This window comes from Bidens hawaiensis, unplaced genomic scaffold (assembly GCF_021521415.1).
Source record: "Bidens hawaiensis isolate Kalapana, Puna unplaced genomic scaffold, B.hawaiensis_p1.1 tig00005935_1, whole genome shotgun sequence".
Classification (NCBI taxonomy): Eukaryota; Viridiplantae; Streptophyta; class Magnoliopsida; order Asterales; family Asteraceae; genus Bidens; species Bidens hawaiensis.
In genome coordinates, this window is record NW_027491390.1 from 307,779 (window position 1) to 368,775 (window position 60,997).

At 35.1% G+C, this 60,997-nt stretch overlaps 2 protein-coding genes, 1 non-coding gene and 2 pseudogenes across 6 annotated transcripts; 2 read left to right on the top strand and 3 right to left on the bottom strand.

Annotated features, from left to right (window-relative positions):
- Positions 1 to 19,651: 19,651 nt before the first annotated feature.
- On the top strand, positions 19,652 to 21,043 carry LOC143631017 (uncharacterized). The gene is made up of 3 exons (XM_077099882.1): positions 19,652 to 20,080; positions 20,403 to 20,635; positions 20,723 to 21,043. Exons 1-3 carry the CDS (start codon positions 19,688 to 19,690, stop codon positions 20,829 to 20,831), a joined length of 735 nt encoding a protein of 244 aa, XP_076955997.1. The 5' UTR covers positions 19,652 to 19,687; the 3' UTR covers positions 20,832 to 21,043.
- A 1,900-nt stretch (positions 21,044 to 22,943) lies between these two features.
- TRNAM-CAU (transfer RNA methionine (anticodon CAU)) lies at positions 22,944 to 23,029 on the bottom strand. Its single transcript is given in 2 exon segments — positions 22,944 to 22,979; positions 22,992 to 23,029. It is a non-coding gene; the product is annotated as a tRNA-Met (tRNA).
- Positions 23,030 to 26,744: 3,715 nt separating this feature from the next.
- On the top strand, positions 26,745 to 32,398 carry LOC143631070 (DNA-directed RNA polymerase 1B, mitochondrial-like; annotated as a pseudogene). The gene is made up of 18 exons (XR_013153285.1): positions 26,745 to 27,745; positions 28,064 to 28,279; positions 28,830 to 28,957; positions 29,043 to 29,109; positions 29,178 to 29,256; positions 29,650 to 29,768; positions 29,840 to 29,953; positions 30,077 to 30,208; positions 30,284 to 30,700; positions 30,793 to 30,843; positions 30,929 to 30,999; positions 31,109 to 31,193; positions 31,272 to 31,424; positions 31,519 to 31,593; positions 31,680 to 31,769; positions 31,845 to 32,007; positions 32,100 to 32,203; positions 32,288 to 32,398. The product of XR_013153285.1 is annotated as a DNA-directed RNA polymerase 1B, mitochondrial-like (transcript).
- A 464-nt stretch (positions 32,399 to 32,862) lies between these two features.
- Positions 32,863 to 36,892, bottom strand: LOC143631071 (amino acid transporter AVT6A-like; annotated as a pseudogene). The gene is made up of 5 exons (XR_013153287.1): positions 36,258 to 36,892; positions 35,204 to 35,357; positions 33,763 to 33,966; positions 33,220 to 33,687; positions 32,863 to 33,141 (listed from the first exon to the last, which is right to left on the bottom strand). The product of XR_013153287.1 is annotated as an amino acid transporter AVT6A-like (transcript).
- Positions 36,893 to 39,705: 2,813 nt separating this feature from the next.
- Positions 39,706 to 42,698, bottom strand: LOC143631018 (transcription factor bHLH49-like). Of its 2 annotated transcripts, none has more exons than XM_077099883.1 (8): positions 41,486 to 42,698; positions 40,770 to 40,955; positions 40,627 to 40,692; positions 40,454 to 40,522; positions 40,300 to 40,371; positions 40,055 to 40,222; positions 39,914 to 39,962; positions 39,706 to 39,831 (listed from the first exon to the last, which is right to left on the bottom strand). In XM_077099883.1, the coding sequence occupies exons 1-8, from the start codon at positions 42,014 to 42,016 to the stop codon at positions 39,794 to 39,796; spliced, it is 1,179 nt and encodes a 392-aa protein (XP_076955998.1). In that variant the 5' UTR covers positions 42,017 to 42,698; the 3' UTR covers positions 39,706 to 39,793. The 2 variants fall into 2 exon arrangements, with proteins under 2 accessions (XP_076955998.1, XP_076955999.1); XM_077099884.1 differs by having other exon boundaries at positions 39,914 to 39,966.
- Between the last annotated feature and the right edge of the window lie 18,299 nt (positions 42,699 to 60,997).

Genomic DNA, 60,997 nt, shown 5'->3' on the forward strand with positions numbered 1-60,997 from the left:
ATTCAGTTTTCTTTATAAACAATGTGGTTGATATCAGAGGTGTCTGTTGCATCCCGTTTACGTTTCCGCTGCGGTTACGGGGTGTTACAGAAGTTGGTATCAGAGTCATTGGTTATAAAAGAATTAGGATGTCTTTAAAAGATACCTAAAATATAACTAGTAGCTCAAGTATTATAGGATCTGAATATCAACTAATAATTTATAGTGACGAGATCTGGATGAACTTGGACGAACAAGTGAGTTATTATGGTCCGGAACATAATAACAAACTTGTCCGCACGAGGGAGTTCAGGGGAAATCACGGGGTACATTAATAGGTAAAAATGGCAACATATGTGTAAAGTATATAATATTATTTATACGTGCTAATGTGTATATATATAGATGTACATATCTTGTGGGTACATGAATTGAGAAATAGGACCCGGATAAGGAACCGGGGGATGAAATAATAAAAGTACCGAGGATGCTGAAATTTCTAGAGCATCGGTTGATGATAAGTCTGACTTATCGGGCTATAGTTATGATAGTACCAAGTTAGATCTCCTGTTTGACATTAACCAGAAATATCTAGTAACCGTCACTCCCAACCAAAATTGATAAATCCCTTACCCTACCAACACCGGTACCGTATATCCTAATAACCCCCTATGTTCACCCGAACCGCCAACCCTCACGTACGGACGAACCTGTACCTGAACCCATTCTTGTTCCATTAAAATAAAAATAAAATAATAATAATAAAATGGATAATAAATGAGCAGATAAAAATAATATATAGAAATATATATATGTATTGCTCATTCTCAAACATATGAGACATACCACCTCCAGATCGAGAATTACTGATTTTAGCAAACCTAGAACGCCTGAGGACATTGACTGAGCAAGTGATAGAGTTTCCCATAATAGTAATTAATAATATTTGAAGGCAACCCATGTTGCGCGATTACCTTGAACCTTGCAACTCCCTATGTTAACCTTACATCCGTTAGATGCATATACCCATGTATACTCGAATAGAATGATTACCCATACACAAAGAGGTGTTGAAATCATTATAGCATAGTTGGTTATTCGTTCGTAGGTGGTATACCGTGTATGCCGGATATACGAATAGACACGGATATTATAACTCCGTGGTACGTAATCGTTTGGTGCTCACGGTGAGCATGTATCGGTTATGCTGACATGCAGAAGGATATTAAAATCAAGTATAGTAAACATTAATCTTTGTTGAGAAAGAACTATATGTCAGTTGGTGACAAGAGTATGAAAAATATTTAAACGTTAACCGACGTCAGGTTAAGTCCATATGTTATTATATTTGTGGGACATATATACTAGATACTAGTATGTGTAATATGTATGATAATACTTGGTGTGTATGTGTACTTGCTGTTATAATTGAGCTGGTAACGAGTTATACGGTGAAATTAATATTGATCACTGCGTACGGGATGAGTACGGCAGAATGACATAAAGAGAGTAACTCCAATGATGGAGATTGATATGATTCAGTTGATTGCTCAAAGATAGCAGATGATGATACCGAGTGTCGTATCACAGATCACTGCTAGTGTTGATGCAAATGTGATCGCAGACTTATAGATCGAGCAATCACATGATTATGAATATTTCAATTCTTAGTGTTATTACTAAGAGTGTTAATGTCCCACCGAATACTATTATGACTACAAGTATTAGTTATAAACTAAACATGAATAGTAGTCGTAATGAATTAGATCCGGTATAAAGGATATGTTTATCGGTTGTGTTAAGGGGATTATTAATTGTTTACTGATGGTAAAGGGTGGAATAGATTAGCGAGTGGATAGAAAAGACCGAAATGGTTAAGGATATTAGTAAGAGTCTAGAACATTGTGTAGTGAAATATGCTACAGATATGTTGGTAGATTATGTTGTATCGTGATGGAACACGATGGTACGAAATTATAGTTAGAAAATTATTACTCAGATGATATGGTCGGAATTTAAAATTCTTGGGCTAGAACACTTTTATTCAAGTAATTAAGTTCAGAGATTGGAAACTGAGCTATGGAAGATAGAAATTCTGTATGCTGATCACTTAGAAAACGCTAATCGTTTGAAGGAATTGTCATGTCTGGTAACATGGCTAATTACTCCTGAAACTAAGCGAAGTGAGCGCAACATTGGGGACTAACTCCATCGATAAGGAGTATAGTCAATCCTGTAAAATATACAACCTTTGGAAGGGTTGTGTCACAAGCCAGCATTGATATATTTGACTCTATGGGAAGCGGACTGGAAGGACGTTAGGTGAGACGTCGAGTAATAAAGAAGAGAAATGATAAAGGTATAGTGCAAGATAGACTTTTGAATAAGTAGGCATGTCCTACAACCCAGAATTATACCAAGACTAGTTCTGGTGTGAAAACATGAACCGCATGAAGGGTCCTTCCCTAAATGTGGAAAATATGGTCATCGGCAGGAAGAAGAATGTCGAGGTATAGTAAGCCACGGGTGTGGTAAAGATGGATGTAATGCCCTAATTGTAGAACCAATTGAAGCCATGTGAACCGGCAACCCCAACCCATTCGTGTACAACCACTCCGAACCCAACAACCTCAATAACAATCCATCCAAAGAAATCAAATTATGCCAAACAGTTGTACTTGCTATGAATGTGGCAGTACAGAACGTTTCAAGAGAAATTGCCCAAAGTTGAACCAAGGTGTCGTTGGAAGACGAACCTCAAGACATGCATCAACCTCGGATCAAGCAAGGAGCCGTGCTTTTGTGAGTAATTCGAATAAAGCACGTCATGATCCAAAGGTGGTATTAAGTACGTTGTAGTTTTAAATCAATAGGCTTCAGTGATATTTTTACGGTCGCCGATAGAAGTTAGTTCCTGTTTAACCTCCTATCATTTGGAAAGATACAGATTAGTGAAACTATAGAACCCTATACTGTAGAATCGCTAACGGTGAATCCCTAATGGTTAACTAAATTGTTCGGAATTGCCCTATTATTCTGAACGATTAATCGTTTCCTTATTGACCTACGACCAGTAAAGTTAAGAAGTTTTGACGTAATAGTTAACATGGATTGGCTAACTCAACATGAAGCTGAAATCAAATATGAAAAAAAGATGATTAGAAGCTCTCCTTCGGACGATGAAGCGATTAGATACAGAGAAAAGTGTACGGTATTATGTTACCACTCTAGTCTCATCTTGAGATGCTATAATATTTACGACAAGAAAACGTGGTGTATTTAACAAACGCGATTGCCAAAGTATTTAAAAGAAAACATATAGAAGATGTTTCGGTGATACGTAAATATCCAGAAGTTTTCCCAGAAGAACTTCCTGGGTTACCGCCAACCCGACAGGTCGAATTCAGAATCGATTTAATGCCTCAAGCTGGCCCTGTTGCTAAAGCACCCTACCGACTTGCACCGTCCGAGATGCAAGAATTATCCAATCAGTTACAAGAATTGTTTGGATAAGGTTCTATACGACCTAGTTAGTCACCATGGGGTGCGCCAGTTTTAATTGGGAAATGAAGGACGGAAGTGTTAGGATTTGTATTGATTAGAGAGAATTGAATAAAATGACGATCAAGAATAGGTATTCACTTCTTCGAAATAAATGATCTATTTAACCAACTGCAAGGGGCGATTTATCTTTAGAAAATTGATCTTATATATAGTTATCACCAAATGAAAAATCCAAGAGGAGGACGTTGCAGCAACAGCGTTTCGGACTCGCTACGACCATTATGAATTCTTATTCATGCTGTTCGGGTTAACAAATACGCAGGCAGTATTCATGGAACTCATGAATCGAGTCTGTAAACCTTACTTTGACAAATTTGTCATAGCATTCATTGATAATATTTTGATATATTCGCAACGTAAAGAAGAGCACGAACGACGGTTAAGGAAAATTGTGGAAGTGTTAAAGCAAGATGAGCTATACGCGAAGTTTTCGAAATGTGATTTTGAATAAAGAAGGCATAATCCCTTGGTCATGTTGTAAAGCAACAAGGATTTCGCAAAGATCCAAATAAGATAGAAACCGTTAAAATTGTGCCAAGCGCCGATTTTAAGTCTCCCCGATGGAGACGATGGTTTTGTCGCGTATTGTGACGCATCGCGTAAAGGGTTAGGATGCGTGTTGACGCAGTATAATAAGGTTATAGCCTATGCTTCCCGACAGTTAAAAGTACACGAGAAAAATTACACTACTCACGACTTAGAACTGGGAGCGGTTATCTTCGCAATTAAAATCTGGAGACATTATCTCTACGGTACGAAGTGCACCATCTTCACCGATCATAAAAGTTTGCAGCACATATTCGATCAGAAAGAACTGAATATGAGGCAACGAAGATGGGTCGAGTTGTTAAGCGATTATGACTGTGACATCCGTTATCACCCCAGCAAGGCTAACGTCGTAGCCGATGCCTTGAGTAGGAAAGATCGGGTTAAGCCATTGCGAGTGAAGGCGCTAGGGATGATAGTCCAGTCGAACCTTTCGGACCTGATTCGAGTCGCTCAACGTGAGACGTTGAAAGAGGAACAATTGGAAAGGGAGGAGCTTTACGGCAATGAGAAGAATGTCGAACAGCGCGTGGACGAAATTCTCTACTTCAAAAATCGGGTTTGGATCCCGACCCTCCATGACCTTCGTGAATTAATCATGGACGAAGCGCATAGATCGAAATATTCCATACATCCGGGATCGGATTAGACTATTGATGATACGAATATCTAAAAGGATTTTATTAATGGCCGAGTTTGGAGAAAGATATGGTTACGTATGTTGGTGAATATTTAAGTTATGCAAGAGATAAGGCTGCATACCGAAAACCCTTGGGAACGCCACAACGACAGAAAATTCGCCAATGATAGTGGGAATAAATTACAATGGATTTCGGGACGCAAATTCCCAAGATATATCAAAGGCATGAGGTAAATTGGGTAATCGCGGATCGATTAACCAATCCTCGCATTTCATCCCAATCCATGTCGATTAATGAATTCTCGCCCAAATTCATGTTGGTGAAATGGTATCTCGTCGTGGAGTACCATTTTCAATTATCTCAGATCGAAATAGTCATCCTACTTCCAATATTGGAAGGCGGGGAAGGAAGCATCGAGAGCTTGAAGCTTTCTATGGGTGAAGTATTTATCACTAATTTGTTAAATTGAAAATGGGAGTCAATCAAGCCATAAGATTTGAATTGATTCGAGAATCAACCAATCGGATTTATAATATTTAAGATAAGTTGAAAGCAGCGCGAGATTGGCAAAGGATTTATGCCAACATTCAAAAGAAACCATTGTCGCCAGAAAGAGGTGACAAGGTATTTTTAAGGCATCACCTTAGAGAAGTGATATGAGGTTTGGAAAAACCGAAAATAGCTCCTTAATATACAGGACCTCATGAGACTATCTCCAAGATTGGTCATGTAGTTTATCGATTAAAGTACTCCAGTGGCTAAGTACTATACATAATGTTTTGCCATGTATACGGATTGAAAAGTGCCTAAGCGATGAGGCAACGAAAGTACTAGTAATAGAGGTACTCATAGAAGACATGCTTGATATCATAACTAATTCCGTAGAGATAGTAGACGGGAAAACTAAACAGTTTGGACATACCAAGCTTTATTGATTAAGATTAAGTGGAATTCACAGCGAGGACCAGATTATACCTGGTAACGCGAGGGTGAATTCTGAAGGAAAAACCCCCCACCTTTCTCTCGAAAGGGGATAGTGGGCGTGTAAAATTTCGAGGACGAAATTTCTTAACCGGGGGAGAATGTAACGATTCCGACGAAACCCGGTATACCCTAACCGGTAGACAATAGTTACGTCATATTTGATGTCGGGTACATGAATTACCATAGTAATTATACGAGAATGCATGGTTCACTGTATTGATTGTACGGGAATATATAATTCATTGCATTGAATATGCGATTAATCGATCGATAGTTATTGAAACCCGAACGAATCGAGGGTTCAATTATAGACGAGAAATATGATATTTAGTGATTTCACGAAGCATTAATGCTTCAGGATAAGTAAAGTACGGCACAGAAAAAGAATTTCGATTTAATAGTACGTCGGTACGTTAAACGAAACCTTTAATACCAAACCGAGCAAGAGACGATCGATCAAGCCGAAAAAGATGCGCGATTACTAATAATATGATGTTCTAAGATAATAAATGCCATGGTTTAAGTTTTTAAAGTTTTATAAATTGGTTTTATATAAATTTCATTTTTTAAGCCGAAAACGACCGTTTTAGCCTCGTTTTAAGCCGAATTAAACATTTAACCGAAAAACGAACTGAACCAGATTATCCAAAACATTATCCGAATTTCGAGAATCCAAATGAGTGGCCAAGAATGAAGAAGTGGGTCCCACCCCACCCCTTATCAATTTCCGATCGGAAATGGGTCTAACCCCATTCCATTTTCTTTTCTTTTTTCACACAAACATATCCAACAATCTTCAACTCTCTAAACTCCATGGACTAAAAACCGAGATTTTAGCAAGAAAACCGAGGTAAAAATCGAGTTATATATGTTTCCATCTTCGTTTCTTGAGTTTATTTGCAAGAAAATGAGGTTTCAAAGATGAAAACTGATTCTTGCATGATCAAGTGATGTATACGGGTTATACAAGGGATCTTGGTCCAAGAAAGGGGTTAAACGAACCAAGAACGAATTTTTACGGTTTAAATCTTTGTTTTGAATCATAACCGAAACTATAGTGTAAGAGGCTTGATCGTGAGTGTAAATTGCTTGGTATTGTGGTATGTTGGTTTTAGGCTCTGTGTTTAGTGGTAGATAAGGCGGAAAGACGAGTTTGTAGCTTGTAGTGGTGGAAAACGAAAGGTATATTCGGTTATGTTCGGTTTTGGAGTTTTTGGACAGATTGTTGATCGTTTAGAGTTGGGTCATGAAATTTTACAGGGATGTTCTATATATGAAAATATGAGTTCTGTGAATTTGTGGTAATATTTGGACAAATGATGAATATTTGGTGAATTTAATGCTCGGTTTTGGCCAAAAATGGTTAAAAATAGTTAAATATCATGAAAAATTCTGGAAAATTTCAGATAAGCTTTTTATATCATGTATAAGTCACAAAAAAAATTTGAGGTCATTTGGAAAAGTCTAAGTAGACTTTTCGGTTAAACGAGTTCTAGGGTTTTCTAGCTCGGTTTTAGTGAAAAGGGCATGTAAAAGAAGATTTTGGTTCTGGAAATATTACAGGGGACTATGTAGATGGCAGGGGACATCCAGGAGAAATTTGGGATTTTTCTAAGATCGTTTGGTATTTACGACATATTTAGTGTTTAAATGGTGTTTAAAAATAGATAAATAAATTTTAAATATAAGAATTAATTCTGGAAATATTTTTATAAAATTCCCCACTGTTAAAAAGTGATTTGTGCAAAATTTCAAGATCCGAGATTAAACGGATAATTATTTGTGCTAATTATCAAACTTTTAAAGTTAAAACGCATAAACCGGTGAAGATCGCTTAAGCGAGCTGACTTGTGTATAAAAACCCTAAAAATGAACTATTTTCATATAATTGAGTTAAACAAGTAAAAATAAATCATCCGAAAATAATTCGGATGATTTGAGTAATTTTAACCTATTTTAACAGTTTCCGGTACGACAAAGACGGAAACGAGTCCCGCGGCCAATCGGGACGTCTAAATCGAGCTCTAATTTCACCTCTTTAATTAAATTATCAGTCAACCACTACTCTCGGGTCGTGTGTGACCAAACTCATTTTTGAAACATAAAAACGGGTAACCGTGCTAGGCACGCAAAACGGGAAAAACAAGCTATTAGAAAATTTGACTGTTGAACTCTAAACGACATCACAATCTGAGTCCGGAGAAGTGTTTCTGGGTCAACCTTGCCCCCAGGACGGGTACAGTGCTGGGTTAACAGTGTCCCCAGACGTACCGGTTAACTTGGTTAAAGTTATATTAATAATGAGTGTATAGTAACGATCGTAGGGATCATATTACAGATTGGACGTGTTAACTGATAATGATTGTTGTTACCTGCTTGCATGTGCTAAGGTGAGTTTCACGAGCCCCTTTTTATGAATTGTTTATAAATAGTTTCTCGGGGCGGAAGCATGTTATTACTGAAATGTTTAAATACATACTGAACGCATGGACTTGCGTGGATTTATATATATTTTATTGTACGGGAATCGTACGGAAATGTATTAAGATGGTAATTGTCTGAGTTGCTAACATTCTAAGGCCCCGGAACACGAGTGATTAACTGAAAGCCGGTAGAGTGTGGATAGTACTATTGGTTTGACAAACCCAACTGGTCCGGCATGGATTTGCTGATGTTTCCCAGCCAGTAGCACACGTCTATTTTGTTGTTATTTATTTTGCTATGTAATGTTAGACATAGCGGTTTAGGGCAGTTCTGTGGGCGGGGGATATGCCACGGGCCCGTGGGCGGGGGATATGCCACGGGGGTTGTGTGTGATAGTCAGAGGTTTCAATTGTGGGCTCAGCATAATTACATCGTAATTCTGGGTTAACATTGCCCCCGGAATGAGTACAGTACTGGGTTAACAGTGTCCCCAGATAATATTATATTTTGATATGGATTTATCATGGTTTACTCAAATTGTGAAACTCACCAACTATTCGTAGTTGACCCGTTTTCTCACATGCTTTTCAGGTACAATTAAGATGAAGTGATTGCTTACGTGCTAAGTGCTTGATGTGTGTAAGATTTGCGTGCAGGATATTATGATACATTATAACAAATAGAATTGTGTATCGTATTGTATGATGTGTGTATCACCTAGACGGTAATGAAATACAAGATAATGTAATTTGAAGTATATTAATGTATTCAGTTTTCTTTATAAACAATGTGGTTGATATCAGAGGTGTCTGTTGCAACCCGTTTACGTTTCCGCTGCGGTTACGGGGTGTTACACCTTAATTAAACATTCTTGTCTTTCAAAATAAACGTCAATTACATTAATAACGAAGTCACGTATAGGCTTACCCTACCACGTACTATCGTCATGCCACTAACACTCTTACTAGACTCTGCCACTTCTATCACAATCTACCCCTACTTGTCTACAGCACACTTTATATCAATACAATATTTACATAATAAGCAAGTCACATCATAGAATACATACACACTAACAACCACTTGACCATCACTATCCTTGGCGATACGTGCAATATCCGAAGATCGTTCACGTACCGACAAGCATTACATAATAGCTACTTGTATAACATCTATACACTTACCACTTAAGGTAAGTGTATTCACACTTTCACATCTAACCTGCTTACCTTACCACTTAGCCTCTTATTTACACCTACCACCTTGACACTTTGCCACTTTAATAACGTATAACGTTATGCCACTTTGCCACTTTGCCACTTTAATAACGTATAACGTTATGCCACTTTGCCACTTTAATAACGTAAAACGTTATGCCACTTTGCCACTTTAATAACGTATAACGTTATGCCACTTTGCCACTTTAATAATGTAAAATGTTATGCCACTTTAATAACGTATAACGTTATGCCACTTTGCCACTTTAATAACGTAAAACGTTATGCCACTTTGCCACTTTAATAACGAAGGCACGTATAGGCTTACCCTACCACGTACTATCGTTATGCCACTAACACTCTTACTAGACTCTTGCCACTTCTAACACGCTCTACCTCTACTTGTCTACAACACGCTTCATATCATTTACATAATAAGCAAGTCACATCAACAATCATACACACATAATAACGATGGCACGTACAGGCTTTCCCTATCACGCGCTCACGTTATGCCACTAACACCCTTACTAGACTCTTGCCACTTCTAACACACTCTACCTCTACCTGCCTATATCACACTTCATATCAGTTCAGTATTTACGTAATAAACAAGTCACATCATAACATTCATACACACTATCAAACACTTGGAATTTACTATCCTTGGCGATACGTGCAATATCCGAAGATCGTTCACGTACCGACAAGCATTATAACATATATACCTCATGTAACATCTATAGCATACACTTACCACTTAAGGTAAGTGTATTCACACTTCACATCGAGTATGCACACAGCCCCGAAAACATAATAAGGAAATGGGGCTAGAAACTCACCTGAACTCTGCTTCTTCCTCCGATAGTTGTAAATCCCTTCTTTAACTGAGCTCGGCTGACTGTATAAGTTACACGTATCAATACTCGCCTGATTTAATCTGGTGGCCTAGTATTAGCTTACTTTTACTTATCGTTTTTAATCTATTTTCTAATCGAACTTGGCTTTAGGCGAAGTTAAACCTTAGGCGAACTTGGCTTTAGGCGAAGTTGTCATCAGGCGAACTTTGCTTTAGGCGAAGTTGTCATCAGGCGAACTTAGCTTTAGGCGAAGTTGTCATCAGGCGAACTTAGCTTTAGGCGAAGTTCTCAGTTAGGCGAACTTGGCCGTAAGCGAAGTTATCAATTAGGCGAACTTGGCCTCGGGCGAAGTTACCAGTTAGGCGAACTTGGCCGTAAGCGAAGTTATCAATTAGGCGAACTTGGCCTCAGGCGAAGTTATCGCTTTGAAGGCGAAGTTATCGCTTTGAAGGCGAAGTTGCCCAGTTCGCGGCGAAGTTGCCCAGTCCAGCCGCTGTTTGGTTTCTGTCAAGCATTTTGGCGATTTTAACACCCTTGTTATGGTTCAACATCACCCACTACGTTCCCCAACCGTTTTCGGTCGTTTATACACTATAAAGCTTGGATCTTTAAACTTCAAAGATCAAGAATCATACATTTTTGAGCTTGTTTGGATCTCGTTTAACTTGTTTAATCACAACTAATCGCTCACCCTCTCTCGGATCTTGTTCGTTCCTCTCCTCGGGCGAAGTTACCAGTTAGGCGAACTTGGCCGTAAGCGAAGTTATCAATTAGGCGAACTTGGCCTCAGGCGAAGTTATCACTTTGAAGGCGAAGTTATCGCTTTGAAGGCGAAGTTGCCCAGTTCGCGGCGAAGTTGCCCAGTCCAGCCGCTGTTTGGTTTCTGTCAAGCATTTTGGCGATTTTAACACCCTTGTTATGGTTCAACATCACCCACTACGTTCCCCAACCGTTTTCGGTCGTTTATACACTATAAAGCTTGGATCTTTAAACTTCAAAGATCAAGAATCATACATTTTTGAGCTTGTTTGGATCTCGTTTAACTTGTTTAATCACAACTAATCGCTCACCCTCTCTCGGATCTTGTTCGTTCCTCTCCTCGGCCGCCGGCGGTGTATGTGGTGTGTGTGTTTTGGGTGTGTGTAGAGATATGGATAAATGGATGGAATGGAAAGGATTGGGGTTTAAGGGGGTATTTATACTCCCTCAAGCCCATGGACCGAAGGCCCATATTTCCTTTTGGTCCATATCCAAACCCATCTAATTATCCTACTAAGTCTTCATGTTTTGCTATTATTATTATCGTTCCACTAACTAGTTTATTTCACCCGACAAAATAATATATTAAATATTACTTAGAAATTTCGGGATGTTACAAGTCTCCCCTCCTTAAAGAGGTTTCGTCCCCGAAACCTAGCTTATTTCTCCAAAAGGAATACCTTTGTAAAAGGAATACCTTTTTCTTTATAATCGCACACTTTATTGAATCACCTTTGCTTTCTGGGTTATCCTTCTTACTCCTGACTTGTAGTCATCGAGCGGTGATCATGTGTTTTAGCTATTAAGGTAGCTTGTCCATGAGGCTCTCGATGTCTCAAGTCTCGTCTCGTCTTTCCAAGGGCTTCCTTTGATGCTTTTGTGACATTTTGGCAACTCTCTTAGCATATCTGACTACAAGCTCCAAGCGTGACTTCTTCTTTACTTTTTGCAGTTGGAGTCAAGTTGTTTTCGTATATCGCTCTGCCTCAGATTCTTCTCGTGTCCGCCTCTTTTGTAACAGTCATCTATCTTATTTCTAAGGAAACACAAATGTTATCACTCTAGGAATTATTTAGCACATGATTCGTAAGGTAAGTAGTTAATGACGTTGATCAAGTGTAATTAACTATTTGCGTTACTCCTCAGGTTCTACATACTTCCCTTCATGATTTCACTTGTGCTTGTTTATACTCTTAAACAGTTAATCAGTTAAGATCAATTAATCCTATCCCTAACCTGCACTCATTCTTCATTTAGCAAATAAGCCAACATTAACATACACCATCTACCATACACTTTACCCTTACTGAGCTTGCTTGAGTGACACATGGCTATCTTGAACTGGCATATTCTTTCTTTCTCATTTTAAATCTTATTCTCTGTTCGAGTCTAAGCATGTAGGATGCTTAAATCTCTCGAAATTATGCTCTGATACCAACTTGTAAGGCCCCGAACCCGGTAGCCCTACTTTCGCGTCGGATTTACTCATAAACACAGTTCTTACAAATCAGAGTTCATTAAAACTTTCGCGGAATATAAAAACTTTCATAAAAAGTTACAGCAATCCAAAACTTGCCTTAATTAAACATTCTTGTCATTCAAAATAAACGTCAATTACATTAAAACATTTTGAGTCTTCAGATGCCAGTCTCCTATTCGCCCACCATGTGCCCGCTCAAGCTAGCTGTCTCATTCTACTCACCTGCGTGCATACTAAAAGTCAGCTACGCTGAGTGAGTTCTAGTTAATCAAGCAACTTATCATACAACCACTACATACAATATATACGTATCCGAAGACACATAGTCCACAGTCTAACATGCCACTGCTTAACCACTTAATTACCCCTATAGCTTAGCCTCTTAATTACCCCTACAGCTTAACCACTTATGCCACTTTATGCCACTTGATGCCACTTTAATAACGAATATCGTTATGCCACCTTGCCACTTTAATAACGAAGTCACGTATAGGCTTACCCTACCACGTACTATCGTCATGCCACTAACACTCTTACTAGACTCTGCCACTTCTATCACAATCTACCCCTACTTGTCTACAGCACACTTTATATCAATACAATATTTACATAATAAGCAAGTCACATCATAGAATACATACACACTAACAACCACTTGACCATCACTATCCTTGGCGATACGTGCAATATCCGAAGATCGTTCACGTACCGACAAGCATTACATAATAGCTACTTGTATAACATCTATACACTTACCACTTAAGGTAAATGTATTCACACTTTCACATCTAACCTACTTACCTTACCACTTAGCCTCTTATTTACACCTACCACCTTGCCACTTTGCCACTTTAATAACGTATAACGTTATGCCACTTTGCCATTTTGCCACTTTAATAACGTATAACGTTATGCCACTTTGCCACTTTAATAACGTATAACGTTATGCCACTTTGCCACTTTAATAACGTAAAACGTTATGCCACTTTGCCACTTTAATAACGTATAACGTTATGCCACTTTGCCACTTTAATAACGTAAAACGTTATGCCACTTTGCCACTTTAATAACGTATAACGTTATGCCACTTTGCCACTTTAATAACGTAAAACGTTATGCCACTTTTCCACTTTAATAACGAAGGCACGTATAGGCTTACCCTACCACGTACTATCGTTATGCCACTAACACTCTTACTAGACTCTTGCCACTTCTAACACGCTCTACCTCTACTTGTCTACAACACGCTTCATATCATTTACATAATAAGCAAGTCACATCAACAATCATACACACATAATAACGATGGCACGTACAGGCTTTCCCTATCACGCGCTCACGTTATGCCACTAACACCCTTACTAGACTCTTGCCACTTCTAACACACTCTACCTCTACCTGCCTATATCACACTTCATATCAGTTCAGTATTTACGTAATAAACAAGTCACATCATGACATTCATACACACTATCAAACACTTGGAATTTACTATCCTTGGCGATATATCCGAAGATCGTTCACGTACCGACAAGCATTATAACATATATACCTCATGTAACATCTATAGCATACACTTACCACTTAAGGTAAGTGTATTCACACTTCACATCGAGTATGCACACAGCCCCGAAAACATAACAAGGAAATGGGGCTAGAAACTCACCTGAACTCTGCTTCTTCCTCCGATAGTTGTAAATCCCTTCTTTAACTGAGCTCGGCTGACTGTATAAGTTACACGTATCAATACTCGCCTGATTTAATCTGGTGGCCTAGTATTAGCTTACTTTTACTTATCGTTTTTAATCTATTTTCTAATCGAACTTGACTTTAGGCGAAGTTAAACCTTAGGCGAACTTGGCTTTAGGCGAAGTTGTCATCAGGCGAACTTAGCTTTAGGCGAAGTTATCAGTTAGGCGAACTTGGCCGTAAGCGAAGTTATCAATTAGGCGAACTTGGCCTCAGGCGAAGTTACCAGTTAGGCGAACTTGGCCGTAAGCGAAGTTATCAATTAGGCGAACTTGGCCTCAGGCGAAGTTATCGCTTTGAAGGCGAAGTTATCGCTTTGAACCCGAAGTTGCCCAGTTCGCGGCGAAGTTGCCCCGTCCAGCCGCTGTTTGGTTTCTATCAAGCATTTTGGCGATTTTAACACCCTTGTTATGGTTCAACATCACCCACTACGTTCCCCAACCGTTTTCGGTCGTTTATACACTATAAAGCTTGGATCTTTAAACTTTTCAAAGATCAAGAATCATACCTTTTTGAGCTTGTTTGGATCTCGTTTAACTTGTTTAATCACAACTAATCGCTCACCCTCTCTCGGATCTTGTTCGTTCCTCTCCTCGGCCGCCGGCGGTGTATGTGGTGTGTGTGTTTTGGGTGTGTGTAGAGATATGGATAAATGGATGGAATGGAAAGGATTGGGGTTTAAGGGGGTATTTATACTCCCTCAAGCCCATGGACTGAAGGCCCATATTTCCTTTTGGTCCATATCCAAACCCATCTAATTATCCTACTAAGTCTTCATATTTTGCTATTATTATTATCGTTCCACTAACTCGTTTATTTCACCCGACAAAATAATATATTAAATATTACTTAGAAATTTCGGGATGTTACAATAATGTATGAACTCCCTTACCAAACATAATTTCTTCCATAGGGCATGATCCACTAATTCAAGAGGAAAATTACATATCATGTCAAATCTATATTCTTTGCCCCCAATAATATGTCTAGTGTTCTTGGGTTTTTCCTTATATCTGGTCTCCACTCACACATGATGTCCCTAATCAAACCCTTAATCAAGTTACAAAATCCGTTATATATGGGTCGTTCATTTTTTGGATTCCAAAAATAAAGCATCTGTGCAAAATAAAAAGTAAAAGGTAAATATGCAAAACTAAAACAAACAAACAAATATAAAAAGAGTTAACTAATATATTAACCCAAAATGAGCAAACACATTCTTTGGGACCATTCTAATTGTGGCCCAAGGTTCATCTTAGTGCTCCACTAGTATCTTTGTGATTTTTCTATGAATCTCATGATCCGCAAACCTACGATATTGAAATAATCAATATTGTATGGGTTTGGGCCAAATTTGAGACAAACTTTTATAATCGAGAATGGGTTTGGGATTACTTAAATCAGACCCATTGCCATCCCTAAATAAAATAAGAAAATGAAAGTATGTACGCAAAAAAGAACTTAAATTTTAGTGATTTAATTTGTTTCGGTAAGTGTCTCATACAAATTACAAACTTTAATATTAATTAGAATCCAAATATGGAAATAGCAAAATGCATACAACATAAAATAATAGCCCTACAAATCAATTTTTAACATACATATACAAATCGCAGTCACCTACCCCAGAAATCAAATGTTACGATATGTATCAATTAAAACATGAAGATAACCCAAATTAAGCCTTAAATCTGAGATACTTATGATTAAACCCAAAATCGAAACCCTATGTTGAACCATAAACCAAATTAACAGTGAAAGCCCATAAACCAAATCTTAAAACACAAATGATTTTGTACATACCTTCTACTTAGGGGACGACGATGATATGGGTGAGCAAGTAGAATCTGTATCACATCAAGGGTGAGGGTGAAATTGACCTAGCAAGGGGCGAGACTTCCTTTTTGTTTGAGCGGGATGTTCAGAATGAGAAGTGGGCTTATAAGAGTTCGGGTATTCTGAAAATATATTATGTTAGAACTTTTTTTAAAGAAATTGTGCCCCTGCAGGGTGCCCACATTGCCCATCCTCAAAGTCTATTTTTTGGAGACAACCAGTAACTAACTAGTTAATTGTGCACGATTGTGTGAAAATATTTGGTCGCGATGATGGACCATATCACATGCCATGTTATTTTAGTCATTTGGGTTCTCTAAGGTGTGCGCTCACAACATGCTAAAATAAAGTAGGCTTTTACAAAATAATTTCTCTCACGCATACATATGTATATCTTCATATCATAATATATATGATCACAAAGAGACCACACTCAATGTGACATGACTAACAGATGTGTATAGAAATAATTCAGTAGTTTATCATATATGATTGTTTCTTATCAAGGTTTAAGGATATCCTAAAGTCAAGTCATGTATAAATATCTTAAAGCTTCCAAAGTTGAGCCATTCAGAAATTTGAAAACCACTTATCAAATATAAAAGATATATCATTTAGATAATAATCTAATAATAACGCTACAACTATGTAAGAACACCTATTATATCAATCTTTAATCGTTTATCTTTATTTGTTACTTCAGTCAACGTCATATCACCACTTGCTATCATGTGTTTATTCGTTTACACATCTATATGTTACCTCAGTCAGCGTCATATCACCACTTGACAATGATGGAAATTATCCTCGTTTATCTTTATTCGTTTATCTTCACCCCCTATCATTCGAATTATGTTAGGCCACGCACACGCACACGCACACGCACACGCACTATGCTACTAGCTCCATGTGTTGTGTAAGCCGATTCATACTTTCCTAAGACTTGAGAACTATAAGGGGACGTCACATGCAAGTGTGTAACAATGGTTAAGAAGAAAATGTCGTTAATGAAAGACAATCAAAGTAACTAGATTTCAACGATAGCACCTGGTTACTTTTTACCCTCTCAATATCAAACAACAAGCACGTAATTATGAAATTGTCATACTCTAATCTAAACCATTGATTTGACTTAACAATAACCAAGAAAATTCCTTTCCACGGTATTTTACCACTTTCATTCTTCTTACTATTATTTGATGGAAAAATTCCCAATATAGCCATTTAATTATGAGAGATTCTAAATTTATCCTGTTTTTCCAGATTTGTCATTCTTTTAACGCATCACCGACAATGTGTTAGGTAGTCTCGCCGACGAGTTAGCTAACACATAGTCAATGATGTGTTATACCTCAAAACAAATAGTCAACGATGTGTTATACCTCAAAACACATAGTCAACGATATGTTAGACCTTCAAACACATAGTCAAATATGTGTTATGCATCCAAATACATGGTCGAAAATGTGTTAGCCTCTTCGTTATTTTTTAATATTATAATATCATAACTAATTTTACTTATTTTTTGTTTTATTTTAGAATTTTTAATATATAAGGTTTTAAATAATTTTGAATATACCGTCGAGGCATGTTTTTTTTATTTACATGTTGACATAATTTTTTTTAAACCATACATTGTCAAATTTTATTGAGCATTTCGCTATCAATTTAACACGGCTCAGCTTTGAGTAAAATTTGTGTCGGCTCATAGATAAAAAAAAACATGTCTTAATGGTATATTCAAAATTATATAAAACTTTATATATTAAAACTTATAAAAGAAAACAAAATATAAGTAAAATTCGGTATGATATTATAATCTTAAAAAAACAAAGTAGAAGCATGTGGTTTTATGCCTAACACATATTTGACTATGTGTTTGGAGGCCTAACTCATCGTTAACCATGTGTTGGCTAACTCGTCGGAGAGACTACCTAATACATCGTCGGCAACGCGTCAAAAAAAGAACAAATATGTAAAAACGATTTTGAGGGAACAACTATTTTAAGAATTTTCCTTAATTTGATCATGTTGAAATATTATCTATATATATAATTAAAGAAAATAGAAATAAAATAATATAACTAATAAAAATAAATAAAATATTAAATAATAATAATAATAATAATAAGTATATAAAGAGGAGTTAGATCCGAGTGGCAGGTGGATGCGTTAGTTGTTTCACATTCCGCTCATCTGTCTTTCAAACACATTCACTTTCCGTCCGTCAGCTACCGCCGGTGAACAGTTTCAGGTGATCACTCATATTCAAATCCTCATATCAGTATATATATATGTTTCATGTATGTATAGGTGGTTACCGAGTTAGTTCTAATTTATTTTATTTTTCCCTAGCTAGGTTTAACTATCGATTTACATACACAAATTAATTGTTATTGTTTATTAGATCACTTTTCGTTAATGTTATTTATATATATCAATTATTATTATTATCTCCGTGAAGCTCGGATCTATGTATGAACGTTGATTCGTTTTCCTTTTGTTTCACGTAATTTGTTAGTTTTGGTATGTATGAATGTATATGTATATTATTACATTACAATCAATCAATATATATACACAAATACATCATCCCAATAACAATACCTAAACCTGTTTTTTTTTTTTTTTTTACTGTTTATGTTTTGCAGCCTTCATCGTGTCTTCTAAAGCGCGGCGGTGACGGAGGCGAAACCAAGTTTGTTTAATTTGGCTGATTTTGACTACAGGTAATTAATGTGGCTTGGAGGTTTATTACAAAACAAACCGGTCAACTATGAGTTTTACTTTTACATGTAAAACTTTTGTTTTTGCGTATAATAATTTTGGAGAATATGCAGATAAACACATGTAGAAGACGTTCTAATAATTTTTATTATATTTTTTTTCTAAACCGTTGTTTAAACTTTTTTTATTATTTTTATATGCAAAAACTCTGAAAAAATATTATGTAAAGATGAATTTTTTAATGCTTTTTTCCTTTATACTTTTCATCCTGAATATGTAGTTATATAGTGTGAATTTGTTATGATTAGCATAGAGTTTCATTGCTTTAGGGCTTGGATTATCTGGTGATTGCTGATTAGATGGTAAAAAGTGCTGTTTGTTTTTAGTCAGGAAGCCTTAAACAATTGGGAATTTGGATATGTTTGAGTAAGTAACAGACAAAAAAGAAGTCTAAATGGAACAAACCTGGTTAATAATTTAATTAATTTAATTTTCTTTTTAGCTATTTTATGTTGTGTAAATATTACTTATTAAAATGAGCTTAGTGGATTTTGTATTTCAGTATAACCATTTTAATTAAATTAAAAAGGTTAACATGAACATGACATGTTTATTATATACATGTTATATGACAACTCAAAACCTGATTGTTTTCGTGTCGTGTGAGTCTAACAATGGTTTTGACTTTTGACACAGATGATCTGAAGGAAGCCATGAAAGAGAGCCCTGAAAGATACACAAACCCTTTTTTATCAGATGAAGAGAATGGAAAAGTCAACTCATGGACTCCAGAACTTAACCATTCGAATATATCCGAATTATGCAAAAAAGAAACTGAACTTTACAAATATATTTGTGTTGATGAAGGAATACCTCATGAAGCCTGAACTGTTGACGGTTTTAACCCTTGAAGATCATTACATGGAATCTAATACATGTTCCGAAATCAATGGGAAGATGGATACTGGTTTGACTCCACTAGAACCTTCTAATGATCATGTGAATATTGAAGATAATAATGATGAAGTGATCAAAAGTTCTTCTGGTGCATCTTCAGGAAGCCAAGATGTTCAGGCTGATTTAACTGTAAATGAACCTATCAACGATCAAGATTTACAGAATTCAAAGCTAGATTCCGAAGAACGTGGGACCCATGAAGAAGTTTTCGACTCTACTGTTTCAAAGGAGTTAATATCTAAAGCCGTTGACAGTAATGGGCCAGTGATCTCGTTGCAGCCCGGTGTAGAACAAGACCAACAACCACTGCCATCCCTCAAATCTCTCTTTGAAACAGTTGATCAGCAGCCTTGTCTGGTTAGTGTTTTCCAACTGTTTCATGGTTCGGTTGTAATCGTTTAGTTTTTAGAAGTTTAGCTAAAAAGGAACCGGGTCAAACATGTCAAAAGTTTAGGATATTATTGTAATGGTATAGTTTTTAATCATATTTAACACATTAATTATCTATTCATGAAAATCGGTCAAAAAGGTTTGCACTTTGCGGCTCAAGTCTTAAATCAAAACAACCTGAACTGTTTTGACCCGTGCAAAAAAGTACTCAATTTGACCCGGCCCGTTATGCACCTATCTTGTTTCTCTTAAAACAACTTTTTAGTAATTTATATATTTCTAATTACAGAGTTCTATAGACAAAACCGAACCAGCAACGAGTAGTGATGCACCTAAGCTCCAAGATGCGGGTCCAAATAATGTTGCAGTGGTCCACCATGGTGGCGAAGGAGAGTCGAGTTTTGCAGTTGCTGGTCCCACTTTAGGACTCGTAACATATTCTGGGCATATAGGATTTTCTGGAAGCACATCTAATCGATCAGATAGCAGCACGACTAGCGCCCGATCGTTTGCCTTTCCCATGTAATATAATAATAAATTGTGTGTTCATATTAAAGCGCGTATTTGATATAATATTATAATCTAATAATATTTTTGTTATGTGTGTAGATTGCAGAATGAGTGGAACAGTAGTCCTGTAAGAATGGCGAAAGCGGACCGGAGACAAATGCAGAAGCGTTGTGGATGGAGGCATGGGCTTTTATGCTTTAGATTTTGAATTCCCGCATAATATTTTTTTCGTGTGCAAATTGCTTGGTTTGCGTTTTTGAGTATACGTTCGATTTATTCATGAGTTTATATTAACAGTTCATAGTTATAGTTAAAGATGTATGAACAAGTCATTCTAATATAATGTTAGTCATAGCCATATATAGTGAATCCTTTGATTTATCTTGTTTCATAATGTTTTAACTATTGAGCTCAAGTTGAGTCGAGTCGAGTCGTATCAACTCAAACTCGAGTAACAATATAAATTAAGCTGACTCGATTAAACATGACATATCCTAGATATTTGATGTGACACAAACAATATCATTTATTTATTGATCGCAGATAATGGTTTATTCGTTCATTTATTTTCTTGAACGTATTAAAAGCATTAAACGAGTTGAAACTCTAATTCGCATGTATCTTTTTTTCTTTAGCTTGAAAATGGTATATGAATGATGTTTGAGATCACTTTAAATAGTAAGTAATATTAAGTTATTTCTTCACATTAACTTAGTGCTGAAAGCGAAAGTGATGAATTTATAGGTGTGTTAAAACTTAAAAGCTAAAACAAGCACAAAAACCATACAAAACCGTCACAGTTGATTGATTCATGTTCGTTGGTAAACGAAAAATCTATAATATATATAAACGAAAACAATAAAATCCTATGTGTCGTGATGTGGTCGCTCCCCCTTTTTTTGGAGTCACCAGATTTCCTTGATTTTTAAATGGAGACTTCTCATGCATTTGACCCGAATTCATGGGTATGGGTCTAATCAAACCCATATATTTCTTAAACGGGTTATAACATCTCATTAAATTAAAAGCTAATCCCACCAAATATTTGATATAAAAATCCTATAAAGTAGGGATATACTAAAAATTAATGTATTATTTATTTAAAAAAGAAATATATTATTTATAATCTATGCAGTCGATATCGCCGATATATCACTGATATATCGGTTATCGGTCCCTTGACGATATATAAATCAGAATATCGGTACCGATAATATCAAAGATATTGACCGATATTGGACTAATATTTGACCGATATATCACAGGTATTCCCGATATCTGTGTTTTAAGTCTTAATTATCAACTTTTAGTGTTCAATGTTAGTGTTTATAAGTCTTAATCAATTCTTACTAGCTACGATTGTTAGTGCTTTGTAATTTGCAAAAGGTTAATTTGTTAATGATAGGAGACTATACGGAATTGTTATTGTTAAATTGCTATATATATATATATACATATATCTCAGATATAGGTTGTTGACCGATATCCGATATTTTTCCGCATTAACTCCTTAGTTTATAATTAAAAAACCAGTTTTATAGTAAAAAAAATAAACGGGTCTTGAGTCTCATCAAAACATATAGCTTTTAAACCGGGTTATAACATCTCATTTATTTATGAAACAATTTATCATCAAACCATAAATATATTATTAACTTTTATACAATAAAAAAATAAAAATTCAAAACATAAATAAATATTGGAAACAACCCCCGTAAATAACGAAACATTTAAAAGTTTTATGATTGTTTCTTACATTTACTCAAGCCACCATATTGTTTTATTTGTAAATGAAGACTTCAAGTGCATTTGACCCGAATTCACGGTATGGGTCTCACCATACCTAGATAACATTAAACGAGTTAAAACATCTCACTATTTTAAAAATAAATCTCACAAAGTATTTGATATGCAAATCTTATAAAGTAGGGATATACTAAATATTAATATCCAATTTTTTAAGAAAAATATATTATTAGAAACAATTTTATAGTAAAAAAAACAAACGGGTCACGGGTCTCACCAAACCCATATCTTTTAAGCGGGTTATAACATGTCATTTATTTGTGAAACTATTTCATCATCAAACCCTAAGTATATTATTAACTTTTTTATAATACATAAAATTAAAATGCAAAAAAAATATGAATATTAGACACGAAAAAAAACACAACCCCCGTAATACGGGGGATAAAAACTAGTGAACTATATTTAGAGATTGATAGAAAAACCGAATCCGGATTTGATAAAGTGGCAAACCAAAAGCTAACAAATGTTAATGGGAATTGTTGTTTTGCAAAAAATATAATAATAAAATGTTTGGGGTGAGAGAGGCTCGAACTCTCGACCTCAGGATAACTCAGAATGCTATGAGACCTACGCGCTAGCCAACTGCGCCACCACCCCATTTGTGTTAGCCTGCAGTGAATGTAGTATTTAACCAATAACCTTCAAGACGCATAAACACCAACAGGTTGAAAGAAGGAAAAGCGATTTACGAAGTTGTATGCATCTAAGACGCTTCTGGTGACTTTTAAGTAGAGTTGTTTAAAAAGTATGTTACAAACGAGCCGAGCTGACTTGCCTACAGAGACAATGTTGGCTCAGCTTGTTAACTATGAGTATTTTCATTTCAGATTCATTTGGAATGCATAGAATATTATATTTGTAGTGATGTAATTGTGTAAAATAAATTAACTGTTTTATATATTTTTTGTAAAAACATTGAAAATGGACAATATAAACGAATGCTATGTTATTTATGTAACTCAAATTTATATCATCAGCAGTGGCGAAGCTTGGACTGAGACACCCGGGGGAGAGGGGGGGGGGAGCTCAAAATGTATACAAAATTTCACAAACAGGGGGGGCTCAAATTTTCGGCCGAAAAAGGCTAAACTTACACTACGTATAAAAATTTTTCGGGCGAAAACGGGTAAATTTACACTACTACGCAAAAAAAAACAGGGGCTCGGGGCCACCCCGGGCCTCAATGAAGCTTCGCCCTTGATCATCAGTTAAACTGATAAGATTGTGATCAAACTTAATCATGTTAACATAACCTTTGAGGCTGTCATGTTAATGGTAAATTGTCTAAATTAAAATGTTTCATTTGGCTTAATCATTTTATTAAAACTCAATCATAACATCATAACATGACCTTTGTGGATGTCGCGTTAATGTTAAATTATATTCATACATAACATCATCATCATCATCGTACTCAGTATATCCCACCAATAGCAAAGCTATGGTAGGGTCTGAGGAGGGTAAGATGTAGACAGCCTTACCTCTACCCTATAAGGATAGAGAGGCTGCTTTCGGTGAGACCCCCGGCTCGATAGTAGTTTTGCATCAAGCCTTGGACATAAGGCACATAACACTCAATCATCAGGACACCGGCTGATCGGTGCATGTACCCTTGTCTTTCGGCTATCAACGCCACTACATGATGCCTGATTAACCGTCCGTCACTTTTAACGTTATTTTCACGAGATTAGCAAAATAACGTCAAAATTAGTGCAATTTCACTTTTGCCCACCCGAGGGTTCACACATATATACATCATATGTGCGCACCACAAGCAGGGCTAATATTCATACATAACAATCCTTATTAATATTTTAAATACCTTTTCTTTCAAACTAATTATTGTAAATCCTTAGGAAAAAAACATTACTCACATGAGGTTAGATTTAGATGTTAATTTAGTCAAAGGTCTAACTTTGAATAACAAAAGTTTGAACATGAAGATGCAATTACCATCAAGATAAGTTGTCTAACCATATTTTGTCACATTCATTATTATAAGCCTATATATTAACACAGTCACACACATATTCTATATGATAAACAACCACTCATAGGTTAAATGGCTGAACTCAAAATACATAAGGTTACACCGGGACTACACGAAGAATTCATTAAAGACGACGAGGGTACCTGTGACGCCTGTGGTCCGATTCAGTTTAATTGTATAGTGTGTCTTTCTGAAGTAACACCTGGAGACACCGACGGGTTCAGACTGCTTCCTAACTGTAACCATGGAGTCCAATTCCATGCTAGGTGCATCGAGTCATGGTTAAAGGACCATCCAACATGTCCATTGTGTCGGAGTCATGTTCCACGACCTGTTTGTGACCGGCTAAATGCATGCTTGCTAAGGTTTCGGGAGGATATCGTCTTGTATTGTCACTTAGCTCTAGAAAATGTGGCTAGCTCCATTGGAGATGGTTGTGCATCATGAACATATGTACATGTTTATGTTAATATATGTAATCGTGTATATATAACTAATTTATAACAAAATATAGAACTACTTCATTCTTTTACAATGTTGACAGAATAGAGTCAGGAACAAGCGAAATATCAAAATCGAAACAGTAAATTGATTAGTAAACGCGATTTTAAAAGGAAAAAGATATAAAGAAATAGAGTGAACTGCAATTTTTGTCCTTTATTGAGCCTATGTGAAAGAAGCCCAATATTGAGGTAACTAGCCAGCTAGGTATACATGTTGATTATTTTGATATGCTATTTTAGTAGTAATCGGGCTTATGTAGTACACTAGTAGTCAATCACGATATATTACGGCTGTACAATCAAATTGTTAAGATTGTTGAGACTTGAGAAAGGAATTGATTCAACTATTGTAAGTGTTTGAGCGAAAACTGAACCATAACTCAAAATCAAACCATTAATCCGAAAAGTTAACCTAAATTAAAAATAACCGGACTAAACCGACGTTTATGGTTATGTGAATCCGATTAACCGACTATTTGGTTATGGTTACCGTTAATTTGGTTTCATTAGCCGACTCTAACTGAAATCAAACCGAACATTGTATCCGTGTGTTTATCCAAAATTTATAATTCTATTTCCATATGATATACATCCTGAAACCGACATATTTCAGCTTCGAAACTTCAAAATTGAATTTGGAACACCATAACCGAACCACGTTCAACTTGAACAAAGAAAAAATATGCATCAAGCACTTAAGCCCTTAGAGCATTCACAGCCCATTCCATGCATTTTTTCCTATAATTTAGCAAAAAAACACCATTTCACAAATTTATCTATCTTTTTTAAAAATTCTTTCACATTCTATTCCCTATTCATATCTTTAAATTAATTCTTTATTACTTTTTCTCTTTTGTCTTGTTATATAGTGAATGGTGATTGGAGGATAGGTGATATATTATATGGTATGGATTAAAATTGAGTCCCTATATTTAGGGTTTTACTTTAGTTGCCATATAACTCATCCATATAATAGGGAATGGATTGGAGAGGTGATTTTGATGGTTTTCATAATATTTACAATAAATTATACGGGTTTAACAATTTTACAGAATAGGTTGAGAATGCTCTTATAACTAAACCAAACTGACTTTACATGCTCCTAAGTTCTAAGTGTTTTCATGTAAAATATTTAATTTTTTAACATCCTTCTTTAAATTAGCTCCTTTTCATTTATTTTGGGCAAAATTAAAACAAAATGTTTATTTATTAGAAGCCCTGCTTGCGGTGGGCACATATGATGTATATATGTGTGAACCCTCGGGTGGGCAAAAGTGAAATTGCACTAATTTTGACGTTATTTTACTAATCTCGTGAAAATAACGTTAAAAGTGACGGACGGTTAATCAGGCATCATGTAGTGGCGTTGATAGCCGAAAGACAAGGGTACATGCACCGATCAGCCGGTGTCCCGATGATTGAGTGCTATGTGCCTTATGTCCAAGGCTTGATGCAAAACTACTATCGAGCCGGGGGTCTCACCGGAAGCAGCCTCTCTATCCTTATGGGGTAGAGGTAAGGCTGTCTACATCTTACCCTCCTCAGACCCTACCATAGCTTTGCTATTGGTGGGATATACTGAGTACGATGATGATGATGATGTTTATTTATTAGTGCAGTCGACTACTGGTCCAATAACATGGAGTGATAGTTAAGGCTTGAGATACCCACGTCCCAGGTTTGAAGCCGGACTAAATGAGGCTGTTTCACATAGATAAGTTTCTTTCTCAATGATAATTTTGAAGCGCGAAAATCAGTATAGACAGTTGATAACCCGATTCACTCGGGAACTATGGGCTGTCTTAAACATACTTAAAAAAAAGGAAGGTATTGAGGAAAACAAAAATAGGTTTAGCAAGGGTTTAAGGCGGCCACACAAACCCTCAATTTTACACCCAATTCAATCTTGATCCACATTTCACGTTTCTTCTAATTCTTCCCACAAACCCCATCAATCCAACACTTAACACTCATCACCTCTGTACATACTCACACACCCAGTTCACATACCCTCAAGAAACCATTAAAAATCCAATCTTTATCATGTTTAGACACCTGGGCAACCGATCTTTAATCAAGAAACTGAAATCATTCGCTGATAAATCCAATTTCAGACACACCCATTTCGTTTCTGATCTTAAATCATCAAATTTGATCCAAAACTGTGTATTTAACAAAAGGGGTTTTGAAATTACAACATTTAGGGATTCAAATTTGATAAAGGTGCCACCTTTATTACATTTTGCATATGGGTTTAGAGGTTTTGCCAGCTCAACTGCAGCTCAAGAGATTATTTCAACTGAAGAAGAAGATAGTGATGAGATTCTTGAAATTGAATCCGCTTCGGATATGAAAGCTAGAATCTTGAATAATAATAATAAAACTAATAGTAGTAGTAGTAATTCAGATAAGCGGAACCAAACGAGAGATGTGGCTCGAATCGGGCAGTGGAAGTACAATGCTTTAAGGAAAAGACAGATAAAGATTGAGACCGAAGCATGGGAGAATGCGGCGAAAGAGTATCAAGAACTGTTAACGGATATGTGTGATCAGAAACTTGCTCAGAACTTGCCATATGTGAAATCGTTGTTTCTTGGTTGGTTTGAGCCGTTAAAGAATGCGATTTCGGCTGAGCAGGATTTGTGTAAAGTAGGGAAGAATAGGGGGACTTACGCCCCGCAGTTTGATCAGTTGCCGGCAGATATGATGACGATAATTACTATGCATAAGTTAATGGGCTTGTTGATGACCGGTGGTGGTGAGGGTGGGGCTCGGGTGGTTCAGGCTGCGTCACATATCGGTGAAGCCGTTGAGCACGAGGTTAGTTGGTTGTTAATTTCGTTCGTTCGGCTCTAACCGTTTTCTTGTTCATGTAATGAGCCACAAATTTTAAATGAATGTATAAACAAACGTTAACATAGACGAGTTTATTTGAACGGGCGTTAATGAACATTTTACGAACATAAATAAACGAGACCAGATATGTGTTCATGTTCATTTGTTTAACTAAATGAACACATTTATTTTGTTTAATGAGCTTATTGCCAAACTGTTCACTGAATGGTCGATTCGTTTGTCGGTTAATTTTGATAGTATTTGATCTATTACTCAACATAGTATGTAAATTGTGATAATTAGGCAAGAATACATAGATTTATGGAGAAGTCAAAAAGAAAGATCACGTTAAACGAGAGCCCGGTTGACGATTCAGAAGGTGTGAATAGTGAACAACAAATGCAGAAATTAAGGAAAAAGGTTAATGTTTTAGTGAAAAAGAATAAGTTGCAGCAAGTGAGACATATTGTGAAGCAACAAGATGATTTGAAGCCATGGGGACAGGATGCACAAGTTAAGGTTTGTGTTAAGTTTTTGTAAGATTATTAGTATTAGGGTTAAATTGTGTCTAGCCTACGGGCCCAAGTTAGGTTTCTTTAGGGTCTGTTACTGGTTTCTTTTATATAAACATTGAGATTTGAGAGTTCCCCTTAGGTTACAAGTTTCAGTTCATATTATTAAAATCTTGATAACTTTTTACGAATTGTAAAATTTTGATAGTTTTCTACAACTTATTAGATCTTGATAGTTTTCTACAAATGTAAAATCTTGATAGTTGTCTACAAATTTTGTAAATTCCTGATAGTTTTCTACAAATTTACAAAATTTTAGTAGTTTCTCAAAATTGTAAAATCTTGATAGTTTTCTACAAATTTGCAAAATTTTGATCGTTTTCTACAAATTGTAAAATCTTGATAGTTTTCTACAAATTTTAAAATTTTGATAATTTTTTACAAATTGAAAAATCTTGATAATTTTCCACAAATTTTTAAAAATTTGATAAATTTTTTACAAATTGCAAATCTTGATAATTTTTGTGCTTTAAATACAGTTAATGTCTTTTTTTCAGGTTGGTTGTCGTTTAATCCAGTTATTAATGGAGACAGCTTATATACAACCTCCTGTTGACCAATTGGAAGACTGTCCACCCGATATCCGGCCTGCATTTGTACATACTCTCAAGACTGTGGAAACTCCGTACGCATCATTAAATAATTTTATCTATTTATTTTCATAGCTTGTTATCTCTTGTTAATCTTGTATCTATATGTATATAATATAGGAGAGGTAGCAGAAGATATGGAGTTATTGAATGTGACCCCCTTGTTCGAAAAGGACTAGAAAAAAGTGCAAGTCTAAATATATTTGCAAGTTTTTGTTTTTTTTATTAACTTTGTGAATTTTATCTTGAATTTAGGCTATGCACATGGTACTTCGATGTATTAACTTGGTGATTCCATGTATGCCGATGCTACTTCCTCCGGTAAACTGGACCGGTTATGCATTTTGTGCTTAAATTCTAATTAACTTTTAAAGTAAATTACACTTTCGGTTTTTTAGGTATATAGCAAATTTCAGGTTTCGTTAACGGGCTTTAGTTTTTTCACTTTTGGTCGGCTTATGTTCAAATTTGTTTACAAGTTTCATCCTTTCCACTAACGGGTGTTAGTTTTTTCTGTTAAGTCTAGTCAAGTGCACTGCATCTCACATGAGGGTAATATTGTCATTTGATCTTATATTTACTTAAAAACATAAAAACTAACATTCATTAGTAGAAAGGACGAAACGTGTAAACAAATTTTAACATAAAGGACGATTGTTGTTATTTTAACTTATTCATTAACTTTTAATTTTGTATGTTGCTTGATTTATTATTATTTCATACGCCAGTTATAACAGAGGAGGATACTTGTTTCTACCATCATATATTATGCGCACACATGGAGCTAAACAACAACGTGATGTTGTTAAACGCACTCCAAAGAAGCAACTGGAATCTGTTTTTGAGGTGGGCCCATCTTTTTTCTTTTCAAGATTATATATTATCAGTTTCCAATTTTAAATTTTTTATTTTTGTAGGTGCTTAATACACTCGGGGCTACAAAATGGAGGGTTAATAGGAAGGTTCTTGGAGTTGTAGACAGAATCTGGGCTAGTGGAGGTCGTGTAGCCGATTTGGTTGACCGTGATGATGTGAGTTGCACATTATAATCATGATATTAAGTACAAAGTTTTTATTTTTCATTGTTAAGATTTCAGATTTAGTTGATTAATGAGTTATGAATTTATGATTGATTTTGTTAACTGTTTAAACAGCTTCCTCTGCCTGAAGAACCGGATACAGATGACGAAGCCGAGATTAAAAAATGGAAATGGAAAGTCAAAACTATTAAAAAAGAAAACCGAGAAAGGCTTTCACAACGATGTGATATTGAACTTAAACTCGCAGTAAAAGGCATTATTTTTAATACTGGTTTAATTAGATAAGAACCCGCGTAACAAATTCGTTATATTATTTTGCAGGTTGCTAGAAAAATGAAAGATGAAGACGGGTTTTACTACCCGCCCAATCTTGACTTTCGAGGGCGTGCGTACCCGATGCACCCGTATTTAAACCATTTAGGGTCTGATTTATGTCGAGGCGTTCTTGAGTTTGCCGAGGGCCGGCCACTTGGCGAGTCAGGTTTAAAATGGCTGAAAGTACATTTAGCAAATGTTTTCGGGGGCGGTGTCGATAAACTGCCATATGACGGTCGAGTGGCGTTTACAGAACAACATTTGGATGATATATTTGATTCATCAGACTGACCGCTTGAAGGTAAAAGATGGTGGTTAAATGCAGAGGACCCGTTTCAATGTTTGGCTACTTGTATGAATCTTACTGAAGCGTTAAGAAGTCCTTCGCCCGAAACAACCATATCACATATGCCAGTACATCAGGTTTATTTCAGTTTTTTTTTTCTTCTTTTTTTTGTTATAAAGTTGTTACTCGTTAGCCTTTTTAATAATGTATCGTTTTTTAAAACTTATAGGATGGTTCGTGCAACGGTTTGCAACATTATGCTGCACTTGGAAGGGACAAGGTATTTTTTTTAAATGTTATAAATTTATATTCTAAATGGGATCTTTTTTTTTTTGCGATTTGTTTATTATTTTTATTATATTCAGTTAGGAGCAGCTGCTGTTAATCTGGTTGAAGGCGAAAAGCCAGCTGATGTGTACTCTGGGATTGCTTCCAGGTCAGCTTTCGACTACTATGTGATGCTCGTTATATAAGTTAAAGGGTTGCAAATTGATATAAAAGTTAAATTTTTTTCTTACATAAATTTGTAATCTTGAATAAACCAGAGTGATTGAAATCATGAGGAGAGATGCAGAGGGAGATCCCGAGACCGATCAAAATGCTAAACATGCGCGACTTTTAGTTGATCAGGTAATAATAATAATTATTTTTTATAAAAAAGAATGTATTGTGACATCACATGTCACATTGATGATGTGGCATGCTTAGGTGGACAGGAAATTGGTTAAGCAAACAGTGATGACATCAGTGTACGGTGTGACTTATATCGGTGCCCGTGATCAAATCAAAAGGCGGTTAAAGGAACGTTGTGCAATTGAAGACGAAGCGACATCGTTTGCTGCTGCTTGTTATGCCGCAAAAGTAAGTTTGACTTTGTATAAAAAATAATGCAAACGTTAACTTTTGGTTGAATTTCTGTGTTTTTGCAATGTTTGACTTCTTCGTAATCTTTCAGACCACGTTGACTGCTTTGGGTGAGATGTTTGAAGCTGCAAGAAATATTATGAGTTGGCTTGGTGACTGTGCAAAAGTACATAAATTTCTAATTTTTTTTTACTATTTTTTTTCTTTGTAACTTTTTGTTTATTTACGGTTTTTGACTTTTTTTATCTTAAGGTTATTGCTATGAAAAACCATCCTGTGCAATGGACTACGCCTCTCGGACTTCCTGTTGTACAACCATACCGCAAATTAGGTCGCCACCTTGTAAGTTCTTAAAAGGTCAAACATTCAAATGTTGACTTTCTATATTATATATATTGCTAATATGAGAAATTGCAGATAAAGACATCTCTTCAAGTTTTAACACTACAAAGAGAAACCGATAAAGTTATGGTTAAACGTCAATGAACTGCTTTTCCTCCTAATTTTGTTCACTCACTTGACTGGTCCCACATGATGATGACCGCCATTGCTTGTAAAGAAACCGGCTTAAGTTTTGCAGGTTGACTAGTGTTGACTTTTTTCTAGCACATACCATATGTTTAGTAAAATCTATATTTCATGTTATATTGTTATATCAATCTTGTGCTGTAGGTGTGCACTATTCATTTTGGACACACGCGTGTGATGTTGACCAGATGAACATGATTCTTAGAGAAAAGTTTGTTGAACTTTACGAAGCACCAATCTTAGAGAATGTAAGTACTTCAGTTAAACTTAAAAGTCACATGTTTGCACATTTATCGGCTTTTAGCAGTTTTTGAGGATATGTTTTATGGCAGTTGTTGGAGAGTTTTCAGAAGTCATTCCCGGACTTGGAATTTCCTCCATTGCCCGAGAGGGGTGATTTTGATCTAAAAGAGGTTTTAAAGTCCCCATACTTCTTCAACTAAGATATTGGTTTTTATGACGCACGTTGCGAGGTGCAACACACGCTCATTGAAGATCAATGTAACACCCCTGTAAATTTGCTGACATGATGCGCGTTTCAAGCCGAAGATTAGGTAAAACTGATGAGTGGATGATTCAAGGTTGTCTGTTATTTGTAACTAATTCATATACCATTTATTGAGGACTCTAGTGTTTTTTTTTTTTTTTTTTTGCATGGTCCCATTGTTTATCAAGTGGTATGAACTATAGGAGATAGGAGAGTATAGTTTAGAAGAACCAACATTTTTTTTAGTATACAACAAACACATTTGTATTCGGATAGCCTTTAATCTATGCACGCGTTCTACTTTATATTTTATGGCTGCATCCGAGTTGTTTATAGCTCAAACCATCTTTGACACTGTACATCGAGAAAACAACAACGTGAATAGTAGTAGGTTTAACCATAGGCCTAAACTTCTTATGAATGCAACTGCAAAAATATGATTCTTTAGAACAAACATATATTATACAAATATATTGCGTTGAAACGAGTTTGCTCGCACTTAACAAAACCGCTTTGAACAATCATTTTATACAAAGTTTGCCTCCACTGGCGCATAAAAATCAAGCGCGAGTAGACGGGTTTCTCTTGAACAAAGCATACGCGTCACTAAATATCGCAACCACATTTGCGAACACAGCCAAACCAATCATCAAAGCCGATAATATCTTATCCGTTTTCGTTGCTATCCCATGAACATCCCTAAACACACAAAAACAAAAATATCAAATCAATAAAAGAACACGAAAACACAATACAAACCGCAGCGTGTCGACTTACCTTATAGCAATCGAAGCAGGAAAAATGAACCCGATGCAAACCGCAGCAGTAGCACCCGTAAACTGGAACGCATCCCAAGCACTCGGTACAAAATTAGCACCAAGTAAATGATCAAAAGAAGACCGACACTAACTAAAACAAACCGCTTGTTGTCATACTCCAATGGCAGCTCAGATGATCCAAAGAAAAGCCCGTCTGTATTAAGTCGTAATGCATAGAACACGAGTGGGAAAACGAGCATTAAGTGCAGAGCATAGCTCACCCGAACAATGTCGTTAAGTAGATAACTAAACGGGACACCCAAATCCGAGTCGAAGTTGGATAATATATCTCCCATTGTTGAGTCACCAAATAGTATGAACCCAAAGAAACTAGTCATAATGTATACTATTGTGCATAACACGAGCGATATTCGTACAATTGGTTCGATCTGTGACGGGTTTTCTAGCTCGTTGCGAATAGGGTGCACTGTTGATTAAGGAAATAAGTTAAGTTTTTAGTTAAGTTGTTGATGTGCATTTATTTTATGAAATGTATTAATACCGTTAAAGTGGTAAATATAGGCGGTAACGAGAACTGGGACCGCAGTGAAGAGGTTCCAGACCGAGTTAATGTCGGTAACATCAGGTAGTAATCTTGGCATTGGGAGGCTGCCGGTTGCCATTTTGAAAATGGCTATGCCTGCGGTAACGATTAGGAACACAACGGCTAGTGCCACGGCTAAACCGGATGTAACGCTTAGTGAATCTGCATATTAGCAAATGAATTATGTGAAAATGATGTAAATGGTAAGAGATTGTAGCAAACAGTTCACTTATACCAACTAATATTGTCTGTTTTGTCTATAAGAAGCCCAAAACTTTGTTTCTAGTTACCCTAAAATTCGGTTTTTTAATCTCAAAGAGAGTTCAGTTTTGGTTTATATAACTGTTGGATTTTAAAAATCCCTATTGAATGGTATTGGCCGATAATAATCCTTATTTATTTTATCGGCACTGGCAGTCCCAAATTTAAAAAAGTTGGCCCCAATGGTCCTCCAAAAGGGATTAACGACGTTAAACTTTTTTCCGAATTTAAAACTAATGTTTTAGGACTTTTGATCAGAAGGATGATACGATTCGATTGATGTAAAACTTCATTCAAAACGGTGCTCCAAAACGACGAAACAATGCTTCAATTCGAGTGTTTGAACTTACAATTAACACAAATCAAGCCGTTTGGATCACCGTTTTGAGCTAAGTTTTACATTAATTGACTCGTATCATCCTTCCGATCAAAAGCCCTAAAAATTAGGTTGTAATTCGGAAAAAAGTATAATGCTGTAATTTGGGATTGGTAGTGACGATAAAATGAATATTGATTATTATCGGCCAATACCATTCAATAGAGATTATTAAAATCCAATAAACCTTTATAGTTTCGATGTTCAATGGGTTCGGTTTTGGTTTTGCCATTTAAGCTTAAACAAATTTTTTGCCAAAAAAAATGGCCTAAAATAATGAACTTAAACCTAAAACTTTGGGCCTAAATGTTTTTGTTAATCAATGATTAATTGATTATTATACATTTATTAAAGTCGTTTTTTCGGTTTTGAGAATGGATTGGGTCCAGTTTTGGGTTGGAAAAATGGCCCAAAATAATGAATTCAAGCATAAAAGAATGTGTTATGGTTAAATGATTATTACACATTTAGATCTAAAGTTTTTATACTACATTACATCAGTTATTAATTTTTTTTATAAATTACTTAACATTCCAAAAGAAAAAAAAAACTATAATACATCATTTCAATAATAAAAGTCACTTTTTTTCCGGTTTTATAATTTATGTTGAGTTATAAAAACTTGTTTGGTTTTTCTAGTGTGATACATTTATTTTGGTTTCATGCATACCGATGTCACTCACTTAAGCACGGTTAATGCACTCAAAACGTGTTACTAATATTGAAGTCTCTTAACTATGGATAAAGAAAAACTTCACATACCCATACGCTTGAGGGACGCTAACGGAACAAACACACCAAGCGTTGTAACAAATAACACAAACACTCTCCCGGTCCACCAATGCGGTCCGAACCAGCCTTCCAATAAACCAGGATGGTGCAACCCATTTGAAGACGATCCAGCCACCACATGAACCTTCATTACACATTTCAAATCAACAAAATCAGTCAACAAATAATAAACAAAAGTTACAAACTATAAACCCAAAATCAGCCCACAAGTGTAAACCAATAGAGCCGAGCCTCCATTTCCAATAATCGTTAAATAATTTTGGGCCAAAGACAAAAAAATTTTGGGCCTTGAGTAAAAGGTTGTCTTTGTTGGGTTTAAACAATTAAATTTTTAAATGAGTTTATTTGGTTATAAAGTTGGTTGGGCAAAATAATTTTGAATGAGTTAAGTAATTGAATTTAAACATTAAAAATACATATTTTTTCCTTAAAAATATGTAAAAAAACAAAGTAAAAAAAAATTCAAGCCTAGCGGGGTGATTGGGTCGGGGCCTTCGACCACCCTGTCCTCCTATCCAAACCGACCATGGCTCCATTAGGTTCGAGCTCGAGCTCAGCTCATATTGTGGTTTTCCTACGCTCGAGCCTGGCACATGCGTGACTCATTTTACACTATAACTTTATATAAAATATATATTATTTAGTTATCTCTATCGCAATTATATATAAATATTAACTACTATTAAATATATATTAATTACATTAAAATTTGTTACCAAATAGCTCATTTAGGCTTTCGAGCTACCTGAGCCCGATAAGCGAATTTCAGACAAGAGCTAATTTATTAAACAAACTTATTTTTAGACACGGGCTAGTTTAAACTCTGGCAATTTTTTTTCAAGAAAGTTAATTGGAATTACCAAGAATACCCACGTAGATATATACACATGATTATTAATGTATTAATTAATGTGCTAACCGTGTGAGTCAAATAATGTAATTATGCACAATTGTGGTCTAATTATATAATTACATCATAGTGTAATTACATATATAATTACACTGCTATGTTCACACAGTTAACACGTTAGTTCAAACCCGTACCGAGAATAATCATATAGATAACAAGAACACCAATATTATTAACCACCACACACCCCTCCAACACCTTCTTCCCAACCTCCCCAAATGCGTCACCCATCACCCCACCATACGACTCCACACCACCACCACCAGCTTTATTACTATACTTCAATAACATCCTCACCGTCTTCTCCGACAACACCGCCACCATAACAATAACCACAACACCCAAACCCAGTCCCAGAACCTTCATCGTCGCCGGCAACGCCATGATTCCGGCGCCGATTATGGTCGTGGACAGGTTCATCACCGCACCCGACATCGATGCTCCGTTAAACTCATTGTGGGTGCTCTGTTTCTTGGCGATTAATGGGGTTTTGTCGTTGACTGTGATTAAGCTGCTGTCTTTGTCTTTCTTTTTGCTGGTTTTACGAGATGGGTGTCTGGGTTTTTTGGTTGAAGATTGGATTGTCATGATTTGCTGTGGAATTGGGCTTCTGGGTTGGTGGTAAAATGAGTGGAAATGGAAGATGAATTATTGCAGGTAAGGTGTTCGACGATATGCGTGAGAGAGTGATTGCATTGTCAGCGTTCTTATCGAGTTACGGGGCCAATATATGACGGGTAAAGGTCCTTCCAGAGACGTGAACGGTCAGTAATGTAGTTACAAAGACAAAGAAGCTGACGTAAACGAAAAGATATTTTATTAGGGAAAGATTTTTGACATGTGTTATCCGTTTACGCAGAATAATCGATCAATGGTCAAATTCGGTCAAAATCAGTGGTTTCCGTCAAGATTCCAGCGAAAATCAGCGATTTCCGGTGAGATTCTGACAAAAATCAACGGTTTCCAGTAAGATTATGAATAATTTCATGATAACAAAGGAGAATAATACAAGAATAGGTTTCACATTGAATTTCCATGTTTTATTGTATTACAACAGAGAGGCAGGTAAGTGGACAACAAGCTACACCGTCACCCCCTCTTGAATGACAAAACAGATCCTACTGAAAACAGCTGAAAACAAAATTATCGTTCTTTGGCGTCGTTGAGTTACGTAGTAGCATTGGGGGCAAGTGACCTATTAAAAACAAAAGGAATGAAGGCATGTTGATTCTCAACACACGTCTTCTCGTGCTCAGCAATTTTTCCTGCTTCTGCCTTTAGCACAATCTGCCTAACAACAAACCCGGTGTCCCTAAGCCCGACAAGAGTAGACACTCCAGTAAGATCCACACAAGCATCCCCCCCCCCCCCCCCCACACACACAAAATACACAAACAAAATCATAACTCAATAAGCTCATTTAAAATTTTAATTGTTTAAATGCAATAAATGAATCTTTTATCTAAAGTCCAAAACTTTTATCATGTTCGGTCCAAAATTTTTTAACTATTTTTTATGATGGCACTACACATTTGGAATTGGTAGATTTAAATTAAAGAAAAATAAAAATAGGCATATTAATTCAAGTACAAAACATGTGATGGCTAGAGTAGCAATTAATTAAACGAAGAAGTCCAAATTTAGGGTATAAGATGACGGCCCAACCATGCTGGCATCCTACTTTTGCTAGTGGTCACATACCAGCTTTAAATTGACAAGCATGTCTACATTAGCCCATGGTTGTGGACCCTCTAATCAATTTCATATATAGTGTCATGTTGTTACTTGTTAGTTGTGTCTAATTATATTAATTTTATCAATTAGAACAAATTATGAAATATTATCATTAAAACTTAATCTAACACATCACTTATTAGTTTTTATGCATGAAATGTCTGCTTGAAATTACCCCATTGTATCACCTTTACATCGCGTATCATCAATAAAACTTGCATTTAGATAATAAAGTTTAATTCAACTACACTTGTATGTGTGTATTTTTTATTTTTGTTTTTGTAATATTTGTGGATCATGGTTGCCTGGTTGATCCGTGAATTCAATCTTGCTAGTGGTCTTTTGCAACATTGTTAACTTATCAAAGGTCAGGTTACAACTTACAAATAATGACGTTTCATAGCTTCAGGTTTTCATGAAAACGAACAATAAACGGTGGGACATACGTCCTGTTTGCTGCTTAATTAAAACTAGTTTGAGTCTTCTTGCCTCTTTTAGAGAAATCAAAGTTGCGTGCATCTTCGTGGTTTACATGCCTTATACCGCTACGATGAACGAAGATAACATATCACTTGGCATGCTGATGAAACATACACTTATATGTTATTGTTTTCATCTTCATAATCTAGATATTGATGTTAACAACACGAACTACATTGTTATGATAATCTAGAGACTTATTTCTTTTTTGAACTATTTTATTAAATATACATACAATTTGTTAAGCATTATTATGTTATTATTACCATATCTAACAATGCACGACGTACCGAAATTCATATTACAAGAGAGGCAGGGTTGAGAAGGATATTTGGTCTGTAAGATTAAAGAGATAGATTAAGTTCGTAAGGCGATGGTCAGACAACGTTGAGGTGACGAGCCCATACACCTTTGTGTCGGAGATGCTCTAAGGAAGCTTATTCTTCACAAAAAAAAAAAAAAAACTTTTGTTTGCTTGAAGCAAAATCATGCAATAGAAAAGTTGTTGACTTTCGTTGACCATAATAAATTATCAAGTTGTATTGACCTAAGTTGTAAGTTTGAGAATCCTAGAAATGATTGGGAACACTCATTTAATATCCATCCATCCCTGTAAGTAGATAATGTATCATAAATGTTGGTCTGCCTGCACAGCACAAATCCATTTGTTAAAGCAACCATTATCATTATTTCAACTGCAGGAAAGTGCACAAGATACCTGCACTATTTCACTTTCTTCTGCAGCCCAATTTCAAAACATACTTATGTCACAAACTGCAGGTTTTTCTTTTCCCTTTTTTTTTCAAATTACTCTGCAACTTATCCTAAAAGCCCAATGGAGGTTCTTTCATGTCACACCAAACTTGGATTCATGATTAAAATTATTAATAATTAAAAATCAGTTGGGAAATCATTTCAGATGAAAACGCGTAAATTTCCGCTACTGAAACAAAAGACGGGGGGGGGGGGGGGGGGATGCATGGCCCATTTTTCAAGCTATACAGTGATCTGCGTGTACTCAAATTATACAACGGGTCAACAAATTTTACTAAAACCATATTAAACTATCAAGAAACCAAACAACTGTTCTAATACAATAAGGGATTACAAACGTCAACACGCACACTAGATTTCATTTGGCTGCAAGCTGCAAGAACCAACCAAACAAATATTTTTCTTTTTGACCAAAATATTCAAAACAAAGCATACTCAAATACTAATCTAACCCTTGCTTTACAATTTAAGTCAGCAAAAACCATTCTTTCTTGTTAATCAACTTCATTCCCATATGCCAGTTTATGTATCTTCAGTTCAACTGACCAAAAGAATGCTTATATGGCACCTGGTCTCTGGTGGGGCCACAATATTCAACTCCGGATTCGGATTTTTCAAAAGTTATGTTTTTTTTTTCAAGAAACCAAATTCGTCTTTTTTTTTCAAGGTTCGGTTTTCAGATGACCTGAAGGTGTGGATCCTGCGTAACGACAATAATACTATATAGTTTATGCTATATATATAAAATACGTAAAAAGATAAATAAATTCAATTTAAAGTACCTAAATTTTGGACAACGTTGTGCAACTCATCATCCCATGTACTAGGTACCTGTCTTTGGAAAATAGGTAACAATCAATAAAATTAATATTGTAACTAAAAAACAGTAAATAAATAATTTATTAAAATAAACAGCAAATTACCTCAGGGTTTTTAAATCCTCCACTAATAGACATCAAATGGGAATTAACTGTTCTTCCAACATTAGAAATCCCGCCTTGCATAATCGCCATTTGTGATTGGTTAAGAGCATAAGGCGTTGCCATGTCAGCACCAAGTGAACCCGAAGGTCCCAATCGTGATTCAATCATCTAATTACAATAAAATCCCATTAAAATAATCCATTAAAGATTGATTAATAATTCATTTTATTAAAAATATGTCTTACATCTTTTGTCATGTGTCCTTCAAGGTTAAAATCCATTCGAGGATTAACGGTCGCGAGTTTCATCGACAAAAACTGCATAAATAAAAACTTTAATGTCACACCGAGTTCAAAAAATAATTAAAAGATATTGTTTTTGGACGTCATAGTATCATACCTCGACTTGTCGTTGTAGTGACTGTACATAGTTAATGATTTCATCCAACATAACCGCTTTGCCTGTCACCTTAAAAAAACATCCAACATTAAATGAGAATAAAGCTTTTGTTTGCTAATTCAAGATTTCGGAGGCAAAAAATTTGTAATTTGTAAATAATAATAATAACTAACCTTGTTACATCCAGGAACAAGATCTTGAAGAAATTTCATTCTTTCACTAATCTTTTCTCTTCTCACCTATTAATAATCAGCGTATAACTATTTTAACAACCATTAAAGATCCTATTTTTATGGCAATTTAACGAAAGTCTTACTCTTTCTGCAAGACTATGACTATTGGTAGCTTGGCCTCTTCGCGCCCTAACATGAATGTATTCTTCTTGTTTCCCACTTGATTTATTAGCAACTGAATTCGGGTTATTTTCACCCTTTGGTTGACCTTCATTGTTGACTTCACTAGGCGTTTGTGGGGATTGTTTGACTTGATTGCACTCGGTATCCTATCATTTAGTCAAAAAAGTCAAAGATCACACCTTTCATGATTGTATTTAAAGATTCATTAGGTGTTACATAATTCAATAATTAGTAGGCCTGTAAACGAACTCAACGTTTACTTTCATTCAGCCGGATGTTTGCTTATGCTCGATTAACAAATATGAACAGAACATTTTGTTCATTTAGTTAAACGAAGTTTCGTTTGTTTATTTTCATAAATTTAAGTTTGTTTAAGTTTGTTCGTATATGTTTGCATTCGTTTACATATATTCAGTTATATTTGTACGTGTACGTTCGTGAACAGTTCATTTATACTATCAACAAATGAACATAAACAAACATGAACACGTTCATTATCTTAATGAACGAGCGAACACGAACAAGAAAACCATTTTCATTTACTTGTTCGTGTCCGATCATTTGTTCGGCTAAACTTAAACGAACAAACACAAACGGCCCGTTCGTTGTTCAGTTCGTTTGCAGGCCTAAGATTACGATATCTTTGATCAAGAAATATTTAGTAATTAAGAGAAACCTTATCACTTCTTCTTTTCTTTGAGCCAAATCCCTCATTTGAATTCTCATCACCACCACCACTAACTTCAGTTTCACCACCCAAATTCGGTTGACTTCCGTCTTCGGTCCCACGGTCAACGCCTTCGCCAGACACAGGTTCGAACCCATTTCCTACAAAACCCTCCTGTGCCTTGCCAAAAGGGTTAATCGCATCTTCAAAACTACCACCACTAAACGACGACAACCGAGCTGCCCGCTCAACAAACCCAGAATCGGGCGCAAACTGAGATAAGCTATGCGGAAGCATGGTCGAAGCAGCCGGCGGGCCCCAACACATGTCAAGATTACTTGAAGGGACAAAAGGATTCCCTTTCCAAAACCCTAGTGAAGAAGATGAAGTGGTGGTATTACTTTGCATATTCATATCACAAAAAGCACCTAAATTTTGTGCATTTGTGGGATGATGTTGATCATGATCCCATATGACCATAGGGTTACTTGATGGATTTGTACCATCATTAGCATGATTAAATGACCAATCCTCGTTCATCCTATAAAAAACCCTAATTTCAAACTATCTAAAAACCAAGAAAACCAACCCACAACTATCAAAGGCTCAGATCAAGAAACCAACTTAAAAGAAGCTAAAGAATCACCTGAACCATGATAAATTGAAGTAATAAAGGCAACCCAAATGGCCAAACATCAAACTTATGACATTGCAGAGCAAAAGGTTAAAACTTGAATCAAATCCCCAAATTTACACCAACTGATGTCTCATACAATGACAAGAAAACTCATTAAAGATTGCAGTAAAAGTGTTCAGAGAACAGTTAATTATAGTATCATAAATAAGCCCTCAATTCATTTCATGATTCATTCTGACCAAACCCTAATTGGAGAAAAAGATACCCATTTCAGAGAATCTGAGCAGCTTTTGGTACTCTTTATTTACTGCAGACTTCAAGAAACACTAAAAGCACAAATCTTTTTCTTGAATTTGACCAACCCACATCAATTCTTGATGAAATCTTTAATACCCAGAAAGATTTAAGAGATTAGTGACTGTTTTGAGGTGTAATGAGTGTTTTTGAGATGGGTTTTGAAGAAAGATTGAAATGGAAGCTTGTTAATGGCAAAGGTCCTGCCTTTATGCCCACGCCTGCATGAAAAACAGTGATCTTGATGATTAACCACCGCCACTGCTGCTGTTAAATATTATGGTAATTTTTCCCAAACTTATTATTATATTGTGGTTTCTTTTAATTTTCGGTACCGTAACCTGATACCAATCGAATTTGTACCGGTTGGCCATCGCAACGCGCATGTTTTATTTAATTTGTTGTATTTGAGCGTCGACGAATTTATTTTTTGGTTTAGTTCAGGTGACGTCACCTGCTACCACTGACCAACTTCGCGTCAACTCGCACATGCACCGCGCAGGTGTAACTAACCGACTGTACGTCGTTTTAAATATGTTTTTCTATCATAATTTATACGAGTGTCATTACTACTATTTGCATTAACTTTTTTGCGTTTAGTATAGGTGACATAACCTGCTACCGACCAAATTCACGTCAACTCGCATGCACCGCGTAGGTTTAACCAACATGATGCACCCCGTTTTAAATATGTCTTTCTATCATAATTTATATGAGTGCTATTACTATTTACTACTATCTGCGTTTACTTTTTTTGGGCTTCTTGTCATTGCTGTTACGAACCTAACTAATAAAGTTCACGCGCAACATGGCAGGCTTTGTTAGCTAGTTGAATTTAAATGTGTATTTACAGTGGGTTTTAGTCTGTGGATTAAAAGATGTACCTTTGGTGAATGGTGATGAATGTGACTATGTTTGATATAGAAATGGACCATCCCACTATTATAGTCGTATACTTGATGTATATATGGCTTCATGTGTAGCAGCACTTTCTGTACTGTGAGGATATTGTGTGGTTTTATGTGTTTGATTCTTTCAACATCAACAAATCATGTTTTGACTATATTATTGTAAGGATGGTACACTTGTATCTTTGCATAAATAAATTACTTTTTATTAGAACGAGGTGAAATATATATATATATATATATATATATTTATTTCTCATAAGATATATAAAATAAGTATATAAATTACTTATTAAAGAACTAATCTCTACTAGAAAACTCAAGCATCCTAACACTAGGTCATAAACGGGTAGTACCGAGTTGTAACACGGTGTTGATTTATTCAACAGTTAAATATAAATATATTTAATTTAAAGTAATAGTTAGTTAACGCTAGTTAACCCACAATGCGCAAATTAAAGGGTGAGGTAGTTAAAACCTCACTGCTTACACAGTGACGTGATATTTTAACCAACACATGTTAGTTAACTCGCGACACATCGTCAAGTGTTAAATCTCCTCTCATATTAATTACTTGATTTTAATATAGTTTCTAGCTGGTTGTGCATCTCTTGTTTAATCAACATTTGAATTTTTAATTAACAAGGTGCAACGTTGTAAACTTCATTTCACACTTGTAACATTAGTGGCCAATAGGATCACTTGTAATCATTTCTTATTATGATTAACCTCAATAACTAATCCATCTTAATACAATTAAATATCTTCCACCATTCATGGAAAGTAAGGTTCATTGTATATATATATATGTTTGTAGGAAATGAATTTAAATCATTAGATAAGTTTTATTTGTTATGTTGTATTTTATTTAACAAGTTGGACTAAAATGCTTCTTAATCCTAATTAAGATAAATGTTTTATGTGTTACACATCTCTTCTTAGGCTACCCGCTACTCAAACAAAACAATATATTTAGAATAACGAAGTATATATTTTATATTAAAATATTAGGGTAAGAGGCGTGGTCAATCAAGCTACACCTTTCACACCAATCTCGTAATGTCATGTCATTTCACCATAAACTACCTTAAAACCACCTAACAGCTCAACTACTCCAACTCTCTCTTCCTCAAACAAATCAGGTACTTGAATTGGGCAATAGGTTAACAACGGCAGTGTTGCCTAGCGGGTATAGGTACCCGATTTGTGTTTGCCGATGGTGCCCATCTCTACCTTATTGTTTCTTTAGTATAGGGGTGTGCGTGGTGCGGTTCGGTGAGGTTTTTAACTAAAATCGAACCGAAAACTAAACTTTCGGTTTTATGATTTTTTAAAACGTTCGATTTCGGTTTTTGGCTTTTGAGTTTGGTTCGGTTTTGGATGCGATTTTTGCGGTTTTGCTAATTAAGCTAATAAAAGATATATTTAAAATCAAAACTAAAAGTATCAATATTATTAGTTATTAACCATATGCAGAAACTACATAAATTTGTTATTAACCATATGATAAAACTAAACAGATAGACGTTGACTATTTTGTTTTAATGGTTACAGTTAAGATATTATGTTTATATCAATTTTCGTTATTTCGGTTCGGTTTCTTCGTTTCTTTACAACATACAAAACCGAACCAAAACCAATATTTCGGTTTTTCTAAAGTTCAAAATCGAACCGCCGGTTTCTAATTCAGTTTGGCTTTTTCGGTTCCGTTTTTTTGGTTTTTCGGTTTCGATTCGGTCTTTTCGGTTTTGTGCACACCCCTAGTTTAGTTTAGTATGACTAAAAGAATCCATGATTAGCAATTATACTTGCTATGAGGGTGCATGCATGCCATGGTGATGTTGTAGCAAAGTACATTAAATACTTATATATATTTGAGCTTTAATCAATTAGGGTGAAAGCACGTATGAACCTTTGAATTATGTATGCCCCAAAACCATCACTCATTCTCTATGGAACTATGATACCATTTTTAGTTATAAATTTTATATCATTTTATTGATTTCATTTATAGCTAGTGTGCCTTAATGCGTGAAGGAGACGATGAAAATGTTTTAACCTTTAGTTTTGTACAATTCTTTTACCAATGATTAAAGATGGTAGCAAAATGAGTAGATCGAACGCGTTAGAAAATGTTGATCCCACGAAACGAGCAAAATAAAAATATATTTGTAAACGCCAAGAATAGCATCGCTACCCGTACAATTTATATGTTTGTTATGATACCGGTACTAAACCTAAAAATAAATTATCTAACACCATAATACAAGTAGAGGTGGGCAAATAAACTAGTTAACCGAACTAACTGTCCCAAATATTGAATCAAAACCGAACCGGTTTGAAACCGATTATGTAGAAACCGGTTTGGAACCGATTGAAACCGTAGGTTCGGAACCGATTTGTAATTCTCTCCACCAAAACCGGTTCCAAAACGGTTAACCGAACCAAAACCTGGCAAAAACCCATCAAAACCTGAACCGAAACCGACAGTAACATGATCAAGAAACCGGTTTTCATCCCAAATTGAAACCGATCCTAAACCGGTTTTGACTTTCGTTGACCAAACCGAACTTGTTTCATCTCAAACCGGTTTTGAGTTTTAAACCGGTTTGTGCACCTCTAGATACAAAATTAATATGGAAAATTTTTATTTGTTACTCCAAAAAATGAATTCATCAGTATCTTATAAAGGTCTTAATTAAATATACTAACAAATAAAATCTTATAAAGGTCTTAATTAAAATATACTCACAAATAAATATATAATAATATATATATTAAAGAGAAAGTTTTCAGAGTATAAAACTATAGAAGAAAAATAATTCAAAGACAGAATATTCTTAAAACTGTGTTTCCTGAAGATTTACAAATAATTAAGGTTGTTTTTTTTTAAAAGAAAATATGGTACATGTGACAGAGGAGGAACATGTTAGTGCAATCATGCAATTGAGGTCATTCAAATCAAGAAGCTTGAATAACACCTACATATGCAAAGTTGCAAACTACTCTTCTTTTTTACTCACTTTTTATTTATTTATTAGTTCTGGATTTTGAGGATAATAACTATAGAACAACATCATGAGATCTTGCAAAATGATTGTTTCCCAACTCTTTTAAGCACTTTTGGCCATACCCATATGCATCATATGTTCATCCTTGTAATTATTGAAATATGCTTCTTACTCTTTCTCTTAACTTCTTTATTTTTAACCATGGGATGAGCACGTCAATGCTCGGTTAATTAGCAAGATCAAGTAAATTTAGCACTTGTGTTGAACATGTGGTGTTTAAGGGGTTATGGTAGTAAGCGATGGAAACAAGATTCAGACTTGAGACATCTGCAAAAGAGGAACCATATCCTACTGCCACTACTAGAAAAACTGCATTTAATGACACGCGTTGAAAGACCCGTCATAAATTGAAGATGACATGCATCTGCGTGTCATGTTTGATGACACGCTTTTATGACATGCATATATGACACGCTTTCATTACTAACATTTACGACACCAATATACATTTATGCGTGTCATCGTATAGCTCTTTTATAAAAAAAAATAATTTTTTTTTTTTTGCATAATTACGAATTTTACATTAATGACACAAATATAGCAACAATACTATCAATTTTATTTCTTAAGTAGATAAGTCAAAATATTACAAACATTCCAAAGTTAACAAAAATATTTTAATAGTCAATATCATACATTTCACTACCGGAAAAATAAGTTGTGCCGAATAACTCGACCATTCTTCTCAAACCGGATTAAATCTGCTTCCGTGTATTCGGCTTTGCCCGCCTCAACCTAAGAATAAAATTAAATGAAGAAAGCGTTACAAAATTTGGTCGGATGAGAACGAATTAGGTCAAAACAAACCGACTGTGAAACAGAAACAAGCCAAACTAATACATCACACCTCTGCCTACGTTAACAACACTTACCTCTTTGTGGTAAAGTTGACAGATTTCACAATGTAAGTTCTGAGTCAACCAACACCACATCCAACACAAACAAATATAACAACAATGAGCTATTTTCTACTGTTAGCATATGAATCACAATATAATTTTTAAGGTAAATTACTAATGTAGATCATGGTTTACCTTTCGATGCCTAATCTGGGATACTTAAATAAGGTAACCTGCAAAACAAAAAAAAACAAAAACAGAAAAACAAAATAGTTATTAATATAAGCTGACATATTACAGTTAAAACAATCTAGTTACAATAACCTTTTTATAATATATTAAAAGAAAGAAAAATAAACAGTAACAACAATAGCCACTAAAAATTCCTTTGTATAACTTCTTTTTATTTGATATACATATAAAAAATAAGTAGGCTCCTACAAAGTTATCAAATACATGTTGATATGGAAGTCAAACTACCAAAAAAAGTCACACTAAATTCATTGGCATCTCAATGCTAATCAAGATGACAGTTCCATCATGCTATGAATTTCTTTATTATATAAACTAATACAAATATGTCTATTATTATTATTATTATTATTTTGTTGTTGTTATTAAAATCACTTGGTTCTCACAGTTTGATATATAAAGAGTATTTGCGTTTCTTCATTGATTCATATAACATGAAACTTAAAATCAAAATGTTAAATTTCGAGTTCCATGTTACATATTTAGAGTTCAAGAAATTATAAACTATACCTAAAAAAACCACAAAACCCAAACGAACACACATTTAAAAGGTGTGATAGCTTATAAGTTGAAACCTAAAAAATCATTTAAAGAACAAAAAACACTAACAAAAGAAAAAGTCAAAATGAATTTCAGATACAAATTATAAAGCCCATCATTACAATTTATTGTTAAACATAACGCATGTTTGTCAAAGTCAATTTTGAAGCAACTTTTGAGTCAAAAGGTTTGTTTAATTTAAAGCTAAAGTCCCTGGTTTTGGTTATGGGTTGAGCTCCTTGGGCTATAATGATGTCAACTTATAACTTAACAGTAGCAACAGAAAACTTAAGTAACTCTGAGCTTAACTATGGAGCAAGAGTAAGAACTACAACTAGGATACATATTCTATTGACAATTCTTGATGTGTGTTTTTTGGTTCACAGTTTGCAATTCAAACTACTCTAGTTTAAAATTAAAAAGATATTTATATACCCAATAACAAATCAAAAAGTAGTCATTCTATTACAAGAAACTTCACCTAGAACATATCAAACAAAAAACAATGATAACAATAAACTATAATAATAATAATAATCAGATTTTTAACCAAGCTTGACCATGAAAAGATAACAATTAGGAAAAAACCCTAAAATAACAATCAGAACGATAAACATTTCAATAATCTGAATTGGATGTTAAACCAAAAACCCCTAACTCAGAAACACAATCGAATATATAAGAAACCTCAATTTCATAACATTACAACATTACCTATCGAAGAAACTGGGAAAGGAAAAGATTAAGCAAGCAGCGTCTCCCCTAATCGACCATCGCCTTCAAGAGATGACTGCAATAATCAGATTTGGATGCTAGGCCGGAAAACCCTACATCAGAAACACAATAAAAAATAAACAATTAGGGCAAGACGAAGCTCGATCAGATCTGGATTAGGGCAAGACGAAGCTAAGTAAAACGCTTAATTGCAGAAGAGTTTATCGCTTAGGCTTCGGATGTGAAGCAGCCGGGGAGATTGGCGGTCAGAGAGGCGATATTGGACTTGAATGGGGGTTGAAGTTAAATTTCAAGATGTGGAAAACAGATGAATGAATGATGAAGAAGAGAAGGGGAGACCACCAATGTACAAAACAGAAAGCACAGTGTACCAACATATTGCACGATCTTTAAAACTTGTGACACTAAATGGATGACACACAAAAATAAGTGTCGTAAATCTTTTAAATTTTGAAAAATATGACAATTTTTTAATGACATACGCATTTGCATGTCGTAAATCGTTGCGTGTCATAGTGTACATGTCATTAAAGCCATTTTTTCTACTAGTGCGCTACACCTTCAACTCTCTTAACTTCTTTTTACACATTGTTCAAAGGCTTTCTAAATTTTAATTATTTAAATCTTGTTGCTAACATGACAGCAAATTTAGGGGTTATTTTGTAAAGGACAATTACCTAAAGTAAAGATATATGTTTAAATTTTTATCAATATCACTAATATTAATATTGTATGTGTGCATACACAAACCCGAATGTCCGAACCAAGATCCGTCTATGAGTCTATGACCGGCTTGAATTGTTTTTAGTGGCTCGGTTTTCATCTACTCTTTCACGTATTTTTTGGTTTCCAGGCTCCGGCCCATAACTAAACCGACATAAAAGAACAACCATACATGATAAAATCTCATTCATAGCAAAATTATTGATAGTGTTTTATAAAGGGTTGACATAAGCAGATCATACCACTACCACAAAGGACAGGATAGAGAGTCTAGAAAGCCCGACAAATACTATTAAATTTTTTTTAATGATCTTTTTAGCTTTCATTATATGGTTTCAAGCCCAATTGTCTGTAGGCCACGATTGCAGCCCAGCATCTACTAGCCCACACTTGTATCCCACAAATTATTTTTAACTTAATTTGCACTTGCACTTATGTTCTTTTTAGCTTTTCCTCTTCTATATAAACGATTTGTTACGCATAAATTAAAATACAATGATATATATGCACCTGAAAACTTATATGACAATAATACAATAATAATAATAATAACAATTGTATTAATTGTCTCTAACTAACACTTTTAAAATATTATACAAATACAATTTATGATAATGAAAACAAAAAAAGTTTGTATGAATTATTATCTTTTTGTTGCTTATGCTTGTACTTTATATAAATTTAAAAAGTCATAGTAACAATAAGAAGTATAGCAAAAGATAAAGACAAAAGTTTGTTAGAAAAAATAAATGAACTAAATTGATATTTTAAGTGATTTAATACCGAATATTAATGTTCATATGAAAAGTTATGTTAAGAATGCATATATAAAAATATAATTAATTAAAAGAAATAAATAATGTTCTTTATTTAATATTTAATAAAGCATAATAAAATAAATAAATGAACTAAATTGATATTTTTAGTGATTCAATACCTAATATTAATGTTCATATGAAAAGTTACGTTTAAGAATGTTATTATGTAACAATTAATTTAATTAAAGGAAAAAAATAATATTTTTATATTCAATATTTAATAAAGCATAATAAAAAATAAATGAACTAAATTGATATTTTAAGTGATTTAATACCTAATATTAATGTTCATATGAAAAGTTATGTCAAGAATGTATACGTTACAACTTTAAATTAATTAAAAGAAAGAAATAATATAATTTTTATTTAATAAAGCATAATAACATTAATAAAGTTCACAAGCATTAACTAAACAATTTGAGACTTGAGAGGCCATTTTGTAGCACACTGTCCAAAACCTATATATATACATATATATGATATATCAGGGCATTACATGTTATATTTGTAGAAAATAAATTTTACTAGTTTGCCGTTTGTGTCGTGATCTCTTAAAACATGGCCAATATTTCGTTCAAGATGTTGTTCGTAATCATGTTATGCCTTTCCGTCTCATGTAACCATCGTTTCATACATCTCAATTTTTAATTTTTGCGTGTTTTGAATTTATACTAATGAGTTATGATTTACAGGTTTGAGTTTGGCTGCTAGAGAATTGGAAGTGAGTGAGCAATTGTCACCTGAGAATATTAATGGTGACACTTTCATGAACAAGATTCTAGCTTGTAAAGGTCCAGGGGAAAAGTTCCATTGTTGTAGGGGTATTTGCCAGTGTAAATGTGACAAATATTGCCCTTGTATGTAATAATTGTTAGTTAGGCTTAACATATTTTTGAGTCATAACCAAAGAAGATGTATTTTCACTCTCATGAACTTAAATCATTGAATAATTATGATGTGTTTGAACGACCTTTAGTTTTTCTTTTTTTTTTTTTGGCTAAAATCTCTATGCTTACTTGGTAAAACTTGAACACACATCACTTTAATAAGGATAAACACCTGATGTCACTGGACCAAGAGGCTGCCATTTGCCAAATGTTGGATTATTATAACTAATTAACTAGTAGGTTTAAACCCGTGCTTTGCAGGGGGGGCTCAAAATTGAAAAAACATGCTAAAAAGATGAACGTTTAAAGGTTGATGATGTTTTCTTTTGTTGGGTTTTATATAAGATTATCAAAGTTCAAGTTAACCATATTTAACATGAAAACGCAACGGAAGCTTAGATTTTAAATCTAGTTATAAACATACCATTATGTTAAAACTAAAACCCAAAGACAAGGATCAATATTACAAGAACAATATGCTTACAAAATGTAAATGGTACCTCTTCTACCTTTAGAAGAAGATGTAGGTGGATGAAGAAGATGATGACTTTGAATGGCTAGGTTGCAAAGGAGAAACCCTCAAGCTTTGTATACCCCAAGCTTATGTAGCAACAACACCAATTTGTGCTAGGATTTGAACACCAATTCCAAGCTCACAAAACTCTCAATTTGAGGCCAATATGGCCGTGAGTTTTGAGAGAGAAAAGAGAGTATAGAAAACTTCAAAATTACTTGAGAATACAAAAGGGACAAGACCAAGAATGCATGTAATGTGAATGGAGATAAATAAGAGGTGGTCAACACAAAAGGACAAAAGATTGGATGGGACCAAACCCTCCACCCACATGGGGTGGCCGGTTTTGATATTTTTTTTTTTTTTTTTTTTTTTTTTTTGTGTTTTGTTTTAACCATTTTAAAACCATCTCCATTCATTTTATAAAACTTAATTTTATAAAATGTACATGCATTTACATAATTACTTAACCAATTAAATAATTAATTTATATAAACAAATTATCCAGATAATTTATTTAAATCCTCAAGTGTGTTTGTTTAGAAAACCAATTTTCTAAACACGTAGTGTTCGGTATTCGTTTAAGTGATCAAATCATTAAAGAATACATTTGGTGTTGTCTAGCTTGTTATTGGGTATGACCCGACTTGGATCAAACACAGTTAGCCACATTAGTTTAAGTATGTGTCTCGGGCATACGTAATTCCAACAATCTCCCACTTGCACGAGATACATAGAAAATTAATGCAAGTGGTGAATACCGCCTAACAACAGTTCACCACCCCTAATGTGTTTGACGAAGTGCCATTCAATAACATCATCCCTTCAAGTCCCTTACTTGATATGATTTAGGTGAATCTATCATTATATCCCTTTGTTACTAGATGTCATGTTGAATCTAAGAGACATAGGTGATCATTCTCTTTACAATTCAACTTTATCAGGCCTTAGACATCTAAACTCTCAACACATAAGAGGAACAAATTCCTTCTTGACTGTATACGCCTCTCACTATCACTTTTATACTCCACCTGAGCTCATCCTTATGTACCATCTTTTACGAATAGCGAAGGGGAGAGTCAAAGTGTAATACTTGGTGAAAATCAAGACCCAGTATACATCTCAGGTCTAAGGATAATATGAAATTCTCCTTTACTCAAAATTACTAATGATCAAGTCAATCGACTCCATGTAGTAATATTGAGAGCGGGTCAGTCCAATATTTGTATCCCATAAATATCTATGAACCTTGGCAGCAAACCTATGCTCCATATTCATTCCTTATGAATATCCACCAATCCTAGTTCATAATAGTCTTGCTTCATATTTGTTCCCACAAATGTGATCGACTACGGACTTTTAGAATAAGATAACTTATTCATGGATTAAACATGCAAAATCAGAATTTAACTCAAGATTCCATAATCATATAAAAGAGTTAAATTACAAAAGTCTTTTAAACTTTAATACAAAATAGATCAAATCCAATTACTAGAATATCGAAGTCCTAAGCCACTCGCATGACGCTCATGTTTCGGTCTTTCTAGGAGCTTCGTGAATGGATCCGCAAGATTTTGATCAGTTCCAACTTTGCGAATACATATCTTTCCTTTTTCAACTTCATCCCTTATGTAGTTGAATCTCCGCTCTATGTGCCTTGTCTTTTGGTGCGAACGAGGTTCCTTGATTTGTGCAATCGCACCCTCGTTGTCACAAAAGATTTCTAGGGGGTCTTGAATGGAAGAGACCACCCCTAGATCAGTAATGAATTTCTTCAACCATGCAGCTTCCTGAGCTGCCAATGAAGCGGCGATGTATTCTGATTCTGTAGTGGACAATGCTACCACTTCCTGTTTTGAGCTCTTCCAAGAGACAGCTCCTCCATTAAGAGTGAACACATACCCAGACTGTGATCGAGAATCATCTCGATCAGTTTGGAAGCTCGCATCCGTGTAACCTTTTATAGCGAGTTCCTCCTCACCAGATCCATATATCAGAAACATATCCTTAGTTCTCCTAAGGTATTTCAATATGCTCTTAACAGCCATCCAATGACTGTTTCCTGGATTCTGTTGGTATCTGCTTGTCATGCTCAAAGCGCATGACACATCCGGTCTAGTACATATCATCGCATACATGATGGATCCTATAGCAGAAGCATATGGGATTTGTTTCATCGTCTCTTGCTCACCCTTTGAGCTTGGACATTGAGCTGAACTCAATATGGTCCCTCTTTGAATAGGTACAAAACCTTTCTTGGAGTTTTCCATCTTGAACCTTTTCAAGATCTTATCAATGTATGTACTTTGGTTCAAACCTATCAAGCGCCTTGACCTATCCCTATAGATCTTTATTCCCAAAATATAGGCAGCTTCACCAAGATCCTTGATGGAAAATCTACTTCCAAGCCAAGCCTTAACGCTTTCCATGGTTGGAATGTCATTTCCAAATAGTAGGATGTCATCGACATACAATACTAAGAAGGTAATTATACTCCCACTAGCCTTTTTATACACACAAGCCTCATCAGCGTTCTTGATGAATCCAAAATTTTTGATTTCTTCATCAAAACGATGATTCCAAGTTCTAGATGCTTGTTTCAATCCATAGATTGATTTCTTTAACTTGCATACTTTATTAGGATGTTTCGGATCGACAAAACCTTCAGGCTGAACCATATAGACATCTTCCTCAAGATATCCATTTAGGAAAGCGGTCTTGACATCCATTTGCCAAATTTCATAATCATAATGTGCAGCTATGGCAAATAATATCCTAATAGACTTAAGCATTGCCACAGGCGAAAAAGTTTCATCATAATCAACCCCTTGAGTTTGAGTGAAACCTTTAGCTACAAGTCTTGCTTTATAAGTATCCAAGTTTCCATGCATATCAGTTTTCCTTTTGAAAACCCACTTACTTCCAACAGCTTTGGAGTTGAGTGGTGGTTCAACCAATTCCCAAACTTGGTTGTCATACATGGATTGCATCTCAACGTTCATGGCTTCAAGCCATTTGTCACAATCATTCTTGGACATTGCATCACGGTATGTGGTCGGTTCATCCGAATCTACCACGTAGCAACCTTCTACAAAAAATCCATATTTTTCAGGTGGATTGCTAATTCTACCAGATCTGCGAACGTTTTGTGTGTTTTGATCAACCACTTGATCACTTTCAACAACCTCTTGTTGAGTGCTAGTATCAACCAATTGTGTATCATCTTGTGATTCTTGATCCTCATCAAATTTCACTGTTCTACTATTAGTTCCTTCCTCAAGGAACTTAGTTTCCAAGAACTTACCCTTTCGAGCAATAATAACATTTTGCTCACTAGGATCGTAAAAGTAATATCCTAAATCATCTTTAGGATAACCTATAAAGATACACTTAGTGGATCGGACTTCTAATTTGTTTGGGGTGTATTGCTTTACATAAGCTTCACAACCCCAAACTCTTAAGAATGATAGCGATGGAGCTTTTCCATGCCATACTTCAAAAGGTGTCTTCTCCACTTTCTTGGTTGGAGCCATATTCAATATGCGAACAGCGGAAAGTAAAGCATAGCCCCAAAATGATAGAGGTAAAGTGCTTCTAGCCATCATCGATCGAACCATATCTAATAGGGTACGATTTCTCCTTTCAGACACACCATTATGTTGTGGTGTTCCAGGTGGAGTAAGTTGTGAAATAATTCCACAACTCTTAAGATGATCTTGAAAAACACCACTTAGGTATTCACCTCCTCTATCACTACGAAGTACTTTGATTGTGGTCTTGAGTTGTCTTTCTACTTCAGTTTTGAAGTCTTTGAACATTTCAAAAGCTTCATCTTTGTGTTTCATTAAGTACACATAACCATATCGACTATAATCGTCAATAAAGGTAATGAAGTATCTTTCACCATTCCTAGTCATTGGTCTAAAAGGACCACATACATCCGAATGTATGATACCCAATAATTCTTTTGACCTTTCAAAAGTTTTATTAAAGGGTTGCTTTGTCATTTTGCCTTGTAAACAAGATTCACATACATCAAATGAATCATACTCATTTGTTTCTAGAATACCACTCTTGCGAAGAGTTTGCATGCGATTCTTGCTTATATGTCCAAGGCGACAATGCCAAAGATAGGGATCACCCAAGTCCTTCTTGAGTTTCTTGGTGTTGACATTATACATTGAACTACTATGTGATATACCACTTTGATCTATTTCATATATACCATTCATGGGTATAGCTTTAAAATAAAATATGCCATTCATCAAAACATGAATATCATAATCCATAAATTTAAAATCAAAGCCACATTGTTTTAAAAGGGACACGGAAATAATGTTTCTCCTTAACTTAGGAGCATACAAAACATTCTTCAAAATTACTTCCAAACCACTTGGAAGCTTTAACAAGTAGTCTCCTTGGGCTTGGACTTCAACTCTTGCTCCATTGCCCATAAAGAGACTAATGTCCCCTTTGTTGAGTTGTTTACTTCTTTTGAACCCCTGCAACAAATTGCAAATGTGAGTTCCACATCCGGTATCAAGTACCCATGTATTTGAAGAAATAACATTTAGTTCAATATGTATAGTAAAGATAATACCTGAGGTATGCCCCGCATCCCTCTTATCTTTTAACGCATTGAGATAGGTCGGACAATTCCTTTTCCAATGACCTATCTCTCCACACTCAAAGCATGGATCTTGCGCCGCAACCTTTTGCTTTTTTTCCTTCGGTTTGATGGGCGTGATGGCTTTCCTCTTTCCCTTTCCTTGGACGTGGCCCTTGCCCTTAGCAACACTTGCTTTGGGGTTGGAGTTATGTCCCCTTTTTCCTTCATTGATTGTTAGAACGGGTAAAACCCTTTTACCCATTCCCGCTTCGGCCGTTCTTAGCATTGCGTGAAGCTCACCAATGCTTTTGTCCCATCCATTCATGTTATAATTCATGACAAAGGTTTCAAACCTTTTGGTCAAAGAGTTGAGGATCAAATCCGTAGCCAACTCATTAGATACGGGACAATTCAACCTACGAAGCTTTTCAATGTAGCTTTTCATCTTTAGGACATAAGATGAGACGCTTTGGGTTTCCTCCATACGACATGCATGAAACGCTCGAACCGTTTCGAAACGTTCCGCTCTAGCTTGTTGAAGGAACATTTCCTTCAATTGAGTTATCATGTCGTATGCCCCATGATGCTCGAAATCCTTTTGGATTTCGGGAATCATAGTCCCCAACATGAGGCAAGAGGCTTGCACCGAATCTTTGGTGTACTTGACCCAATCGTTATACGCCTCCTCATCTTCCACGTTAGGCTCGTCGGGAATGGGATCGTCTAAGACATATGATATCTCTTCTTGTTTGAGAACTATTCTCAAGTTGCGATACCAATCCATAAAGTTATTATGGTTTAGACGATCCTTTTCAAGGATGGTTCTTAAGGATAGGTTACGGGTGTTATGGGTAGAGGTGTTTGCATTGTTAGCGGCCATCTACAAAATTTAACAAAGTTTTATTTTAGTATTACAAACAATTTAATTATTAATACCCTTTTATTCCAAATTTTAAAATAATAATTAAATTCTAGAATCCAACGATAAATCAAATTTCGGTTAGGTGACCTTTATCCCGTTATTTGATTTAACAAGGTAGTCAATCTTGACAATTGCAACCCTTTGCAACTTCTAGAGGTATGGGACCATTCGAAATCCTTATTTCGTGTTGGCATGTTTATCCCATCAACACCATTGGATCCTATGCTTAGGTGACCTTTATCACATGGTTTCCAATTCAAGTCGTCCTACTTGTATAAACATGTAAGATTAACATACAAGTGGTTAGGTGACCTTTATCCCACAAATATGTTAATATTACCCTAAGTATATTAGTTTGCTCAAAATGGTTAGGTGACCTTTATCCCATTTAAAGTTCCCTAATACGTTAAGTGTCATACAAAAGGATGGTGTTAGACTTGTTTCCTTGGTAATTATGAAAAAGGGATTTTTAAGTTTTCCAATATTCTAGTTTGAAAAACATTATGCCATATCCTAACATGCATTTAGTAATATGGCGATTTTGAAAACCAATTTTCAAGGTTCTAGTTATAATAAAACCAATTTTATTATAGGTGAGTGATCGCTTAGTTTTAATAAACCCATTTAAATAAACTAATTGACGCGATATTACCAAATATATATTAGAACCCGTTTTATGCTTGTTGTCGTTCCTATGTGACGGTTTGGATATCCTAATGTCTATCAACCACACATTACATAAAGTAAAACAAACAACCAAGCATACACATGCAAAATATAGTCATAACCGAGAACCGCTAAGTTTGACCATACTTGTTAGCCGAAACAAGTATAGGTCATAAGTCACACCTAAGGGACAAAACATGACACAAGGATGGAATGTTGACTCCCACTTGACCTTGCATCCAAATGCTTCAAGTATCCTTTCCAAGTTGTTGTGTTCTTGTTGGGCTTGTTAATGGGCTCCAAACTTCCAAAAGTCTTCTTGGGCCCAAGAGTGAAATTTATGGGCTTAATGGGCTTGAATCCCATGATGGGCCGGTGAGGCCCAACAAGCCCAAAATTTCGGTCCAAGGCCCAAATTCACCAATTCTTGCATCTTCAAATTTTTTACAAAATGTATCCTAATACATATTTTTCTAAAAAAAAGAAAATGCAACTAATCTATTTATTACAAACCAACTTATGAATAAATAAATTACACAAGCCTAAGATTATGAATTATTACAACCATATTGAATAATAAACATAATCAACATACACAAACAACAATCAACACATCCAAGGTCTAGGTTTCGGTTATGACACATCCAAACATACCAAATGTTCTAAGCATGCAACCTAAGCAACCAATGCCCAAAATCACCAAATAAAATCGGCCCCCCCCCCCCAAGAGGCTACGGCCCAAATTATTATTATTATTTTTATTTATTTTCAACATCCAAATGTTATTAATGGTTTCCTAAGATCTTTCATGCATGTCAAGATCTTACAAATCCATGAGGGGTAAAATCCACCCAAATTTCGGACCCCTTTTTCACCCATGAAAAACCCGAAATCTATGAACATGTAAGAAGCATAAGTCCTTGTAACCGGCTCTTGATGCCATTGTTGGGTTTTATATAAGATTATCAAAGTTCAAGTTAACCATATTTAACATGAAAACGCAACGGAAGCTTAGATTTTAAATCTAGTTATAAACATACCATTATGTTAAAACTAAAACCCAAAGACAAGGATCAATATTACAAGAACAATATGCTTACAAAATGTAAATGGTACCTCTTCTACCTTTAGAAGAAGATGTAGGTGGATGAAGAAGATGATGACTTTGAATGGCTAGGTTGCAAAGGAGAAACCCTCAAGCTTTGTATACCCCAAGCTTATGTAGCAACAACACCAATTTGTGCTAGGATTTGAACACCAATTCCAAGCTCACAAAACTCCCAATTTGAGGCCAATATGGCCGTGAGTTTTGAGAGAGAAAAGAGAGTATAGAAAACTTCAAAATTACTTGAGAATACAAAAGGGACAAGACCAAGAATGCATGTAATGTGAATGGAGATAAATAAGAGGTGGTCAACACAAAAGGACAAAAGATTGGATGGGACCAAACCCTCCACCCACATGGGGTGGCCGGTTTTGATATTTTTTTTTTTTTTTTTTTTTTTTTTTTTTGTGTTTTGTTTTAACCATTTTAAAACCATCTCCATTCATTTTATAAAACTTAATTTTATAAAATGTACATGCATTTACATAATTACTTAACCAATTAAATAATTAATTTATATAAACAAATTATCCAGATAATTTATTTAAATCCTCAAGTGTGTTTGTTTAGAAAACCAATTTTCTAAACACGTAGTGTTCGGTATTCGTTTAAGTGATCAAATCATTAAAGAATACATTTGGTGTTGTCTAGCTTGTTATTGGGTATGACCCGACTTGGATCAAACACAGTTAGCCACATTAGTTTAAGTATGTGTCTCGGGCATACGTAATTCCAACATCTTTTTTATCACATTCGTTCATATAACTCAAAAGACAACATTTTAATAGATTTTGATCACAATTTTTTATTGCAAACATACATGTACTCTTTCGATGTGGTTTCTTTTATCTATGTTAATATAAATGTTGTGCGAAATTGGTTATAAAAAATTCTTTTATGTAAAATAAATCGCTTTGCTTTGTGAAATGGTGGCAAACCAAATGTTTGTAATCGATGGGACTCTTTGTTCTGCAAACTCTCAAATCTAAAAGAATAATATTCTTTAATTTTAATTAAAAATAAAGTTTAGTTTTATTTTATTAGTATCTTTGTACTATATGAGTAATTGATGATAAGAATAATAGTTGAAAATTAATAAAAATACAATAAACTTATCATAAATTGTTAAGAGACAACAATGTATAATAATGTTTAAAACAACTTAAGTATTTATTAATTATTTTCGTCTTTTAAATTAATATTTAATAGCTATTGATCAACAAATAAATGGTAATGAATGATTTTAAGATTAGTTTGTTTCAAAATGTGAAGATTAATGACAGTGACAAAACATTATAGGTTTTTATTTTAGAGCATTGACTATATTTGTTTTTTTTTTTTAATTTGAACTACAACACGAAAATTAAAAATCGTTTGTAAAATCGCTGCGAACACTATATGAGGCACATAATTGAAGTTTGTGGAGAATTTGGTGAAATTAAAAAATATTGCAAAGAACTGTGTGCGCGGGGGGGGGGGGGGGGGGGGGGGTCACCCGATTGGCCAACGATGTAAACGTTTGTTACGCCTATTTTTATAGTTGATCCACATATTTATATTTTATGAAACAAAAATTATTAAAGTGAGTTCTCAAACAATCTCCTTCATATATATTTTTTCTCCATACAATCACATATACTCTATTCGAACAAGACCTTTATGGACCATGACAACTTAAAACCATCAAGATATCATAGTTAATATGCGTATTTAAAATTAAAAAATCTAGAAGCATTGCAACAAAATTGTTTTTCAAATGAAAAAAAATTTTTCCGTGGTTAAATACGTCTTTATAGTTGAAACAATATGTTATCATATCACGCACCTGATGTTTGTATCTATACATATATAGACACACACGCCTTGTTCTCGTCAATATTGAATCGATTATCCTTTATAACAATTTGGTGAGACCAAACCCCACCAAAATTCGGTAGTCATAGTCATTCATGCTTTCTATACTATTAAGTCCATCATGTTTTGTCACTAATGGAAAAACTA

What these genes read in the sequence shown, in the direction of transcription:
- LOC143631017 (XM_077099882.1), top strand. Translation starts at nt 19,688, where the DNA reads ATGGAATCTAATACATGTTCCGAAATCAATGGGAAGATGGATACTGGT. An exon ending in TTGATCAGCAGCCTTGTCTG is followed by an intron (nt 20,081 to 20,402) that starts GTTAGTGTTTTC and finishes TTCTAATTACAG; the next exon opens with AGTTCTATAGACAAAACCGA. An exon ending in CGATCGTTTGCCTTTCCCAT is followed by an intron (nt 20,636 to 20,722) that starts GTAATATAATAA and finishes TTATGTGTGTAG; the next exon opens with ATTGCAGAATGAGTGGAACA.
- LOC143631018 (XM_077099883.1), bottom strand. Translation starts at nt 42,016, where the DNA reads ATGAACGAGGATTGGTCATTTAATCATGCTAATGATGGTACAAATCCA. An exon ending in AGAAAAGAAGAAGTGATAAG is followed by an intron (nt 40,956 to 41,485) that starts GTTTCTCTTAAT and finishes ACTAAATGATAG; the next exon opens with GATACCGAGTGCAATCAAGT. An exon ending in CACTACAACGACAAGTCGAG is followed by an intron (nt 40,372 to 40,453) that starts GTATGATACTAT and finishes TTATTTATGCAG; the next exon opens with TTTTTGTCGATGAAACTCGC.